The sequence below is a fragment of the Rhinopithecus roxellana genome, chromosome 13 (genome assembly GCF_007565055.1).
Source record: "Rhinopithecus roxellana isolate Shanxi Qingling chromosome 13, ASM756505v1, whole genome shotgun sequence".
Lineage (NCBI taxonomy): Eukaryota > Metazoa > Chordata > Mammalia > Primates > Cercopithecidae > Rhinopithecus > Rhinopithecus roxellana.
The window spans coordinates 14125097-14197185 of NC_044561.1; the positions used below are offsets into that span (position 1 = coordinate 14125097).

Below are 72089 nucleotides of genomic sequence, written 5' to 3' on the forward strand. Positions count from 1 at the left end.
GATACCCTGTGTCAAACAGGAAACTTCCAGATGGAGAAGAGGCATGGTACAATATTCTTTTTTTTTTTTTTGAGACTGAGTCTCACTCTGTCGTGCAGGCTGGAGTGCAGTGGCTGGATCTCAGCTCACTGCAAGCTCTGCCTCCCGGGTTCACGCCATTCTCCTGCCTCAGCCTCCCGAGTAGCTGGGACTACAGGCGCCCGCCACCTCGCCCGGCTAGTTTTTTTTTTTTTGTATTTTTTAGTAGAGACGGGGTTTCACCGTGTTAGCCAGGATAGTCTCGATCTCCTGACCTCGTGATCCACCCGTCTTGGCCTCCCAAAGTGCTGGGATTACAGGCTTGAGCCACCGCGCCCGGCCCAATGTTCTAATACATGAAATCAACTTAAGATTTCTGTTCCTCTTGATTTTGGTTCCCAAACAATCCTGTTTCTTTCTCTGTATTCCCAATTAAATCTCAAAACTGCTCTGAGCTGAGAAAGGGATTCAGCAGCCAGAATACCTTTAAGCAACATAGCCCTGTGACAACACTGGTGGGGAGAAGGGAAGAAATTAAATAGGATGCAGACGGGCTACACTGTCCCCGAAGATCTACTTTGATGCTGCAGTGCTGTCTAGGCCAGGAGAAGCAAGCACAGTTAGCTCAGAGCTTGGTGCTGGCAGAGAATCTCACACCAGATTTAAAAACCATCCTGAAGGGCTCAACTGTCTTCTTTCCAACTGGGAAGCAAAAGTCTGGTTCTCTGGAAATAAGGGCAGCTGGGGATGGTAACATTCCTCTTTATTTTACTTTCTAGACATTATTGAAGCCCATGAAGTTCTTTGTAAAGAATTAGAATCCTAACACAATGATTCATTTTTGAGGTAAAATACCTTAAAATGTAAATGATTCAGTTTTTGGAACAGATCAGGAGGAAGGAAGGACAGAGGGAAGGAAGGAAAGAAAGAAAGAAGGAAAGAAGGAAAGAAGGGAGGGAAGGAAGGAGAAATGACAAATCTGTATCTTCCACATGCTGTTGCTGGTGGAGGCTTTTGTTATTAAATTATATATACAGAAATTTACAGGATAAATTAAAATCTAAGAGATTTTAAAGAGTTAAATACACATAATTAAAATACACATTCACACACATAAATAAACCTACAAGAGAGTGAGTTTTGTTTTGTTTTTGCAATTCACTTACATGTGGAATGCAGAACACTGTGTATCTGCCCACCAGGGGAACCGATAAGATGAATCCAAAAATCATGCTGGGCAAAGTTTATCCATAACCACCAAGTAAGTAAGCAGCACGGCTTGTGAGGACTTGGTGGTTAACTTCATGCCGCCAGTGAAAGACACTAGCTCTTAGTTCTGCAGACTAAATATTCTGGGTTAGCTCAGAATGTATGGAGGTCCAACTGGTGGCACTGACAGCTTCACCCTCCAAGGTGTTATTTGCTGCCAGGGCTCACAGAACTCCTTAGCCTCTGTTGAGGCTGCCAATGGTACCAATGATTACAATAAATTTTGAGACATGGACACCTATACAGTAGGAATTGGAATGAACCCCCTACTCAATTCACCTAAGCCACCTTCATAACTATAATGGGAACAAATTTTATCACCTCCCACCTGGGTCACTTCAAATTGAAAGGCTTTGAATTTTCAGTCAACTGGCATCTTCCCGTTATCTTTCCTATTACATATTTCAGACTAAGACAGGTAAGGCAAATGGTCAGTGATGGGTCTGGAGGTCCAACTGAGTTTGGAAAATAATCACATTTTAGCTGTCCATAAAGAGATGCGCTTGGCACCCAGAACAAGCCCCCAGCCCCCAAGTTACATTGATTTTTAAGGCAGATTTATCCACCACAGGAGAAAAAAGAATCCCAAGCCTGTATTCATGCCAAAATTTCCTCTTGGCTAAACCTTTGCCATTTCATAAAATTATTAAAAGCAAAGTAGTTACAGTCCTATGTATATATTGTACATTATATATATATGTATATATGTATGTATAGATATAAAAATTTAAAACCTACACCCAGAGGCCAGTGAAGGAATCTGGAACAGTCATATATACACAAACCAGCAATGGTGTAGGATAAGGTTTCTGTCCCAGGATTCTTTGCTGTCACAGTCCAGGCATGATGTAAGCAATGTTGTCTAGTGTGTTTGACTGCAAAAAAAAGAAAAATGTTCAACTGAAGAGTACTTTACCTTGGTTTCCTGACATGTTTCTCTGTTCAAGGAGAGAGATAAAAAAAATCAAATGTAGTTAGAAAAACAGGTGAGAATGAAGACGGCATCCTGTTGTTTGTTATGCTAGGAACTTTTCTGCTGACTTCTCCCATTAATCCTAGTAAAAAAGAGGGAGACAATTCCTGTACCGTCTTTGGGTGTAGAATAGCAAACAGGAAACACAGGAATTGCAGTACCTCAAGGGCTAGAATGCTTCTTTCTTAAGCACTATTTTGGTAAATGGCTTGTTTTCTAGTTTCAGTGAAAGCACAGCATGCATTTGATAATATAGCATCATGTTCCATGAGCTAACAGATGAAGGAAGCACTGTGTGTCACAAAGCCTTATGAGCCTGTGTCTGACAGTGTTCATTAAGGCAGGGCATCTCTGATGCCCAATGGGTCTGACCCTAAAAATCCAGGGAAAACTCACCAAGACCTGTTTGGGACAGCCATTCAATTCAGGTAGTTGTGTGGTGAGACATGCCAAGGGGCCAAGGGCACAGATAATGGAATCCAGAAGCACTGACAAACTGCCAGACACAGCCACCATACCCTGAAAAGGAGAGGAGGTTGTTGCTTGAGTCACACTCCTGATGCGCTTCCTGTGTTCGGGCTGACTTCCTCACACAGCACTTTAAATCCTAGGCAGTTCTAATCTTACAATTCGAAACTTTATAGCAGAAATGGAAAGTTTACTCTGATAACTCTGTAAGTTGTTTAGAAAGAAAACTTTTACAACACATTCCCAGGTTTCCTTTCTATAATCCTAGCTCATCTTACCTTCTATGTGACCTTGGGGAGGTCAAATACTTAACTTCTGTCTCTTTAACAGGAATAGTAAAAAATGCTTTACTTACTCTGGAGAGCTGTTGGTAAGATTTGTGATTATGTATGCAAAGTATATCTGTTATAAACTCCACAAATATAGCTCAGATGTGATTACTATGAGAATCCTATAACCCTACATGTATGTAGCTTTTGATAGCTGATGATATAATTTTTCTAGGTTGAGTTGTTCACTCTCAAAGAGAGGTGAATTTGGTTCAAATTTTAACATTTTATGTAATTCATATTGTCTAGATATTTGTGATTCAAAGAGATAAGAAAGACTGTTGCTACTGCCCAGTTCTTGTATAATTTGCTTTAACTAGAAGCACTGTGAGGATATGTCATGTTGGGAAACAGCACAGCAGAGTCCTTAAGAAAATGAGCTCTGGATTCAAGACTGCGTGGGTCCAGATCCTGGCTCCACTATTTACTGTTCTGTACCTGGGCAAGTTGCTTACTATGCTGTGCTTGTAAAACACTAATAGCATCTGCAGCAGATGGGATTGATGATAATAGATATAATATACTTGGGATGGTGCTTAATACATGGTTAAGTACTCAAAAAATGTCAGTAATTATGACTATTATTACCAACATTTTGATCTTCAAAATTGCATTTCTGGCTGTCTTTTGGGTCTCTCCTTTTGGATATTTCTCCATCTCAACATGCTGTAAGGAAGAATAACCTTCCCATCCAAATCTAGCCCTCCTTTTAGCATCCATTTCTCTGCAAGTCACCATCATTCACATAACTGCCCAGTTTCAAGGCCTAGCCATCACTGACTCTTCCTTTCCCTCATCCTCCTTGTCAACATCTTCCCTCTATACTTTCTGAGGGCAGCAGTACAGTAAGAGGTTAAGAATCCGGACCTTGAGGTCACATTCCAAATTCAAGTCTCTGCTTTACCACTTAGGGGCTGAACTCTAGAGAAAGTGACTTCACCTCTTCAAGTCTGTTTATTCTTCTGTAAAATAGGGGGAACAAAAATTCTGTCTTACAAAGCTGCAGTGTGAATTAAATGATGTAATTCATATTGAGCACTCTGAACCAAAGTTGGGTAAGCATTCAATAAAATGTTAATATATAGGGAAGATAATAGCTAAAACCCCCAAAATATAAGTAATTAGCAATATTATTCCATTACTTTTGCCCTATAGTTATTTATAGCTAATTTATCTTTGTCACATCTAGACTAGGATTATTGTTATAACTTCTCCCCACTTCTGGTCTCTTTTCACTTCCAATCTAAAATAAAAGATATTCTCAGAGAAAAGTAAATGAGAGCTCTGATCTCATCCCTTTGCACTCTAAAAACCCCTGTAGTTCCCCAACAGTAAAGTATACACACTTCAGAATGTCTACGAAGTCCCTCTGCAATCTGGGTTCTAGCCTTAACTTTCTTAAGTTACATATATATATATATATATATGTATTTTTTTATTTTTATTTTTTTGAGACAGGGTCTCACTCTGTTGCCCAGGCTGGATGGTGAATGGAGTGCAGTGGTGTGATCTCGGCTCACTGCAACCTCCACCTCCCGGTGGAAGCAATTCTCCTCCCTCAGCCTCACAAGTAGCTAGGATTACAGGTGTGCACCATCATGACTGGCGAATTTTTGTATTTTTAGTACAGACAGGGTTATGCCATGTTGGCCAGGCGGGTCTCAAAACTGTTGGCCTCAAGTGATCCTCTCATTTTGGCTCCTAAAGTGCTGGGATTACAGGCATGAGCCAGAGTGCTCAGCCTCTAGCCTTAATTATCTAACTTATGCATTGTATGTTCTAGTTTTACTGCTAAAATGAACATTAATTTACTGTTGAACATATTATTTTGATAATTATATGTCCATTATGATGTACATTAAAAAAATAGAATATAATCCTTGAGATGTCATGAATGTCATATAAAAGCATAGACAAGTTTATTTAAATAAAACTGTAAAGTAAATAATAGTGTAAGTGGTATGTGGAAATTGTAAAATTACGGGGATCTATGCAAATGATTAAATTCAGGCCAAAAGTGGATTAGAGGGAGAATGGGGAAAAACTGCTAATGGGTACAGGGTTTCTTTTAGGGGTAGTAATATGTTCTGCAATGAAATAGTAGTGATTCACAATTCTGTGAATATACTAAAAATCACTAAATTCTGCACTTTAAAGGGGTGAACTTTGTGCTTACTAAACTAAATGGAAATATCTGGGAAAATTCAGAATATGCTTAAAACAAATCGTTTTTACTTCTAACTTCTTATGAAATTAAGAATGATTAAATATGAAAAATAAGGTCACAGAATATTTCTTCTGGAAATACCTATATCCATTCAGCTATCGAGCCTATATGAAAGTGCTGAAGTTCTTTTGACTCCTGCTAAATTTTTTAGAAACTAGCCAAAGAATTTAGATACAGCTTCAGCTCTTGTGGCTTTTGGCATTTTATTTGTTGAATAATTCAATTTCCACACTGAAGCAAGTGATTAGTTTTACATTCCTACACTAATTTCTTAGCTTAAAAATGGCTTTAGTAGCTTAGACTGGCTTCTTTGCTGAAATGTCTTACTAGAACTTGGTAGAAAGCGGAATTACTATACTACTGAGTTAGCTAAGGGGACAATACAGTTAGAAACTGAGTATGGTGATAGAAACAAAACACGACAGCTGTGCAGGTTAAGTGATTTTTTTGAAATCGAAGCTTAAAAGGACAAAAATCTCCTTAGGGCACATAGCACTGTATAATTTAAGTGCAGAGTACTAGAGAGCTGGGAACCTTAACTTCTCCATTTGCTACCTATTTTCAAAATAGAGGAACTCTTAATCCCCTATACAATTGAATCTATTCAAGACTTTGCTGGAAATGCACAGAAAAATGCAAAGTCTCTTAGAAGTAGATAGAAGTAATCAAAACTGCTATGGAATTTGTACTCATCGTTTTTCTTGCCTTTTTGTTTTTGTTTTTTTAAAAGAGATAGGGTCTTGCTCTGTCACTCAAGCTGGAATGCAGTGCAGCAATAATAGCTTACTGCAGCCTTTGAGCTCCTGGGCTCAAGCAATCCATCTGCCTTAGCCTTCCAAGTAGCTGGGTCTACAGGTGTGCACCACCATACCTGGCTAATTTTTAAATTTTTTGTAGAAATGGGGTCTCACTATGTTGCCCAGGCTGCTCTCCAACTCCTGGCCTCAAGCAATCCTCCGGCCTCAGTCTCCCAAATTGCTAGGATTACATACATGGGCCACCGTGCCCAGCCGCCATTGCATTTCTTCTTTTTTTCTTTGTGATGGAGTCTCACTCTGTCGCCTAGGCTGGAATACAGTAGAGCGATCTTGACTCACTGCAACCTCCGCCTCCCAGGTTCAAGCGATTCTCCTGCCTCAGCCTCCCGAGTAGCTGGGAACACAGGCGCGCACCACCACGCCTGGCTAATTTTTGTATTTTTAGTAGAGACAGGGTTTCACCATATTGGCCAGTCTGGTCTCGAACTCCTGACCTTATGATCCGCTGGCCTCAGCCTCCCAAAGTGCTGGGATTACAGGCATGAGCCACCACGCCTGGCCTCATTTTTATTCCTTTTAAATTTTTTGAATATATGTATTTTTTGAGATGGAGTCTCACTATGCTTGCCAGGCTGGTCTCGAACTCCTGGCCTTAAGGGATTCTCCCAGCTAGGCCTCCCAAATGAGGAGCCACTGTGCCCAGTCTCCACTGCATTTTAAAAAAATAAAAATAAGTTACAGGGTATTCCAATTTCTTTTTGTGCCATTGTTTCAATAGGATATCATTAGTGAAACTTTGAGAGCTAATAGGTAGACTGAATATCTCTATAGATATTTCTGTTATCATTATATCTTCTATATCACTGCATCCTGAGTACCTGGCATAATTTAGCATAAAGTAGATGCTCAATACATGTATGTAAAATGAGTGAATGAATCCAAATTATATGGGAAACTGTAGTCATGCTGCTGATAGTTGTATTCACCTCAGTTTCCTGCAGACGGTGTCCAATGAGGCTTAGGGACTCTCCCAACAGCTGAAGATGAGCAGCAACATCAATGGGCTCTGTCTCAGGGGCTTTGGCTGGTGAGGCTGGTAAGAGCATGGTGGTGGGTGGGGATTTCTTCTGGGGTGACAGTACTCCTACAGAAGAGGCTGAGAACAGAGCAATGAGGCAGACAGGTAAAACTTGCCTACAGCCTTGAACAACACAAAATTGTTCTTCCTGATTTTCCCTTTTTATGAACTATACCAGGCATTAGCAAAATTGTGGCCTGTGGGCTAAATTCAGTCCATGGTCTCCTTTTTTTTTACGGTCTGTGAGCTAAGAATAGTTTTACATTCTTAAAGGGTTATAGAAAAACAAAGAATATGTGACAGAGAATGTGAGAATGCATACAGCACACAAGGCCTATAATATTTACTCTCTGGACCTATTTTTTTTTTTTTTTGAGATGAAGTTTTGCTCTTGTTGCCCAGGCTGGAGTGCAACGGCACGATCTCAGCTCACCACAACCTCCACCTCCCGGGTTCAAGCAATTCTCCTGCTTTGGCCTCACCGGTAGCTGGGATTACAGGTATGCGCCACCATGCCTGGCTAATTTTGTATTTTCAGTAGAGACAGGATTTCTCCATGTTGGTTAGGCTGGTCTCGAACTCCCGACCTCAGGTGATCCACCCACCTTGGCCTCCCAAAGTGCTGGGATTACAGGCATGAGCCACCTTGCCTGGTCTACTCTCTGGACCTTTTTTTTGAGACGGAGTCTCGCTCTGCCGCCCAGGCTGGAGTGCAGTGACCGGATCTCAGCTCACTGCAAGCTCCGCCTCCCGGGTTCACGCCATTCTCCTGCCTCAGCCTCCCGAGTAGCTGGGACTATAGTCGCCTGCCACCTCGCCCGGCTAATTATTTGTATTTTTTAGTAGAGACGGAGTTTCACCATGTTAGCCAGGATGGTCTCGATCTCCTGACCTCGTGATCCGCCCGTCTCGGCCTCCCAAAATTGCTGGGATTACAGGCTTGAGCCACCACGCCCGGCCTACTCTCTGGACCTTTAAAGCAAAAGTTTGCTGACTTCTGCTTTACATTTTCTAAATTTGAACATCTCTTTTTGGTAGCCTGTAACATTCAGTAAGAATACCTGGGAATCAAGGTCCACTTCTACTATTGCAAGCTTTTCTCCCAGTTTCTTAGCAAGGAAGCAAAATTCACATGCTTTAGAGAAAAGCAGGAGGGGGATGTGGTTACTACCTTTGACTTTCATGGAACCTTCTGAGCTGGATGCTTTCCTTTTCACAGTTGTGGCTTCTGCTTTGTTCTGTTTGTGCTGCAGATACTGAGCTTTTTGCTTCCAAATCTGTAATCACATCAGTGAACATTAAAATAAATTTAAAAGGACAAAAAAGTAAAAGGAAAAGAAGTTATGAAAGAACAAAATGGAGAAAAGAAAGGCGATAATAGGAGGCAGGCAGACAGAGGGTTAATGCTAACTTTTAAGCTGGGGGTCACTGAACTGACTTCAGACAGCTAGCTACATTCACATCTTAGTAGAGGACGATAAACATTCCTCAATGCTAATGGTCAAATCTCGGCACTGATTTTTAGATCACTGTAAGTTGAAATGCAAAATCACAGATTAAACATCTGGCTCAATATAATGTCTCTGTGGTTCTTCTAACCTGCTGGTTGGCAATACCAACACAACAGCAGGATAACAACAACATGGAAAACAAAAACTAAGGATAATCTATCTGGGTGAAAAATAGTTGTTCATCTAGATGACATAGTGCTCCTATATGACCTTCATATCATAAGTCTCAATGATTCAGATATGACTGTTTTTTGTTTTTTTTTTGAGATGGAGGTTTGCTCTTGTTGCCCAAGCTGGAGTACAATGGCGAGATCTTGGCTCACTGCAACCTCTGCCTCCGGGGTTCAAGCGATTCTCCTGCCTCAGCCTCGCGAGTAGCTGGGATTACAGGCATGCGCCACCAAGCCTGGCTAATTTTTTGTATTTTTAGTAGAAACAGGGTTTCGCCATGTTGGCCAGGCTGGTCTCGAACTCCTGACCTCAAGTGATCCACCCGCCTCAGCCTCCCAAAGTGCTGGAATTACAGGCGTGAACCACCGTGCCCAGTCCAGATATGACTGTTTATCAGTGTCTTACTAGCTTCTTGATAGTAGGGTACATTATTTGGTAATAGTTGATGAGGATAATGACCTTGAACCTGGTTACCTAGTAAGCACATTCTCATGTTTTTATTGTCTGCAGTGACTGCTAAGTGGATAACTTTCCTCAGTTCTCAGACCATGACTGATTACTAGGTGTTTTCAGTAAAGGGCTCTGATTTTATAATTTAACACTTTAGTTATGCCTTAACTTAGATCATCTTTTGGCTCAAATGTAACACTGTTGGAAAAAACTAGACCAGGTTAGAAAAGACAGCCTTGCTATAGCTAAATCCTCATGTACAGTGAACTGGCACTAACAGTGTTAATGTCCTCTGCTAAACCATTTTCTATTGATTTGTAATTTTCTTTGCTATTTTCAGTGCTGTCTGGCTGGCTGGTCTATGGAAGAATTAGGTATTTTGGAAGGCAAGAAGCACTGAAAAATATGTTTATAAGAAAGTGTACTTACCAGTTTGTCTTTTTCTGGCAATTGCTTCCACACCTCAGCCAGTTTTTTACTAAGTTCCCCAAAATCTGGCATAAAAGAGTAAAACACTCAATACAGTAAAGGGTTAGCTATTAACAAAACAGAAGATTGGTGAGAGCGAAAACTGTGAAAAGGGTTTTGAAGGTCAGATTTAAATATTGCAAGATTTTCTGAGAAAACCAACCCCAATCCCATCGCTTTTGATTTTTTTCTATAGGGAAGGGGATGTTTTGATGGTCACAAGACAGTCTCAACTCCTAACCCATCTACTCCCTAGGGATTTACTCCTTAAGCATCTTTCTAGTGTCTTTTTTTTGAGACTGAGTCTGGCTCTGTTGCTCAGGCTGGAGTGCAGTGGTGTGATAATGGCTCACAGCACCCTCAACCACCTGGGCTCAAACCACCCTCTCACCTCTACCCCTCAAGTAGCTGGGACCACAAACACAGGCTACCACACCTAGCTAATTTTTTTTAAATTTTTTTTTTTTTTCTTTTTGAGATGGGAGTCTCGCTCTGTCGCCCAGGCTGGAGTGAAGTGGAGTGATCTCGACTCACTGCAACCTCTGCCTCCTGCTTTCAAGCGATTCTTCTGCCTCAGCCTCCAGAGTATCTGGGATTACAGGTGTGCACCAAAATGCTCAGCTAATTTTTGTATTTTTAGTAGAGACAGGGTTTCACCATGTTGGCCAGGCTGCTCTTGAACTCCTGATCTCATGTAATCCACCCACCTCGGCCTCCCAAAGTGCTGGGATTACAGGCATGAGCCACCGCGACCGGCTATTTTTTTAAATTATTATTTGTAGAGATGAGGTCTCATTATGTTGCCCAAGTTGGTCTCAAAACTCCTGGGTTCCAGCAATTCTCCTACTTCAGCCTCCCAAAGTGCTGAGATTATAGGCATGAGCCACTGCATCCTCCCTCTGGTTTCTTTAATTTGATCCCACAATACAAGGCCTATCAACTTAGGTTAAAAAATATGTGTAGAATTTGAAAAAAGATGTTAGGTTTTTACCAAATTTCTGAACAATTAGAACCAAAGAAGGATTTCCCTAGAGCAGCTCAGAAGCAATCCTCTAGATGTGTAATCTTACCCTTCCACTATATAACGGTTTTATGCTTTATAAAGCATATTCATGTGTGCCTCACTGCAGCCTTTTGGAGTTGATAGGGCAGCGATTTTACACATTAGGCAAATGAAATCTGTAGCGGTTAAGTGACGTGTGTCTCACCTCATTAACTTCTAATACAGAGACAAATACAGACGGTCCCAGGCCTATGATGGTTTGACTTTTGATTTTTCAATTTTATGAGAATGCAAAAGCAATATGTACTCAGTAAAAACTGTACTTCTAGTACCCATACAACCATTGTTTTTCACTTTCAGTACAGTATTCAATACATTACACAAGATATTCAACACTTTATTATAAAACAGGCTTTGTGTTAAATGACTTTGCTCAAGTGTAGGCAAATGTAAGTGTCCTGAGCACATTTAAGGCTCACCTTAAATGTGTTCTGTAGGCTAGGTGTATTAAATGCATTTTTGACTTACAGTATTTTCAACTTTCAATGGGTTTATCGGGATGTAACACTATCGTAAGTTGAAGAGCATCTTTACAACAATATAATACAAGACATCTCATTATAACTTTATATCCAAGGGCAGTTTAAAGAAAAGGCCAATTGTAGAATCTTGGAAATAAACAATTGTATATTTTTGTGCATTTATGTATGTGCTTTATAACATTTATTTTTACGTAGGTTCCCACCTTATCAGTTTAAGAGATATGTATAGAAAGTTCATCTCTTTTACAGATCAGGTAAACTAAGGTAAAATCTAAAGTGATTTGCAGAGCTGAGGAAAGAAACAAGATTATCTATGCTCTAATGCTACAGGAAGAAGAAATTAACTGCACTGCTTCAAGATATAAATGGAAAGCAAAAGCGCTACAGATCAGCAAAGTTCTTACCTATACCTGGATGGTCAGCCACAATGGTCACGCGATACTCTTTACAGAACACCTGGTAGGCCGACATGTTCTTCTTTTTTGGCTAGTGCCACATAGAAGATACAACAGGGTAAGACTTGATTAGAACCCAAGTTTAGTAACCCTGAATCCACAGTAATAAAATAGAAGGTTACCTAAACTTTTTCATCAAGGGAAGAGTTCCAAACTACTAACCAGCTTTCCTAAACAGGATAATAATTTTTTTTTTTTTTTTTTTTTGAGATGGAGTCTCGCTCTGTCGCCTAGGCTGGAGTGCAGTGGCGCAATCTTGGCTCACTGTAACCTCCCCTCCTGGGTTCAAGCGATTCTTCTGCCTCAGCCTTCCAAGTAGCTGAGATTACAGGTGCCCGCCACCACGCCTGGCTAATTTTTGTATTTTTACTAGAGATGGGGTTTCACCAGGTTGGCCACGCTGTTCTCGAACTCCTGACCTCAGGTGATGCGCCCACCTCGGCCTCCCAAAGTGCTGGGATTACAGGCGTGAGCCACCGTGCCTGGCCAAGAAAATACATTTTTAATCCATGTTACTTACAACTCAGAGATGAACATCAGTTTTAATTTTAGTAGGTAAAAACCACATGCTAAATTATTTGTAAAGACCTTCCTTCTCCCTATATACAATCCCATGTTACATATTTCTTTCAGAATTCAGTGTTAAGAAAATCTTTATCACTCCTGGGGTATCTATTTCTCTCATCTTTGAAAATCTGAACCGTATAATTTCCTTTTAAACTCTGGAGCCAGAAACGCAAGAGCCAAATCTATGTTCTTTTTGCTTCTCTGGTTTTGATTTCATATCTTGTAATTTCCATCATCCTGCTTTTATTGTCATTTGTAGCTTCTCATTATTGGACTGTTAACATTCTTTGGGTTCAAGGTAAGAAGTGAATAAATAACTGAAGACAATTCTTTGGTAGTCACTGTCAGATGAAATGTCTTCACTTCAACAAACTGCTCTGTACTACCTGAGGCATGTTTGTTCTTCACTATATTCTGACCTAATGCCAAAAGGAATATATGGTTTTTGAGAAACAAAATCAAATTATTTTTAAAGTCAGTTCAACAAGAGACATATAAAACAGAAGATTATATTTCTATGCATTCCATTTTACAATTATACATGGTCTAAGGGGAAAAAATTTTTTGTTTTTTTTTAATTTTTTTTTTTTTAATTATACTTTAAGTTCTAGGGTACATGTGCATAACGTGCAGGTTTGTTACATATGTATACTTGTGCCATGTTGGTGTGCTGCACCCATCAACTCGTCAGCACCCATCAATTCATCATTTATATCAGGTATAACTCCCAATGCAATCCCTCCCTCCCAAGTTTTTTCTATCTAGAAAGAGACATACAATTAGATTCATCTATCCAAATTTTTCATTGTAAGGATGGGGAAAAATAAAGTCAGAGAAACTGTAACTTGCTGAGGGTACCATCACTAAGCTAGTAGTAACACTAGACCCTGGCAGTTATAACCACAACCCAGGTAGACCTGACTTTCAGGGCCATGCATTATGGGCCCAAGAAAGAACATATGTTGCTCCCCTACAGAAAAAGTTAGTTATTTAAGGTAAAGAAAGGGTTATCACTTAATAATCTTAATCTAACAAACAAATATTTTCAGTATGGCTTTCCGCAAAAACTCATCTGGAAGCATCAAAATGTGATTCTCAGTCTTTCATCTATTCCTAGTCCTTTCTGGCCCTACAGTTATTAAAATGACATGAATGTGGCCAGGCACGGTGGTTCAAGCCTGTAATCCCAACATTTTGGGAGGCCGAGGCGGGCGGATCACGAGGTCAGGAGATCAAGACCATCCTGGCTAACATGGTGAAACCTCGTTTCTACTAAAAATACAAAAAATTAGCCAGCGTGCTGGCAGGCGCCTGTAGTCCCAGCTACTCGGGAGGCTGAGGTAGGAGAATGGTGTGAACTCAGCAGGTGGAGCTTACAGTGAGTCAAGATTGTGCCACTGCACTCCAGCCTGGGCGACAGAGTGAGACTCCACTTGGAAAAAAAAAAAAAATGACATGAGTGTTTGGTACTTTAAATGCCCTTGGGAGCTTTTGTTTGCCTTAAGAGTGAGATTTTGGGATGAAAACCAAACCAGTCAGTCACACAGTCCTGTCTCATACCTTCAGAGTTGTATCTTGCTTTAAACAAAGCTCGATCGTGCACTCTGCCTAGCTCCCTTAGTTCTTCATGTTGTTCCTACAAAATAACGACCCTCAAAGGACAAAGACTGACTGAGGCTGATGGCAGTAAAAAGCTCATGTGATGACTCTGACTTTAATTCCAAAAGCAATTCTGAAATCATTTGATGAATGGAAATATTTCTAGAACACTTTCCAAGGTAACTGCTTTGAATGAGATTGCACTTATTTGAGATAAAATTTGTGGTATGTTTGTTAAATTTCATACTAATCTTTTAATCATGGCTTATCTATATGCCTGACATTTACTAGAATACATGATGAAAGAATAATTTGTGGAAGTCTATACGCTGCCAAATCTTTCCCAACTGTACAATCAATCTCACTGCTAAATACTGAGAACATTAGAAAACACATATGCTTGAGAGATTTCATAGCTTGTTTGGCCATATTATAAAACTTACAAGGAAGGCATTTAACAACGTTTTCTCAAACACAATATAATACCGTAAAAGGTTAATGTTCCTATTCTATAAGGCTATCCATAGCTGTCACACTAATCACAATTCTTGGCTAATATACTATAGATTCAAATTCACATACTGAAGAAAAAGGTTTCCTTCATAACTCTTATAAAGGACTTTATTCAATTATGTAGAAAATAGATTAGCGTTTATTGAGTACCTGTGCTGGGTGGTGGTATAGCAAGTAGTTAGGAGGATAAGCTTTTGAAGACTAGATCTAATTATAAGGAAGTTAAGCTGCATAAAATAGTGGAAAACACATGAAATTTACAGTTTAAAGACCCACAATCTTGTCTCATTTTCGCCATATACTAATTATTTGATCCTGAATAAAACACATGGGAAGTGGACAGCTTTTCTAATAAGTGATATTAAAAGTATTTCAATGGCAATGAAGGAAAAGCAGAGACTAAGATTTCAAAGGTAGTAGAAAAAAAGTAACCCATTAAAGTATTCTACTATTCATGTATTAATAATATTTACTGAGTATCCATATGTGCCAGACACTGGGAATACAGATAAAGATCAGATGTAGAATCTAACAAATGAGGCAGTTAAATATGTCATTGTAATAAAACACAGTGCTATTACAGGGAAAGCATTTGGTGCTATGGGAACATGTAGTAGGAGTGCGTTCCCAAGTTAGGGAGTCAAAGAAAGCCTTCTGGAGGAAGTGACATTTAATCTAAACCAGAGAGATGGGTAGAAGTAGGCAGATGAAGGGTGGTTAAGAGTGTTCTAGGCAGAGGAAACAACATGGAGGCACATTTATCAAAGAAGAGAGAGGTAAGAGACGATGTTAGAGAAGCAGGCAGAGCCCATCAACTGAGGCCATGTAACCCACATTAAAATGTATGAATTCTGTCTGGAAGAAGCCATTCAAGTATTTTAAGCAGGAAGTTATACAGTCAGGGTTACACTTAAGGACTATGGAGAACAAACTGGAGAAGAACAAGAGCAAAGGCAGGAAGACCAATCAGGAGGCTGCTGCAGGAGTGCGGGGAAGGGATGAATGATCATGACCCACAATCAACAGTGGGTTGGGAGAAAAGCAAATAAACTGGGAAGGAGGAAGATGTGACAGGATTTATTAGTGATAGTGTGGCAAAAATGGCTTTGAAGATCAGCAAATCTGCGTTAGAATCCTGACGATGCTATTTACTAGTTACGTGAATTGCTTCATTTTCGTGACATTTCGTTTCCCTACAAGTAAAACTCGGATAACACCATTTAACTCAAAGGTGGGAATTACTCCATTGGTGTGTGGCACTTCAATAGGTACTCAATGTTATTTCTGTGGTAAGCAGAATTATAAGATGGCCCCCAAGACCCCTTCTCCTGGGTTTGCATTCCCATAAGGGTGGGCAAGACATGGTCATGTCATGTTATATGGCAAGGGGATTGTGCAGATGCACTTAAGGTCTCTAGTGAGTTGACTCTGAGTTAGTCAAAAGGGAGATTATCCTGACTGGGCCTGACCGTAGCAGGTGAGCACATAAAAGAGACAAGAAGCCCAGCGAGCTGTTTTGAAGACATCAACTGATGCTAAAGTTGATATGAAGAGGCCACAGACCCAGAATGGACAACACAGTATTGAAGAACAAAGTCGGAGGACTGACACTACCCTACTTCAATATTACTATGAAGCTACAATAACCAAGACAGTGTGGCACTGGCGTAAGAATACACAAATACATCAACGGAACAAAATAGAGGGCCTAGAAACAAAGCTACCTAAATAAAGTCAATGAATCTTTGACAAAGGAGCAAGGACCATATAACGAAGAAAAGACAGGTATTTTCAACAAAAGATGCTGGGACAATTGGATATCCACATGCCAAAAAAAAAAAAAAAAAAAAAAAAGGAATCTAGACACAGACCTTACCCCCTTCACAAATTAACTCAAAATAAGTCTCAGACCTAAATGTAAAGTACAAAACTATAAAACTCCCAGATGGTAACACAGATGATCTTGAGCTTGGCAATTACCTTCCAGAAACAGAAACCAAAGACATAATCCATGAAAGAAGGTACTGATAAACTGGGGTTCATTAAAATTAAAAACTTCTGCCGGGCGCGGTGGCTCACGCCTGTAATCCCAGCACTTTGGGAGGCCGAGGCGGGCGGATCACGAGGTCAGGAGATCGAGACCATCCTGGCTAACACGGTGAAACCCCGTCTCTACTAAAAATACAAAAACCTAGCCGGGCGAGGTGGCGGTGCCTGTAATCCCAGCTACTCGGGAGGCTGAGGCAGGAGAATGGCGTGAACCCGGGAGGCGGAGCTTGCAGTGAGCTGAGATCTGGCCACTGCACTCCAGCCTGGGCGACAGAGTGAGACTCCGTCAAAAAAAAAAAAAAAAAAAAAAAAAAAAATTAAAAAATTCTGCTCTGCAAGACACTTAAGAAAATGAAAAGACAATCCACAGACTGTGAGAAAATATTTACAAGGGGCATAGCTGATAAAGAACTATTATCCAAAAATCTCTTTTTTTTTAAGACGAGATCGCACTCTGTCATGCAGGCTGGAGTGCCTGGTGTGATCATAGCCCACTACAGTCTTGAATTCCTGGATTCAACTGATTCCCCGGCTTCAGCCTCCTGAGTGGTTAAGACTACGAGTGCGTGCCACCATGCCTTTTTTTTTTTTTTTTTTTTGTAGAGATGCAGTCTTGCTATGTTGTCACAGTGAGACTCCAACTCTACAAAAAATTAAAAAATTAGCTGGGTGTGGTGGTGTGTGCTTGTAGCCCCAGCCACTCAGGAGGCCGAGGTGGGATAATCGATTGAGCTCAGGAGTTCGAGGCTGTAGTAAGCTAGGATTGCACCTCTGCACTCCAGCCTGGGTGACAGAGTGAGACCCCATCTTAAAAAAAATAATAACATTGACCCGCCGTCATGCCCCTGGCCGTGCCGCCCGCGCTCCTGCTGCCGCTGCTGGGGCTCGCCGCTGCTGCCGTCGTGGACTGTCCTTCATCTACTTGGATTCAGTTCCAAGACAGTTACTACATTTTTCTCCAAGAAGCCATCAAAGTAGAAGGCATAGAGGATGTCAGAAATCAGTGTACTGACCATGGAGCAGACATGATAAGCATACATAATGAAGAAGAAAATGCTTTTATATTGGATACTTTGAAAAAGCAATGGAAAGGCTCAGATGATATCCTACTAGGCATGTTTTATGACACAGATGATGCGAGTTTCAAGTGGTTTGATAATTCAAATATGACATTTGATAAGTGGACAGACCAAGATGATGGGGAGGATTTAATTGACACCTGTGCTTTTCTGCACATCAAGACAGGTGAATGGAAAAAAGGAAATTGTGAAGTTTTTTTTGTGGAAGGAACACTGCAAAACAGCTATTCCATACAAAAGGAAATATTTATCAGATAACCATATTTTAATATCAGCTTTGGTGATTGCTAACACAGTAATTTTGACAGTTTTGGGAGCAATCATTTGGTTCCTGTACAAAAAACATTCTGATTCTCGTTTCACCACAGTTTTTTCAACTGCACCCCAATCACCTTATAATGAAGACTGTTTTGGTAGTTGGAGAAGAAAATGAATATCCTGTTCAATTTGAGTAAGTTTTTGGTAATCTTGCACTAAGACATCAACAAAATGCCCTGGCAGAGATTCTTGGGAAAAATTTTAATATAAAACTTGACATTGGATAAAAAATAATAATAATAACAATAACATTAAAAAATACATAAAATTTAAAAGCCCCAGACCCCAGGTGGTAGTTTGGAAGGGGCTTAATGACATTTCTTGGGTAGACTCATTCCTAAGAATATTCAGTCACTCATTCTTTGAGGCAAGAAATATTGAAGGTATTGGGGACTCAATGGCAAATGAGACAGACCCAGATCCTTGTCCGAATGGGGCTGAGATCCCATGGTACAGCCACTTTGGAAAACAGTTTGGTGGTTCTCAGAAAACTAAATGTTCTTAACATATAATCTATCAGCTGTGCTCCTTGGTATTCACCCAAAGGGAGGTGAAAACTGATGTCCACACAAAAACCTGCACTTGGAAGTTTATAGCAGCTTCATTCATAATTGCCAAAACTTGACAGCAACCAAGACGTCCTACAATCAGTGAATGAATAAACTGTAGTACTATATCTAGACAATGGAATATTATTCAGTGCTAAAAGGAAAAAAAGAAAGGTGTTGAGCCATGGAAAGACATGGAGGGAATTTAAGTACATATTACTAAGTGCAAGAAGCCAATCTGAAAAGGCCAGATACTGTATGATTCCAACTATGTGGCATTCTGGAAAAGGCAAAACTATGGAGACAGTACAAAGTTCAGTGGCTGCCAGGGAGGTAATGAATAGGTGGACCACAGGATTTTTAGAGCAGTGAAAATACTCTGCCTGAGACTGTAATGGCAGATACATGTCATGATACATTTGTCCAAACCCAAAGAATGGACAACACCAGGAGGGAGCCCCAGTGTAAACTACGGACTCTGGGTGATAATAATGTGTCAGTGTAGGTTCATCAGTTGTAACAAATGTACTAGTCTGGTGGGGGATGCTGATAGTGCGGAAGGCTGTGCACGTGTGGGATGGGGGATATATAGGTTACCTCTGTACTTTCCTCTCAATTTTGTTGTTAACCTAAAGCTGCTGCTGCTGCAAAAAAATAAAATCTTGGAAGAGTTTCCTGAACAAATTTCACATGAATAGAAACCACACTGGCTGGGCGCGGTGGCTCACACCTGTAATCCCAGCACTTTGGGAGGCCAAGGTGGGTGGATCACCTGAGGTCAGCAGTTCAAGACCAGCCTGGCCAACATGGTGAAACCCCATCTCTTCTAAAAACAGAAAAATTAGCCAGGCATGGTGGCACGTGCCTGTAGTCCCAGCTACTCGGGAGGCTGAGGCACGAGAATCACTTGAACCTGGGAGGCGGAGGTTGCAGTGAGCTGAGATGGTGCCACTGCACTCCAGTCTGGGCAACATAAGTAAAAGTGTCTCAAAACAAAAACAAAAACAAAACACCCCCCCCCCCACATCAAACCAACATTAAGAAACACAGAAACAAAATGAGACAAGAAGGCACGACAGTCTCTGACTGGTCTCGAATTTTTAGAAAACAAATTGCCATGAGTCCTACAACTATAAGGGACTGAAAGTGGCCAACAACTTGAATGAGCTTGAACCTTGGAAGAGAACCCAGCTCTAGTGGACACCTTGATTTCAGTCTTGTGAGACCCTGAGCAGAGAACCCAGTTGAGTCCTCCAGGAGGACTTTGATCTACACAACTGTGAGATAGTAAATGGATATTGTTTTAAACTGCTAAGCTTGTGATAACTTGTTATGCCACAAGAGAAAACTAATATGAATTCTTTTCTATTCCCTGTGCATTTTCCAAAATAGCCATTGTGGCACCCAAAAGGCCAACACAAGCTTTTTAAAAAATAAAAATTGTGGTGAAGGAGGATAGGGTGAAATCATTTGACCTTTATCAGACAAATGGCATCAAGTCCTTTATTTTAAAATTTTTCACTGAAACAGCAAACCAAACTAAAAATACTAAATTTTAGTATTCTTCTGGTGAAGCCAGTTCTGTTTAGAGATGATAAAGCAGTATATTGTGGGTGCTGGATCTCATTTATTAATTTAGTATCAGCTTTTTATCTCCTAATGTCTTAAGTGTTTTAAGGATCCTCTCTTTCAAATCCTCCTTTATTGGGCCTAAGATACAATGGAGAGGCACCACATGCACACCCAAACACATACACACGCTCGCACATGAGTTCATGTAAGGGGTGCTCGTGGCCATTTGGCGGGGTGTGGGTTAATTAGTCTGGGTGTTCCACCTGCCACTCATTCCACTCTAAGAACCTATACCTGGAGTGAGTGGGACAGGAGATATAAATCTATTCTCCCCAGATAGTTTCTGTGTCTCTCTCAGTGTGGGCAACTCACTACACAAGTGTGATTCTGATGTTTGTAGCTAAGGTAATTTAAAAAATGGAATAAAATCGTGGTTCCTGAACAAGGCCAATGACTTCATCTGGTGGTGGAGAGAAAAATCTAGCTGCACTGGAATGACGTTCTGTTGAACTGAGACTCTGTCAGCCTTCAATGTGGAGCCTTCCTAAAGGATTTTCAAGGGAAACTCTGACTACTTACACTGTTCGCTTTACAAGCTGACTTAAAACCTAACCACTGTGTAAGATGCAACTCTAGTTTGTGGACCTAAAGTTCAGATTTCAAACTTAAGGGTTAAAAATTTTCCATGGTACATTTTTATGAATTAAAAATATACAAATAAAGGATGATCTCTATAAATACAAAACATTTCCATGAGATTCCAAACGCAAGATCAGTAATTCCACTCTAAATTTTCTCATGAAAGAAAACATACAGGATGGCAAGTAGATTACAGCTGGGATACACAAAAGCTTCTTTAATGAATAAAATGTTAGTATTTTAAAATCTTGGATACTTTATTATTAGTAGCAAATTACTTGCAACAAGTCTACTTAAATACATGTGACTCATGAGGTTACCGTTTTACTGCCAGGATCTCCTTTTAAATATTTGATGAGGTATGTCACAGTATCAAGAATATTAAAAAAGCAACTTCTTTTTAAGCAACAGGGTCTCGCTATGTCACCCAGGATGGAGTGCAGTGGCTCATTATGGCTCACTGCAGCCTTGAATGGGTTTAAGTGATCTTCCTGCCTTGGCCTCCCAAAACTCTGGGATTACAGGTGTGTGCCACTGCTCCTGGCCCAAAATGCAACTTCTTAATACTCTTCATAAAGTGTCCTGCTTAACTCTTTTGGGTCATAGAACTCCAAGAACCTGATGAAAAATCTTTCCTCATAATTCTAGTTTAAGATCCTATTTTAAAGAATACAATATTTGGGAGTTAAAGCACAATACTGCTTATGATTTTTTTTTTTTTTTTTTTTTTTGAGACAGAGTCTCGCTCTGTTGCCCAGGCTGGAGTGCAGTGGCCGGATCTCAGCTCACTGCAAGCTCCGCCTCCTGGGTTCACGCCATTCTCCTGCCTCAGCCTCCCGAGTAGCTGGGACTACAGGCGCCCGCCACCTTGCCCAGCTAGTTTTTTTGTATTTTTTGGTAGAGACGGGGTTTCACCGTGTTAGCCAGGATGGTTTCGATCTCCTGACTTCATGATCCGCCCGCCTCGGCCTCCCAAAGTGCTGGGATTACAGGCTCGAGCCACCGCGCCTGGCCCTGCTTATGATCCTTAAAGGTGAAATTTGGTGGCTGGGTGCGGTAGCTCGTGCCTGTAATCCCGGCACTTTGGGAGGCCGAGGAGGGCAGATCACCTGAGGTTAGGAGTTCAAGACCAGCCTGGCCAAGGTGTTGAAACCGTTTCCACTAAAAAGACAAAAATTAGCTGGGTGTGGTGGCCAGCACCTGTAATTCCAGCTACCTGGGAGGGTGAGGCAGGAGAATCACTTAAACCCAGGAGGCGGAGGTTGTAGTGAGCTGAGATCGCACCACTGCACTACAGCCTGGGCGACAAGAACAAAACTGCGTCTCAAAAAAAAAAAAAAAAAAAAAAAAGAAAAGAAAAGAAAGAAAAAAAAAGGAAAGAAAGAAAGAAAGAAGGAAAGAAAGAAAGAAATTTGGTGATGTTAATACTACGTAGGAGCCACTGTTACAAGACATTTACCCATAGAAATTCCCTTAAACCTCATAACAACCCTATGAAGTAAGTTCCATCATTCCTGCCAGTGTAAAAATGAAGAAAGTGAGATCCAGACTCACAACTCCATGGAGTGGTAGGGCAACTAAACACAGACAGCCTGGCTTTGGAGCCTGGACTAGTAACCATTTTACCACCTGATGCTCTTCTGAACTAACTTGACTGACATACCCAAATCTGATCTGGCTAAAAGGAAAACTAGCAGGTAAGTAAGGTTTCCATGCCAAAGTTTTTATTTTAACTAGACTGAATGAAAATCTTTCCACATGTACTCTATACTTCCACTATCTCTCATACCACATCAATGAATATAATTTAACCACTTTCTGTATATTGAAATGAGCATGGCTCTTGTAGTCAGAAAAACCTGGGTTCTAATTCCTGTTCTGCCACTAACAGGTATGTCCTGGGGCATGCTATTTCATTTATTTAAGCTTATTTCTGTGAAACTGAGATGACAATACCTACACCTCATTGGGTTCTTGTGAAAATTCAGTGATATACAGTAGATAAAAAAACTAGTGCAGTGCCTAGAACATACGGGGAACTCTACATGTACAGCTGTTAGGACTGTGCTTTGCCAATTCCTACTCAGTTCTCCTGCCCCTTCCTAGAAGGCCAGTCTGGCAATTCTTCCTGCCTTCTACATACCTTTTGCTGGCTTTGCTTCAGTCATATCAACTTCCTGGGTTTCTCTAAACATCCTGTGCCCTCTGGTGTCTCAGGGCCTTCACAAATATTTTCCATTCCGTAACTGAGGTGCCTACTCCTATTTTCCACCTGATAATTCCTACTTGGCCTTAAGATTTGGTTCCCATGACAGCTCTCCCGGGAAGCCAGCCATTCCGGGCTTTCCTTGCACTCTCTCAGTACTCCGCCCATGCCTCTGTTGAGGTTTAACACACCAAGTCCTTCCCAACCTCTTTTACTAGACTGAAAGCTCTTTGAGAGCAGACACTGTATCTTCATCTTTGTGTCCTTACCACCTGGCAGGATGTAAGAGCAGAGTAAATATGTACTATTGAATAGCAAAGTCTCAGAACTGTGCGTGAAGAGGCCAAGTGTGTATTCATGTGTAGGACCTCATCTGATTTCCACAACATCCTTGTACGTGAAGTAGGCTGGGTGCTAGCTCCCCACTTTAAGCATAAAGGAACAGAGGCACAGAGGTCACAGGACTCACCTCACTGGTCCTTCTCCAGTGATGATGAAGCTCTCCAATGAGCTGTAGGTTTTGTAACATCTGCTTTTGCCCCTTAGAGGCCCTGTTTTCTTTCTGGTTCTTAACTATTTTCCAAATATGTGACGTAACCACAGAGTTTGGTTCCTAAAGGTGGGAGGTTATATTAAGGTAGGGTATTATATGCATAAAACATAGTCTCCTTGCTTAGTCTAATATGTGAAATGAGTGGCTGAAATGTTTTCAAATATATTTTGTGCTTTTGAAGAACTTAAGATGTAAGCGAAAGTAACTGTAACAGCTGACATTTACTAAGCCATGCCCTGTGCTAAGCATGTTACATGTACCACCTAATTTAATCTAACCCCAATTTACAAATGAGCAGAAGTGAGAAAGCAATCTCAGGAGAACAGACCTAGTAAGTAGCAGACCAGAGTAAGAATCCAAGTCTGCTGAATCTGAGTCAAAGATGTATCATGGCACCAAGTAACCATGTCTTAAAGTTGTAGAAAGGCATGTGGCATAGTGGAGAGATTACAGCTTCTTCCTCTGTCAGTGAGGCAAATGATACTACTTATTAATCAAGAGTGGTAACATTCAGAAAATGCCTAGGAGAGCCTGGCACCTAGTGGCCACTCAGTAAATGGTAGTGACTACTTTCTACCATTTATTGTTGCTGTTACTTAGCCTCAGGTTTGCCAGAGAGAGAACTAATGTAACAGCATCACAAGTCTAGTTATGTTTCAAACTTTTATTAGTAGATCAATTAGGCTACCTAGCCCAGTCTTAGGTTTAGAGAAAATGTGCATATTTTGGAAACATACAGATAACTAAAGGTGTGTCTCTGAAATGGCAACATTACAGGATTTTAATTAATTAATTAATTAATTTATTTATTTTGAGACGGAGTCTCGCTCTGTCACCCAGGCTGGAGTGCAGTGGCATGATCTCAGCTCACTGCAACCTCCGCCTCCTAGGTTCAAGCGATTCTCCCGCCTCAGACTCCTGAGTAGCTGGGATTACAGGCGCGTGCCACCACGCTTGGCTAATTTTTGTATTTTTGGTAGACATGGGGTTTCACCATGTTGGTCAGGCTAGTCATGAACTCCTGATGTCATGATCCCACCCACCTTGGCCTCCCGAAGTGCTGGAGTAGTATAGGTGTCAGCCACCGCACCTGGCTATTGACAAAAAATGGGCTTTTATTTGGGGTAAAACCAAAAGTAAGGTATATTTAAAATGTAACTGTATCCTGCTCCTCCTATTTATTTATTTATTTATTTATTTATTTATTTATTTATTTATGAGATGGAGTCTCACTCTGTCGCCCAGGCTGGAGTGCAGTGGCGCGATCTTGGCTCAGTGCAAGCTCCGCCTCCCGGGTTCATGCCATTCTCCTGCCTCAGCCTCCGGAGTAGCTGGGACTACAGGCGCCCGCCACCTTGCCCGGCTAGTTTTTTTGTATTTTTTAGTAGAGATGGGGTTTCACCGTGTTAGCCAGGATGGTCTCGATCTCCTGACCTCGTGATCCACCCGTCTCAGCCTCCCAAAGTGCTCGGATTACAAGCTTGCTGTTCCAACAAAAGCCTTCCAATCCAATGAGATGATTTTTAGCGGGAAATTATCAAGATATTACCACACGATTTCTCTACTCTTCCTTAGAAAGCAGGGACTCAAAACCAATAAAACCAACCAACCAACCAAACAACAAAAACCACCTCCGAAACAACTGAAAGGCTACTTTCACCCAGGAAATAGTGCAATTTCCCTTCTTTGTGCCGGTAAAAATTCTCGAGTAAGAGCCCACCGCTGCTACGTTCACTTCCACACTGCTCACTCTTTCCTCAACCCCCAATCCAGTTCCATTCCTACCTGCTGCACTTGAACTCCTTGGCCTCTCTAGCATGAGATCAGTCTACTCTTGAAACTGTCTTTCTCCTGCCTTCTGTGTTTCTCCTCCAACATAGCTGTTCTATAAAATTCTGCTCTGAGCTCAATTTCCTCTTATCCATTTACCTATTCCATTTTTCACATATGAACAACCCAATTTCTCACCCAAGTTCCAGCCAAATTCTAGGTCTTGAACTTCCATTGCCACTGAGATGATTAGAGTATTTATTGAATGCTCACTAATGTGCTGAGCATTGTGCAAAGACAAAGTTCTCCAATGTTCTTGGTTCACAGTGCTTATATGGGTTTTCAATGTGGTAGTTGCTTTTTACCTCTAGAGCACACACATTTGGCTTTGAAAAGATATGGCACTACTGAAAAGAATGTAACGTACATCGTTGAAATTGGGAATTACTTTGAACTAGTAGTTCATAAGGTATCTGAGAGATGTCAAGTATTGCTGTTTGTCTCAAAATGTATTTAAAATATCAAGCATTATCCTGGTGAGTTTGATGTCGCATCCCAGAGCACCTTGGCACACCGAGGTCCTAAACATTTTTGCATGTATTGCCTCATTTAATCCTCACAACCCTAGGAGGTAAGTCTGTTATTATCCTCAACTTAGAATTGTTCTGTAACTTATCCAACATCACACTGTTTCTAAGTGGTCAAATAGAGCCAGGAATTGGATTCAGGTGGGCTCCACGCCTATGCTCTCAACCACTTAGCTATGCTGAATCTCCTGATCTAAATCTAACTTATCCTCTCCCAAAACCAGCTATTCTTCTCACCTTCTCTATTTTTATTAGAGTCCTGATCCTAGAATCGAAGGTAGAAGGGGCCCGCAGAGGCCTGTGGCATTTCTACCAGTTGTTTCTCCAGTCTCTGTTCACTGTAGGTTGAAGAAACACTGCTCCTAAATCATTCTTTTCTATCTCTGGGTGAACTTCGTCCCTGACTTTTTATTTATTTTTTTGAGACAGAGTCTTGTCATATTGCCCAGCTAGCTGTGAGCTCCTGGGTTCAAGTAATCCCCCTGCCTCCCTCTCCTAAGTAGCTGAAACTCAGGTGTTTGCCACCATGCCTGGTTAATTAAAAAAAAAAAAAAAATTAAGAGCTAGAGTCTTGCTGTATCACCTAGGTTGGTCTCAAACTCGTGGACTCAGGTGATCCTCCCACCTCAGCCTTCCAAGTAGCTGGGATTACAGGTGCATGCCATTGCGCCTGCTTGTCCCTGACTTTTATACAGTTCTTTTCTACACTGAAACACAACCCAGGAAAATATATTTTTAAAAAACTTTACAGGAATTTTTATGCACAAATCAGGTTTAAAAACCGCAGTATATACACCATAAATATTTGTTGGACAAATAAATGATTAAATTCAGATTATGACTACTTCAGATTTTTTGGACAGCCACAATCAAATATTAACTCTTAATAAGGTTTTTGCTATAAATTAAAATTCATTTTTCACTAGCAACTGTTAGCCACATGGGCAAATTATAGATAAGTAAGTCCTTAACTTTGAAGAGCTTATTATTTTTCCAACGTATCTAGGTTCAAAGCTGAAGAGGTATTTCTTAGACTCATTTATATTTCTGGCTTCCCAGATACAAGCCCACTAGGTCAGCAGTCCCCAGCCTTTTTGGCACCAGGGACCGGTTTCATGGAAAACAATTTTTCCATGGACCTGGGGCAGGGGCAGGGGTGGAGTTTAGGATGATTCAAGTGCATTACATTATGCACTTTATTTCTATTATTATTACATTGTAACATATAATGAAATAATTATACAACTTACCATCAGGTAGAATCAGTGGGAGCCCTGAGCTTGTTTTCCTCCAAATAGATGGTCCCGGGGGTGATGGGAGACAGTGACAGATCATCAGGCATTAGATTCTCATGAGGAGCCTTTTGGGGTTTGTGACAGGGTAGAGCATGACAGGGTTTGTGCTCCTATGAGAATTGAATGCTCCTGCTGATCTGACAGGAGGTGGAGTTCAGGCAGTAATATGAGCGATGGGAGTGGCTGTAAATACAGATGAAGCCTCTATGGCTTGTCCGCCGCTCACCTCCTGCTATGTGGCCTGGTTCCTAACAGGTTATGTACGGCTACTGGTCTGTGGTCTGGGGATTGGGGACCCCTGCTCTAGGTAGATCTTGTCAATTTTTCCTTCAGAGCCTCTCCTGAATCGATCTCAATTTTATTTCTCTCAAGCTTTTTTTTTTAAATTCTTTTTTAAAAAGACAGGGTCTTGCTCTGTCAACCAGATTAGAGTGCAGTGGCACAATCAAAACTCACAGAAGCTTGGAACTTCTGGGTTCAAGTGATCCTTCCACTTCCACCTCAGGAGTAGCTGGGACTCCAGTCATACGTCACCACACCTGGATCTTGCTAGATTGCCCAGGCCAGTCTTGAACTCTCGGACTCAAGCGATCCTCCTGTCTCTTAGGTTTTTATTACTAACCTTCTGGACTATAATAACTCTCTTGGTTAAAGTCTCTCCCTAGTCTAATCCACCTTGTACAACTCTTATCATTTTATTCTTATCATTTAGATCATAACTAAACCTTGCTTATAAACCCCACACTGCCCGCTGCCAAGTCCTTTATTTTGGCATTTAAGATTCTCTACAATTTGCTCCCGACCTACCTTTTCAGTACTATGTTTTCATCCACACATTCACTCATTTGACATATACTTACAAAGTGCTTACTAAGGACATTGAGGAGTTGAAGATACTATAAGGTGGTAAAGGAGCTTATGTTCTGCCCCAAGCAGACAGCGCTGCGAAGTTAAAGAAATTGGGTATAGCCCCTTCTATGAATTCTATTTTGTTTGAGACGGAGTCTCACTCCATCGCCCAGGCTGGAAGTACAGTGGCACAATCTTGGCTCACTGCAGCCTCTGCCTCCCAAGTTCAAGCAATTCTCCTGCCTCTGCCTCCACAGCAGCTGAAATTACAGGCGCATGCCACCACACCCAGCTAATTTTTGTATTTTTAGTAGAAATGGGGTTTCACCATGTTGGCCAGGCTGGTCTCGAACTCCTGACCTCAAATGATCTACCTGCCTCCGCTTCCCAAACTGCTGGGATTACAGGTGTGAGCCACTGCACCAGTTCCTTGTATGAATTCTAAGAACCAGTCTTCCGTTATAGTCTTTAGTAAAGGAAACAGAATATGTACAAAGATAATGCCAATCAATACAAGGAAGAAAATAAGTGCAATAAGACAGCAAGGTAATATGAGAGTTTAGATGTTAACTCTAATGGGGGGTGTTCAGGATGTCTTAGAAGAGGTGGCATTTGATTAGGTCTTGCAAAGAGGGCAGACCTTCAATATGTAAGAAGAGGAAGGTCACTGTAAAAAATGAGCAAAGGAATAGAGATAAAAATGTATGGGAAACAAGTCTGATTTCCACACAGTGTAGGCACAATAGACATTAATAAGAGGTAAAGCTGAAAAGGGAGGATTAGGCTAAATCCAGACACTTAATGAATGCTTGGCCAAGGTTTGAACTTACCTGATATTTACTCCTTTGACAAGTATTTACCGACTGTCTACAATAGGCCAGATGGCAGGTTAAACACTAGGGATAGCAAGACAGACGTGGTCCTGGTCCTCTTGGAGCTTAGAGTCTACCATAAAAGCAGTAAGAATCCACTGAAGATGCAGAACACAGGAGTGCCATCATCAAGATGCTACTTAAGATTAAGATTACTCTGGCATCAATGTGTGAGATTAACTGCACGGTAGAAGAATAAAAAAACAAAACAAGGCCACTTATTACAGTAAGTTTAGAAAGGAATGAGGCCTAAGACAGTGGCAGTGGTAATAGAGGAGCTAAAGGCTTGAAAGATATTAAGAAGGAAGACTGTCAAGCTTAATATTTGTGCAGAAATAGTTGGAAGGGAGCAGGGAAGGGGGAAATGTAAAAGTGAACCATGAGACTGGAAAAGAATCCGAACAGTTGTTGGCTCGGGGATTGGGGATGGATTGGAGAGGGGTATGAGAGAGTTCTCTGGGATGATGGTTATATCTGTATCTTGACAGAGGCTTCACCACACAGGTGAGTGCATCTATCAAAACTCATCATATACTCAATATCTATGCATTTCACCATATGTAAATTTTATCTTTATGTTTTTGAGACCGAGTCTCGCGCTGTCGCCCAGGCTGGAGTGCAGTGGCATGATCTTGGCTCACTGCAGCACCTGCCTCCCGGGTTCAAGCTATTCTCCTGCCTCAGCCTCCCTATATGTAAATTTCATATTTACAAATTCCTGAAAACAAATATTAAACTCAAGTTAATGATATGTAGGCTGAAGTGTTTAGGGGTGAAGTGTATGTTACCTGCAGTTTACTTTGAAATACATTAAGAAAGATAACATGGACTGGTGGATGAAAAGATGGGCAGATATATGATAAAGCAAAAAGAAAATATTAACTGTAAACTCCTGGTGGAGAATATGCAGTTTTCATTATACAATTCTTTCAATCCTTTTTGTTTGAAAAATTTCATAATAAAATGTTGAGAAAAGCGATAAGCATTCAGTTTTGAGTTTGGGTTGACTGGTGGGATACTGGCAATACGGAGGATGTAGGTAGGTTATGTCCATTAGTGACATAAGGGTTTGAGGTACCCAAGGCATTCGAGTAGAAATATTTACCAGGCAGCTGGAATTGCACAGGTAGAGTTATTTTACTCTGCTGCTTCCTGAACATCTCTCTGCCTCCATGTGTCCACTTCCACTGAAAACTTTTCCTTCTTCAAGCTTTCCCTGACTACCCTGTGCTCGGACATTCAGCATTGGATGATGAGTTCATGGCATTATCACATCACTAGACTGGAAATTCTTAGGATAAACAGAATCTTATAAAGAACACATAGTGTTTATTTCATAAAGCAATTTTCAAATAAACAACTGAATAAAACCTGACTTAGTATTGGAATATCCAGGTCTTTATGTTCACACTGATTCCTGGCTCTGAGGTAGAGTCCTGTTTTTTCTGAGACAGATATAAACAGATATGTGTATATATATATATACACCAATAGATATAAACAGATATAGATCTATAGACATAAACAGATAGATATAAACAGACTTTCTTAAAAGGCACCCTTTACAGCAGAGAATTCCCATTCCCAGATTCTCTTTTTTTTGAGACAGGGAGTCTCACTCAGCTGTCCAGGCTGGAGTTGCAGTGGCAAGATTATAGCTCACTGTAGCCTCCACCGCTGGGCTTAAACAATCCTCTCACCTCAATCTCCTGAGTAGCTGGGACTATACATGTGCACCCCCACAACAGGCTAATTTTTGTGTTTTTTTTTGTAGAGACTGGGTTTCGCTATGTTGCCCAGGCTGGTCCCAAACTCTTGGGCTCAAGTGATCCACCTGCCTCAGCCTCCCAAAGTGCTGGGATTACAGGTGTGAGCCACCGCACCCAGCCCCAGATTCTTAACATATTTGATTTTCTCGTTCTTAGTAGCTTTTCTTCCAGATTTTCACATTGCATTTTGCAGAACTATAAATAAAAAAAGAAACCTTTAATGACATAGTTATGAGACCCTAAAGTTCACTGCTAGAAATTGTTGAATTGTGAGGAAAGAAATCAAACCAAGGTGACTGATTCATCATTCCTCTCTCTCTAATCAGCAGTGAGCTCCCTAAAGTCAACAACTATGTCCTGCTTGTTTTTTTACTTCCTGGTACTATCTACACCATTGAGCTTGGCATACAGTAAGCACTCAGTAAAATAACATACATTCGACACTGAAAAGAATACCAGAAAGTAGCCAACACCAGCTGGTGGAAAGTCATTAGCTATTCTGTTAACTTGATTGCTCAGTGTTCTACCAATTTTGATAGTCTATTTTTCAAAATGAACTCAAAGAACACCTTTTGACATCTCCCAACTGCCCTAAGCAGACAGTGATGCTAAGTGAAAGAAACTGGGTTTAGCTCCTTCTATGAATTCTAAGAACTAGTTGGAATAAGCCACAGTGTAACTAAACCTATTCCTGGCACAATGGGAGAATAACTCTATTAAGAAACCCTAGGCCGGGCATGGTGGCTCATGCCTGTAATCCTAGCACTTTGGGAGGCAGAGGTGGGAGGATCATTTGAGGTCAGGAGTTTGAGACCAGCCTGGCCGACATGGTGAAACCTCGTCTCTACTAAAAATACGAAAAAAAAAAAAAAAATTAGTCGGGTGTGGTGGTGGGTGCCTGTAATTTCAGCTACTTGGGAGGGTGAGGCATGAACCTGGGAGGAGGTTGCAGTGAGCTCAGATTGCACCACTGCACTCCAGCCTGGGCAACAGAGTGAGATTCCATCTCAAAAAAAAACAGATAAATAAAAGAAAAAAAAGATTGCTCCTATTTTTGTATCAGACAGACTGGGGCACTGGTAATATTTTATACTTTATATCATTCCAACATATCCCCCAAATGTGCTTAATTCCCAGTGGTTTACCTCAACTGCTTAACTTAAAAGTCCATTGACTATCCAGGAAGAACCTGCTTCATCTCTTATCCCCACCACACTTAAAAGATGCTTTACCTTTTCTCCTCTCTCTCTCTCTCTGTCCTTCTCTTCTTTTTTCTTTTTTTTCTCACTATGCCCATCTGTGTGGAGGCCAGGAAGTGGCGGGGGAGGTGCTGCTGCTCCAGCGTATGGGATGCTGGGAGGAGGGCCAGGTGTCACTGTGACCTCTCCCACTGGCAGAGCAGAAAGTCCTGAACTTCTCTTGGATTTGGAGTGTCGCTTCTCTTTATGCTTCTCCTTGTCTTTCTTCTTTTTGCTCTTCTTTGACTTCTTTTTCTTCTTGATTTCCCGGTAAGAATCATCTATCACTAACTCCCCAGCCTCTAGTTCCCCACCAGAGGATGAGTCTGATTCTACCAGAATAGGTTCAAGCCCTGAAAGATCAAGGTTGCCACTGTGGGACTCTGGGAACTGGGGGGCATCAGACCCACAGCCTTCAGGGCCAGGAGATGAATGTGGGTCTGAAGATGACTTGTGCTTTTTCCGGGCTGTTTTCAGAAAGCTCTGTAACTCATGTCCTAGGAGTAAAGCACCCTGCTCATCCCGAGCTGATTTCTTTGAGGATTTTTTCACAGTTGCTTGTTGAGAGGGATACTGAAAAGACTCCTCATCAACAGAGCTGCTTCCCTTCTCCTTTGGTGAAAGAATAAGTTTCATTTTTAAACCATCAGGCTCCCGAAGGGTCAATGTCTCTGTGTTCACATACAGAGGCTTCATTTTTTTGGATTTGTGGGAGGCACCATCCTCCAGGGGTAGTTCCCCGCTGCTTCCACTGACTTTCTTCCTGTGGTGCTCCTTTTTACTCTCCGAATGGCTTGAAGAGCCAGAGGATTTCTCCCCAGTCTTTTTGGAGGGCTTGGAGCTTGCTGCCAGTGGGGAAGTGATAGCTTTCAACAGGTCCATAGCTGTATCGGTAGACTGTGGGCTGGACTTTTTCTTTTTCTTCTGTGATGATTCCAAAGACGAAATGTCTAGAAATAATCAGGAGAAGTACTGTCAATATGATGGGAAGCAACTTCTAACAAGCTTCCTCTCTCATCAAAAGCACCTAGCTAACATGACAAAGAGGCTAACAGGAATGATCTGAAGGGAGACCCTTTAACTGATTCCTAACATTAAGAAATGATGCCCTTGTGCTTCTTGGCTTGGTAGATTCTGCCTCTGACCCTGGACACAGTTCTTGCCACTAAAGTTGTTTCTCTTCACTGAGTCTTCAGAAGCAACCAAAGAGCACATACCCAGAAGAACTGACTATAGCTGTGGGATTATGGGAAGTTAACAATTCAGAAGAACTGACTATAGCTGTGGGATTATGGGAAGTTAACAATTCAGAAGAACTGACTATAGCTGTGGGATTATGGGAAGTTAACAATTCAGAGTGCAGACAGAATATCATTTGTTTCTGTGTTCAGGACAAACCCATTCTGGGAAAAGTTGAGTCTCATCAGCTATGTGCATAACACAGCTAAGAAAACTGGTTCTGTGAGTGGATCTACACTGGTTGAGAAGTGACCCACAGGTGCAGGCCAGAGGACTACATATGGCAAAAGGGATGCTAGATAACAATGGGCACAAGATAAGTGGATGATTGGGGGGAGAAGGAACCTGGTACCTGGTGTATCACAAATGCAGACTGTTCTTCTATGCTGAATCCTCCAAAATACCAGCCCTCCACCTCTCTCCTCCTTCACACTGGTTTATCGGCACTCAGAACAAGAACCACTGTCCTGTTAAATAGGCCACTGTGTCAGCAACATCTGGATCCCTTTCCCCTACCCCGACTCCAAGAACCAGCGATGTGTTTATCCCACCTGTTGCCCATTCCCATCCTCACCTCCATAGTAGTAATCATCAGAGGAGTGCTTCCTCTTCTTCTTGTGTGTGTCCGTCCCCAAGAAGTAAAGTTCAGTATCCTATAATTAAAGAAGAAGAATTGACCAATAATAAGATGATGAGGCAAATGCAGTTTGGAACCACTCTTGTCTTTGATGATTTCTGACTTTGGGAAACAAAGTACAAGAAATAATAAAAACAGATGCGCACAACATTTTATTTTTCTTTTCTAAAGTTATTAAAAAACACTTCCTTCTTCAAATATTAGGAAATATGGTAAGAAGTAGTTTAAGACTTTCCTGGTACAGTGGCTCAGGCCTGTAATCCTAGCACTTTGGGAGGCCGAGGCAGGTGGATCATTTGAGGTCAGGAGTTTGAGACCTGCCTGGCCAACATGGTGAAAACCTATCTCTAATAAAATAGAAAAATTGGCCGGGCATGGTGGCAGAAACCTGTAATTCCAGTGACTCGGGAGGCTGAGGCAAGAGAATCGCTTGAACCCGGAAGGTGGAGGTTGCAGTAAGCAGAGATCATGCCACTGCACTCCAGCCTGGGCCACAAGAGCAAAAAAAAAACTCTGCATCATACAAAAAAAAAAAAAAAAAAAAAAAGAGTAGTTTAAGACTTTCCTAATTTAAATTTTCAGGACTTACCTTCAACTTCTTCTTGGAAGAATTCCTGACCTGAGCAGCAATTTCTTCCTCTTCCCTTAAAAAATCTTTGTAAGAACGTTTTTTCTCTCGTTGGCTTCGGCCAGCTGCAAGTCCTATGTCCTCAAAGGTATGATCACCATCAAAACAATCTGAGAAGCACAGGTTTATTTGGGAAAGGAAATGAGAAAGTCAAGTAAGTAATGACCAAATCACCATGCAGGTAATGCAACAGTTCCTCTATTTCCAAATTAAAACAATGTTTCAATCAAGTCCACTGCAATACAGGGCTAGACCCAGGGGAACAGAATATTTCTTGATGACCTGGCTGCAAATACAAGAATCAAACCTGAAGAAACAATGTTTCCACGCTATGCAAAGGCCCCATGTGCAACCTCAGATATGATTTCTTAGTTGTGATTTGGTAGGTGGACACAGACTTGCAGACGAAAGGCTGAAAAGAATAAGGATTCATGATTCATGTGCTGTGCTGCTCTCTGTGGGAGTCCAGGATGTGATTCCTATCCCCAGACTCCTGCACACTGGAGCTGGCAAGGACCAAGAGTGCTGCAGGGGATCACCCCAATAAACTAAGAGACTCATATTTCAGACTCTCATGTTGGAACCCCTGTCCTGGTTTTCGTTTCCATGGGCCCAGTCTGGGGATGGCGTGGAGGCTGAGTGTCATAACAGTGCTCTGGACCATCACTTGGGAGTCCAGGCTGTGGTGCCCAGTCCTGGTCTCTATATCCATGGGCTGCAAGGATTGAAGAGGATACCCCCTTTGGAATGCTTCTCAGATTATGGGGTCATACCTTCTTTCTTCACGGAGTCATCATAAGCCATGGTGGTCCTGCAGGGCCTTTGAGAATGTGTCACTGTGTCCAGGCTCCTTCCCGTCTACAGGACCAGGTCTGAGAAACAAAGAAGGAAAACCCTCCTGTAATGCGAAATCAGAGGAGACGCAACCTTCCAGATGGAAATGTGTAGTGATCCAAGGGCCGACTGGAAGGGCAGCAAGAAATAAAGGAGTGTCTTGTCACCTCCTCATTCTCTTTGTAAATATAGTGGGGTTGATACTGCAGGAAGTACACTAGGCTTAATTAGATTTCAGTCATGAATTAAAGTTGTCATTTGGGGAAGTATATAAAATACCTCCAATACAAAAAATATTTTCAAAATTAATGAGAATTTCTGAAATGCCAACAGGACTGACAACACTGAGACAGGGTAGAAACCAACATTAAGTTAGAGGGATAGGTTCAATCATGGTTATAAAATACACAGGTAAAGCAAGATGCAGAGAAGATAGATCACACCAAACATTTGAAGACCATAAAATCCTACCAACTGGATTGGTGAACTAGTAACATCTATTGCATTGTAATTTAAACAGAAATGATTAACTGTATAGGAATATTAAATATCTTTAGAGCATAATCTCTTTTGCATTTTTGGGAGGGTTACATGAATTTGTTCAAATTTATGTAATTGTAAAAGCAGGTACACTCCTTACATCAGTTGACCATGTGACAGCTGTCACCACCACCAAGGCTTTCTTAAAGGCTAGGTGAAAATAGGGAGATATTTATCATTTGTCCACTGGTCATAAAACTTTTATGATTAATAAGATCTTCACTAATAAGAATTGCTACAATTTAAATGTTCTAGATATTGTATTGAGTTTTATTGAATTTTTACAATCTTTTTTGGCATTTGAGTTTATATGTCCATTTTGACTTTGAAGATAATACTATAAAATGCACTGTAAGTTTTTTTTTTTTTTTTGAGACAGATTCTTGCTCTGTCGCCCAGGCTGGAGTGCAGTGGCAGTTTCGGCACACTGCAACTTCTGCCTCCCAGGTTCAAGTGATTGTCCTGCCTCAGCCTCCCCAGTAGCTGGGATTACAAGCACCTGCCACCACGCCCGGCTAATTTATGTATTTTTAGTAGAGATGGGGGGTTTCACCATCTTGGCCAGGCTGGTCTTGAACTCTTGACCTCATGATCCACCCGCCTCAGCCTCCCAAAGTGCTGGGCTTACAGGTGTGAGCCATGGTGCCCAGCCAAGGTAAAGTTCTTTAAAAGTTTTAAGAACAAGTAATGTCACAAGTCCTTCAGGAAATTTAAAATTACATATCAAATATTTTGGCAGTGTTCTCATCCAATTAAGTCAGATGCTTACAAAGTTAATCTAATCGATCATTTATTTAAATTTAATTTTACCTTCATTATTATAAGGGGATTTAGAAATACTGAAGGACACTTAAATGACACATTACTAATTCCTCCAGGTAGCTGTGGACAATACTGAAGCATGGAACTTTTGTGAAAGAAAAGATGAATTTGATTAACAAGGGGAGCTTTCGTAAGTTACATTAAAAAGACTTACTTGCACAAATCAGATAAAATACAATGTACAGGTAGGCCTAAATAGGAAAATGAAGCATTACGAAGAATGATTTATAAGAAAAGAAACATACAAAAGCATTTCTTCACTTCTCTGAGAAGTGAAATAAAGAATGGATTTGGTCAAAGTAAGAGAAGCTAGAGGAATGAAACTCCATTAACTGGATTGTTCTAAAGATAAACTGGAGAACTGCCTGTTCGAAGGGCCTTTTCACAGGAAACGAAGGGGACGTAAGGTCAGGCCTCAGATAAAAATGTGAGGAGGCAAGATACATAATGTAGCCAGTTTTTCATGTTCCAGCATTTAAGGATGAAAGTTTCTCAGTGGAAACTACTGTCCTCCCCTTTCCACCCAAGTGGTGCTGACTCCAAAAGGGGTGCAGGTAGGAGAAGGGAAATATAGGGAATTATATCCATTTATTTGAAAACAGCATATCCTCTCAATGGCACTAAAATACTGAGTGTATAAGAAAAATATACAGATTATATTGGTTTTCATAGGCTGATAACGCCAAGAACCACTGGAGACCCCAAATTAAACACTTTCCGTGCATGAATTTTCATGCATGAATTCTGGCAAAGAATATTTGAGAAATAATGGCAAAAAACTTAAATATTCAATGTCATAAATAACAGTCATCAATGTTTTGTCAACAACAAAATGCACTTGTAAATGTAAGCAAAGGCTGGTCCTGAGACTTACAAACAGGCCTTCCCTTTGGTAACATCAAAATCAACATAAAACAGAGTTGGGCAACTAACAGAACAGAAATAAGTACCTCTGAAAACAGAAAGAAAGATGACTGTATCGTGGTCTCGTTACTGGCTGCTTTAAAAAACTTGTGGATTACAAAGTTGTGTGAAAGGGAATAGAAAATTAGGAACTGCTTCTCAGAGGCACAGGCCAACACAGAAAATGTGTTAGCATGACGTATTAGATTAGGTCTGCCACTGTTTACATTTTCTTAAAAACACTGAAGAGCATTTTATAATTTACTGGATTAAATAACCTGAAGAAAAAAAAGGAATGAGGCCTGAAGACAAGTCCAATTCACTAAAGAACTGGGGCAGCCAAGAGGTTGGAAAACTAAAATTAAACACAATGGACTGTTATCATTCACAGCTTGGGCAGATCATGGGCCTTGAATTTCTACATTCTTTAAAATCAGGATATTATTGCAGCTCAGGGTTTAGTTTTGGTTGCTGACTCATAGAAGAAACCAGATAAATCTCAAGCAACAGTGTGAAAGAAAGGCAGAGTTCAGGCAACATTTATATAAGATCAGACGAACCCCTGGTATTCCTTCCAGGTCTTGAATACGATCTGTGAAAATTCAGAGTTCAGGGGTAGAGAGTAGATTGTGAGGATTAAAGAAAATGAAAAATATTAGGTTTGATTTTCACATTAGAAAAGGGAAGTCATAATTATATGAAATGTTGGCAAATGTGAAACAGGTGCTAACCCATTCTCAAGTCAATAATTTGGGAGTTTATAAAATTCAATGTTGTCAACTCCACGAGGCAGGAATAATTTTGTTTGTCTCAGTGTGCCAAGATATGACAACATAAGTTCATTATTCCATACTGTTGATACAAGTAAAAAACTGGTACCATAAAAATGTATACTTATGAAATGCACAAATTGTTAAATAGCTCTTCGGGGACTTTTCTTTAGGATATGAAAAGGAGGCGGCAGAGTTGCTTTTTCCCTTGCAGACAAGTATACAAGTTATGTTCAGGCATAGGCCTTTGGGATGACCAAAGTAATTAGGAGGAAAAAAATCCTCACATATAGTACTTTATTATTTCGCAACTTCAAATTATACTAAAAAAGAGGTTTCAGATGTTTGTTTTTTTGAGGTAACTTTAGCTCCCGCAATCAACAAGCTTCTTCACCCCATAATGTAAATGAGCAGTGAAAAAAAGGCAACAAAGTGAGTCCCGCAAACGGGCAGTAAGAGAAATTCTGAAATCCAGGTCTGTTCCAGGATGACAGCCAGGTCCAAGATTCTGCGTTCTCTTCTTCCAACACTCCTTTCAATAACTCAAAATGCCAGTCAGTGCAGGTAAAGGAAGAGGCACATCCGCCGGTTGCCAATTTTGGAAATTTTCTTGTTACTTCTAGGACACAGGCAAGTGATGCCTTCTCATCTTCGTCCAGGTTTCCTCCAATCTCCGAACACAGCGACTCCGAATCCTCTTGCCACTCCCTTCTCCAGGGACCTACCTAGGCAGCACTCCCAGCCCCTGCCAGCTCTGGAAGCTGCAGAGATCCCGACAGTCTGGGATGGGGATTGAATCCTCTCATTGCAGTGCAATTAAGCGGAACCACGACCACCGCACAGATCGGCTGACAACACACATTCCCTACGACCAGCGATAGAAATTTTGACAAGCCTTGTCCAATCAACAGGCTTTATTTGGGATTCAGTTTTTTAATTTGTTCTATTAGGAGGAAATATAATCAGCCACCAGCGTAGCCCTCAGCAAGAGGGGACAGAGATGTTTCTCCGCTTTTGCACGCTATAAAGTGAATCTACAAGTAGTAGTTAGTGGAGGGAAAATGGGCCTGCATGGAGAAGGCTCCCACCACGAAGGCATGGCCAAGCCGGGTTGCACGCAAAGAATACACACAATACCCGGTGATTTACACAAACAGCCCCCACGACCACCATTTTTGTGGTCTCCACGGCAAACGAGTGGGATTCTCCCGGCAGTTTTGCGGCAACAGCTAGTTCAACAAAGCTCTGTGAAGAGGAAAAGAAGAAAGCTCCTCGTACCTTCTCCTGCCAGCCGCGGCCCCAGCCCTCCCGTGGCCGCGGCCACGAGCGCTTTCCCCCTGACAGCCCGAGGGACCCCCACATCGCGGGTTCCGAGCCGCACAGCTCCACCTGGACCCGGGTTCCCGCGTCCCCGGCGGCCTTACGGCGCCCCCGAGGGCGGAGACGGCCCGGGCAGGGGGAGGGGCGGCCCGGGTCCGCAGGCCCCCGGGGCGGCCGCACGCCCCCTCCCGGCCCCGCAGCTTTCCCGCCTTCCCCGTTTGAACAGCTCCCGCCCGCCCTCCTCCTTCTGCCCGCTCCAGCCCCTTCCTGGGGACGGCTGCGGCCGCTACTCCAGTCCCCGGCTCGGCCCCTGGGGTAGGCCGCGACGGGCCTGGGGCACCCCAGAGGTGGTGTCGCGGGCCCAGGGCGGCAGGTGGCGGCGGGGCGGGGCTGCTGCCGCCTCAGGGTGGGGGCCCAGCCCGGTCTCCTGGGGTCTCCGCTCGCCGCTACCTTCACTCGGCTCGCCCGGATCCCGCCTCAGCGCCGCCGATCGCCGCCATCTTGGAGAAGGAGAGAAAAGCGCGAGAGGCCAGGGAGCCTCAGTCGAACCCAGAGCGCAGACTCGGGCTCCGCAGGGGGAATCCCGCTCGACCAAGAGCGCCGAGCGCATCGAATAAAACTCCGAGCTTGCTGAGCGCGGGAGCTGGCATTTATTTATTGAGAATTTGCTATGTTCCCAGCCTTGCGCTAGAAGCTTACAAACATTATTTCACTTGATCCTCACTGCATTCCTGTCGCATTTTGCAGAAGAGAACCAGACTGAGAGAAGTGACGTGCCCAAGGATACACAGGTAGTTGGAATATGAGACCCAGTATTACTCCAAGTCTTCTGATTCTGAATGCAGTGCTTTCCCCAAAATACTATGCGGTTTCTTTGAAGATATTTTTATACAGCAATTCTCCTCTTTGCAAAACCTAGATCTATGCAGATTAATAGCAGCGTGATTATTTAGACTTCAGCATCTACATTTGAACATTTGGCATATTAGGGGTGAGGTGGAAGAAGAACTTATCTTTGTAACAATGTACAGTAACGTAATTTTCATGGCGAATCATCTACATTTTTTAGTTAGAAACAGTCTTCAGAGAGAGAGGAAGAGATGTCATTTACAGGCGAGAAACAAGTTTTCTGATTTGCCTTGGAGAACTTGGACCAATGAGTAGAAATTACAGTGTATAGAAATTGGTTTAATATGAAGAACGCCGCCAGGGGCGGTGGCTCACGCCTGTAATCCCAGCACTTTGGGAGGCTGAGGTGGGTGGATCACCTGAGGTCAGGAGTTCGAGACCAGCCTGGCCAATATGGTGAAACCCTGTCTCTACTAAAAATACAAAAAATTAGCCGGGCGTGGTGGCGCGCACCTGTAATCCCAGCTACTAGGGAGGCTGAGGCAGGAGAATCGCTTGAACCTGGCAGGTGGAGGTTGCCGTGAGCCGAGATCGCACCACTGCACTCCAGCCTGGGGGACACAGCGAGACTCCATCTCAAAATATATATATATATATGAAGAAGAACTTATTTTTCTTGTACAGTTCAATAGTACAATAGGCTTCCTTATGAGTAGTGAGCTCCCTTTCACTGGAGGAGCGCTCAAGCAGAAGCTGGTGTTACTGTAAAGCAGAGAGGTTAGAGATGTAGATTGGCTTCTAGAGTTGTGAACCCCATGCAACGTAAAATCATGTGCGCAATGTGTGTTTTCCTGGGGCTCAGGCCCCATCAAAAATTAAGAACCCCTGTCCTAGCAGATTTTCCATTGCAGAGTTGGGTGAGTGCTTGAAGACGAGGTAGTCATGAGACCAATAGAAGCAAGGTGATTTTTCTAAGACCACACTGCTAATCAGTGATCAGATAAAGATGAAAAGCCAGATTGTTGGACTGTTGGTTCAGTGCTCTTTTTGCTCTATCATGCTCTCTCCCCCGTGCACTGAGTAGAAGATTGATTCTGTTCCTTACAACTGTGAGATGCTGAGATGTTAAAATACTTGAGATAAAGTTGCTGAAATCATGTGCAAAATGTAACTGCAAATACTTAATAAAAGTAGAACGGCCTTTTTCTCCACAGCTCCTATCCTACTCACCAAAAAGACTGGCGATGAGTTTCACCAAAAGGTGTTAGATTGCATTTCTGGGACACCTTCCCTGATGTTAGGCTTTCCTCTGAGGCATTTAAGAGCCCTAATGATGTATTTCCTTTTTGTTCTTCAGAGCCCTAAATCCATTGGTCAGGATGATTTCAGTTGTGACAGAAACCCATTTCCATGTGGTTCCCCAGAAGAGGGGAATGTATTGGCTCACATGATTGAAATTTCCAGTACTGCAGACATGGTCACATCCAGGGAGATAACTCAAGCTGGTCCCTTGACATCTCTGTGGTGCTCTCCTCTGAGTTAGCTTTATTCTCAGATTCAGGTGATGACTCCAGCAGCTCCAAGCTTCATCATCTTTCCTGCTAGCAGTGTCCCTGTGGAGGGAGGTTTTGTTTGTTTGTTTGTTTGTTTTGAGACAGGGTCTTGCTCTGTCACCCAGGCTGGAGTGCAGTGGCACGATCACAGCTCACTGCAGCCTCGACCTCCTGGGTTCAAGCAATCCTCCCACCTCAGCCCCCGCAAGTAGCTGGGACCACAGGTGCATGCCACCATGCCCAGGTAATTTTTGTATTTTTTGTAGAGATGGTTTTTTTACCATGTTGCCCAGGCTGGTCTCAAGCTCCTGGTCGCAAGCAATCCACCTGCCTTGGCCTCCCAGAGTGCTGGGATTACAGGTGTGAGCCACCATGCCTGGCCCTGGAAGGAGTTTCGTTTTCCCTTTTGCTTTGGCAAAAGTCATGGGATTGATTCTCCTTGCCTGAATTGGATCATGTGTCCAGACAAAAAGCAATCGCTGTGAGCAAAGGTGCGGGGTCTGCTGATTGGCCAAATTAGGTCACCTGCTTACCTCCAAAAGTAGGTCGGGGTAGACATCAGGAAAATCAGGGGTTGCTGTCAGAAGAGTTAAGTGCATGTTAAGTAGGCAAAAACAGTAGCTGTCCACGCAATGTACCACTAGCTTGGACCTAAAAGTGTGATGAGTCCTATTGGTCCCATTTCTTCTTTTAGTCCACCTGAAGATGGAGCATATCAAGTTCTTGCTCATTTTAAGCTCCTGGAGACCTGAAGTCAGATCTCTCCTCAGCCTACTCTCTCAATCACAAAATGCTATTCACTTGTTCCCAGTCTTAGATCATTGCACCTCCATTTATTAAACAGATATTTGTCGAAAACACAGCATGTGGCGGGCACTGTCCTAGGTGTTGGGAATAGAACAGTGAAGAGAACTGAGAGCCCCTGGCCCCGGGAGCTTACATTCCGGTTGGGTTGGGGGACACAAAATTAAGATATGAATACTACATTCAGTGATAATCAGAGGTGGAGAAAATAATGCCAGGTTGGCTAAGAGAGTACCAGCAGGGGATGAAGGTAGGAACAACTTGTTCTTTAAAATAGTAATGAGGGAGGCTTCTCTGTTAAGGTGCACACCGGAGCTAGCTCAGCCAGAAGTGGGTTGGTGGTGGGAGCCAGGAGGTCATAGTTCCTTGAATGGATTCAAGTGCTTCCTCTGTACCTTAATAGAAAAGTATTCCTTGTTGAATATCTTTTCACAGTTCTCTTGCATTTTTGAAACTTGGAAAGAGAGAAAGGAGGATCCCCTGGGCAGGCCTAGTCATGGTGGGGTTTGTGAATAAGAATGCCTTTTCCCATGGCAAGTGAGGATGGCATCTAGGATATATGAAGAGGGGGCACTCCCTAAGTGTGGGGCTGTTCTCTGGTCCACCTGACCTAAGGAAAACTGCCCGGTGCATGGCAGCAACAGGTGGGGCCTATCAAATTGTGCTTCGTTTGGGCATCTCCTTCAGACGGTTTTTCTGTGCTCTTCTCTTTCCAGATGTATTTTGAGCAGCTTCTTTGTGTTAGGTCTGATGGGAGGATGCCATCCTGGGTACATACATTAGGCCAGGGCCTTTTGCCAGAAGTGACAGGACCTAATTAAAACTACCTTAAGAGACAGGCAGAGGGACATACCACAGATACTTAGTCTGTGTGTGTGCCCTAAATTGCAAAATAAAAAAATAAAGAGACCAGTAGAAAATATGTAACTCGTGTAAAAAACAAAACAAAGCAAAACAAAACAAAAACCCACTCAGAGCCAGAGAGAAGCAGGCCCTCTGGACAGCTGGGTCCGGGGATTCAAATCCTTCCCTCTTACCTGTTCTCTCAGGCTGGCAGTTCTTAGGGGCCTGGAATCATGGCCACAGGTAGCTCAGGCTTACATCTTTATAGTCTCCTGACCAGAGAGGAAAGAGCGTGATCCCGCATCAGCAACACACACACACACACACACACACACACACACACACACACACACACGTGCACGCACTAAATCCAAGAGAAGAACTCCAATTGGCTGGGATAGGGTCATGTGATCATTTAGTATTGTGATAGACAGTTCCTGGCACACCACAAAGTTGTAATAGGGCATTAGTCCTTCCACAAAGGAAAGGGGATCTATTCTGGGAAGACAAATAATAAATGTCCCCTATGGTGAAGCAATGATACTTGTTTTCCTGCTTTTGAGCAACTTACTATCTTCTGTGTATGTGTTCTGTGGGCAATGTAAAACAAGTTCAAGTCCATAATTACCATGGTACAAATGTAAAAGCAGGATGTGCCCCAGTAGATGGACCATCTCTCATTGGGCTATTACAATAGCTTCCTAATTGATTTTTATCTTCAGGGCCCCCTCCCCACTTCCAAGTCCATCTGCCATTGCCATCAGGATAAAGCACTGCTAACATGAGCTTATACTCCAGGTAATAACTTTTTTCTTTCTCTTTTTTTTTTTTTTGAGATGGAATTTTGCTCTTGTCACCCAGGCAGGAGTGCAGTGGCGTGATCTCGGCTCACTGCAACCTCCGCCTCCTGGGTTCAAGCGATTCTCCTGCCTCAGCCTCCCGAGTAGCTGGGATCACAGGTATGTGCCACCACACCCAACTAATTTTTGTGTTTTTAGTAGAGACGGGGTTTCACCATGTTGGCCAGCTGGTCTCGAACTCCTGACCTCAGGTGATCTGCCTGGTTCAGCCTCCCGAGCTGGGATTACAGGCAAGTGCCACCATGCCAGCTAATTTTTGTATTTTTAGTAGAGATGGGGTTTCTCCATGTTGGTCAGGCTGGTCTCGAACTCTTGACCTCATGATCCACCTGCCTCGGCCTCCCAAAGTGCTGGGATTACAGGCATGAGCCACCCTGCCTGGCCACATTTTCTTGTCTCTAATGGGTCCCCCACACTCCACCACTTTTGCCAGCTCATGCATCTAGCTAGCACCATGCACCTAGAAAGCGCCTATTTATTCTTCAAGATCTAACTTGATATTGACAGATAAATACTTGATACTGACAAATGTGGCATATACATACAGTGGGATATTACTCAGTCTTAAAAAGAGGGAAATCCTGCCATCTGCGACAACATGGAAGGACATCATTCGAAGTGAAACAAGCCCATCACAGAAGGACAAATACTGCATGATCCTACTTCTATGAGGTCTCTGTAATAGTCAAGCTCATAGAAACAGAGAATTCAATAGTTGCCAGGAGCTGGAGCATGGGGGAAATGGAAAGTTGTTGTCCAGTGGGTATAAGGTTTCGGTTATGCAAGATGCCTACGTTCTAGAGACCAGCTATACAACATAGTGTGCACAGTTAGCAATACAGCTTGTGAACTTCAAAATATAAGACGGTAGATCTCATGTTAAGTGTTTTTTGTTTGTTTGTTTTTTTTTGAGGCAGAGTCTCTCTCGGCTGCCTAGGTTGGAGTGCAGTGACACGATCTCGCCTTACTGCAGCCTCCACCTCCTGGGCTCAAGTGATTGTCCTGCCTTAACTTCCCAAGTAGCTGGGATTACAGGCATGTACCACCATGCCTGGCTAATTTTTTGTATTTTTAATAGAGTCGGGGTTTCACCATGTTGGCCAGGCTGGTCTCTCACTCCTGACCTCAGGTGATCCACCCTCCTTGGCTTACCGAAGTGCTGGGATTACAGGAATGAGCCACCGCACCTGGCCAAAACTACCATGTTAAGTGTTTTTTTAACCACCAAAACCAAGCCAAACCAAAACACCAAAAACAAAAACAAAGGGACCCAGGGAAACTTTGGGAGGTGGCAGACATGTCTATTACCTTGATTTTGATGATGGTATCATGGGTGTTTGCATATGTCCCAGTCATCAAATTTTACACATTAAATATGTGCACTTCTTTGCATATCAATTATACCTCAATAAAACTGTTTAAAAAAGATTAGATACAGCCACAAAAAGAATCTAATTTGAATGCCCCCTCTCCAAGTCATCTTATTTTCCCACACACCTAGTAACATGTATCTATTACTGCACTTCCCATATTGCATTGCAACAATCCTTTTACACACCTTGTTCCCCTGTTCCTCAAGGACATGGCCTGTTTCTAAGTCATCTTTGTCCCTCTGGGCACATGGTAAGCACAGTATTCAATGAATCCTTTTGATTAGATGTCACTGAATGAAGAGTGGGACAAAAAACTTTTCTTGGGACTCAGAGGAGAGAGAAGAGAATTGTTTTGGAAAGTTACAGGAGTTTTAGGCCGGGCGCGGTGGCTCATGCCTGTAATCCCAGCACTTTGGGAGGCCGAGGCGGGCGGATCATGAGGTCAGGAGATCGAGACCATCCTGGCTAACACGGTGAAACCCTGTCTCTACTAAAAATACAAAAATTTAGTTGGATGTGGTGGCTGGTGCCTGTAGTCCCAGCTACCTGGGAGGCTGAGGCAGGAGAATGGCATGAACCCAGGAGGTGGAGCTTGCAGTGAGCCAAGATTGCACCATTGCACTCTAATCTGAGTGACAGAGCAAGACTCTGTCTCAAGGAAAAGAAAAAAAAAAAAAAGAAAGTGACAGGAGTTGTATTGGCAATTGGTTTGGTTTGCCCAGTCCATCCCCCATTGTCTGTAGCAGAAAAGGCCACTGCCCAGGCTACAGGAGTGAGCAGATAACTCCAGCCAAGGTAATCACAATACATCCACTTGAGCTTTCCTTCAGGTGTTTGAAAACTTCAGAAGGAGGCAAAAGGCCCTTTGTAGCTCTCATCAAGTGGTGAGGATTATGAGGAAAATTGAGGCTGCCCCAAGCCATGTGGGGAGAGACTGTGAAAATGAGAAAGACACAGAGAGAGGCTCAGAGATGCTCGGTACCTGTCTCAAGTCATCCCTGAGGTCCCTGCCCCTGCCCCTTCCGTGTTATGTCATGTGAGCCAAGCATCTCCCCCCTCTCCCCTTTGTGTAAGCTGGCTGGTTTGCTCCTCTGTCATTTGGAACCAAGAGGACCTCCCAGTTGATAAGGTGATATGGTTTGGATGTCTTGTTCCCTCCAAATCTCATGTTGAAATGTGACCTTCAAGGTTGGAGGTGGGCCTAATGGGAAGTGTTTGCGTCATGGGGGCAGATCCCTCAGGAATGGCTTGGTGCTGTGCTCGTGTAATGAGTGAGTTCTCACTCTAAATATGCATAATGAATGAGTTCTTGCTCTATGAGTTCATGTAAGATCTGCTTGTTTAAAAGAGCCCGGAACTCCCTCCTCTCTCTCTTGCTCCTGCTCTCTCCATGTGACACGCTGACTCCCCTTCTGCCATGATTGTAAGTTTCCTAGGCCATCACCAGAAGCAGATGCCGACACTATGCTTCGTGTACAGCCTGCAGCACTGTGAGCCAAATAAACTCCTCTTAATTGTAAATTACTCAGTCTCAAGTATTCCTTTATAGCAATGCAAATGAACTAGGACATGCAGCTTCAGGGAAGAGGGGGCCTTTGAGCTGGTCCTTGTCTGTGGGTTGGAGTGTGGTGGGGTAGGATGGGAGGACACTCCTGATGGGAGAAACTGGGTGGAAGGAGGGAAGGAGGGTCAGTACTGCCTTGTGTCTTTGGAATGACAAGCTGTGGCATTATCTGGTCTGTGGTGTCAGTTTCTGAGAGTTCTCAGGGAAGGTTGGGACAATGTTGAGGGTTTATACTTAACCTAGAAGGACCTGGACCAGCCCCTACCTTCTCCTCCAGAACTGCTGCCTCTCCCTCCCATGGGTACATTTGTATCTCATGGTGACTCTCTCCATTAAAATAATTTTTTCTTTTCTTTTTCTTTTTAGGGGTTTTCTGGTGAAGACCAGAAAACCTGCTAGACAAATTATAAAATAGCAGTAACATTCTCCATTTTTTCTTTCCCTTCTTTTCACAGAACAGTATTTAAAAATTCTAAGATATTTCAAAGTTCAAACATCCACGTACCCACCTCCCAGACTGAATAAATATTAACATTGTTCTACTATAATGGCTTCAGATTCTTTTTTTTTTTTTCAAATGTTTTAGTTAAGAAAACACATGAACACAGTTTAGGCCCCAGCCCTATCCCCAGCACCCTTCTCAGAGGAACAGAAATTGGTGTGTCCTTCCTGTCCATGTTCTGATCACCTATTTGCAGGAGAAGCAGTGTAGCCCATATTTAATTACATGCAGTATAAAATATTGGTAAAAGTCAAGAAGTTAAAAAAATTAAAAAGTTTATAAAGTAAAAAAGTTACAGTAGTAAGGTTAATTTATTATTATTATTATTATTATTATTATTTTTTTTTTTTTTTGAGACGGAGTCTTGCTCTGTCGCCCAGGCTGGAGTGCAGTGGCCGGATCTCAGCTCACTGCAAGCTCCGCCTCCCGGGTTCACGCCATTCTCCTGCCTCAGCCTCCCGAGTAGCTGGGACTACAGGCGCCCGCCAGGTCGCCCGGCTAGTTTTTTTTGTATTTTTAGTAGAGACGGGGTTTCACCATGTTAGCCAGGATGGTCTCGATCTCCTGACCTCGTGATCCGCCCGTCTCGGCCTCCCAAAGTGCTGGGATTACAGGCTTGAGCCACCGCGCCCGGCCAATTTATTATTGAAGAAAGAAAATTAAAGGCCGTGTGCAGTGGCTCACGCTTGTAATCCCAGTACTTGGGGGAGGCTGAGGTGGGTGGATTACCTGAGGTCAGGAGTTCGAGACCAGCCTGGCCAACATGGTGAAATCCCATTTCTATTAAAAATACAAAAATTAGCCTAGGTGTGGTGGTGCATGCCTGTAATCCCAGCTACTCAGGAGGCCGAGGCAGATTTGCTTGAACCTGGGAGGTGGAGGTTGCAGTGAGCCTAGATCATGCCACTGCACTCCAGTCCGGGCGATAGAACAAGACTCTGCCTCAAAAAAAAAATAAAATAAAATAAAATAAAAAAGAATAAAAAAATAAATTTAGCATAGCCTAAGGGTATAGTGTTTATAAAGTCTACATTAGTGTATGGTAATGTTCTAGGCCTTCACCTTCATTTACCACTCATTCGCGCACTCACCCAGAGCAACTTCTAGTCCTGCAGGCTCCATTCATGGGAAGTGCCTGATACGGTTTGGATGTTTGTCACCTCCAAATCTCATGTTGCAGTGTAATCCCCAGTGTTGGATGGGGCCCGGTGGGAAGTGATTGGATCATGGGGGGATCCTTCATGAGTGATTTAGCACCATACCCTTGATATCCCCTTGATGATAAGTGAGTTCTCGTTCAGCTGGTTCACTAGAGATCTGGTTGTTTAAAAGTCTGGGACCAGCCAGGCAAGGTGGCTCATGCCTGTAATCCTAGCACTTCGGTAGGCCAAGGAGGGCGGATTGCCTGAGCTCAGGAGTTTGAGACCAGCCTGGGCAACATGGTGAAACCCTGTCTCTACTAAAATATGAAAAAGTAGCCAGGCATGGTGGCGGGCACCTCTAGTCCCAGCTACTCGGGAAGCTGGCAGGAGAATCGCTTGAACCCAGGAGGTGTAGACTGCAGTGAGCCTTGATTGCGCCACTGCACTCCAGCCTGGGTGACAGAGTGAGACTCCATCTCCAAAAAAAAAAAAAAAAAAAAAAAGTCTGGGACCTCCCCTGCCCATTGCTCCTGCTCTCGCCATGTGACACGTTGGCTCCCCATTGCCTTCTGCCATGATTGATTGTTCACTTCCTGAGGCCTCACCAGAAGCAGATGCCAGCACCATGCTTCCTGTAAAGCCTGCAGAACCATGAGCCCATTAAACCTCCTTTCTTTACACATTACCCAACCTCAGGTATTTCTTTGTAGCAATGAAAGAACTGACTAACACAGTGCCCTATACGGGTGTACCATTTTGCAACCTTTTCTACTGTATTTTTATTGTACTTTTTCTATGTCTAGATACTTTTAGGTACAATGGTATTTGTGTTATAAATTTGTGTTACAGTTTGTGTTACTTTTAGATACAATGGTATTTGTGTTGCAGTTGCCTACAGTATTCAGGGCAGTTACATGCTACAGACATTTGCAGCTTAGGAGCAATAGGCCATACCATGTAGTCTGCTGTGTGATAGGCTATCCCATCTAGGTTTGTGTAAGTGCAGTCGCTGGTGATTGCACAACAATAAAATCACCTAATGATGCATTTCTCGGACTGTGTCCCTGTTGTTAAGTGACACGTGATTTTGTTAACAATTTGTTTTTCTCACTTAAAATTATGTCTTTGGGAGACTTTGCTTCTAGCTAAGTTGGAGTAACAGGGACCAGATTTCCCCTGCTGCCTGAGATAATAATAATAATAAAAACAGCCAAAAAAAGTCTAAAAGTGGTTTTCAGACATTACACATCGGGCAGTACAAGAGAGTGACCTCCGAGACAGGGAGACAAACAAGGTGAGCCCTTCGGCTGCCTTGGCTTACTGCCTGGAGAGTTTCCAGAAAAGTTTATTGAGGAGTGACCTCTTTGGAGCCCCATGGTGTCTCTGAGTTGAGGAGATGGAGTGGGGAGTTTGCGGAGGCCAAAGTGGCTGGCATTCACATGCAGAACATGGAAGAGGAGAGCGCTAACTGGAGAGAGACAGTTTCAGCTCTTGTGAGAGTCCCTCTTGCATCTTCAGCAAATACTGATCAGCTAATGCATGCAAAGATAGCACTCAAGGCTGGAGAAGGCCACCTGAAGGACTGGAGGGAACAATCTCCATAGCTCGTGGCGTGCTGGAATCATTTGGGTTCCCATCAGCCAGGACGGACATCTGGTGGTGCACTCGGGAGTAGGGGAAACTAGCCCTAGAGTAAAGGCCTCTCTGATCCATCCAACAAGGCTTAAAAACAAACCCTGAAGGATCAAACTGTTTTTAAGTATCTTCGCTGCGTCACAGAACAAAGCTTAAGATAGTCTGTAGGAATACAAATATCCAGTGTCCAAACAAGGTAAAATTCACAATACCTGGCATTCAATAAGAAAATCTCCAGGCAATGAAAAAAAGCAGGAAAATGTGACCCACAATGGGGAGGAAAATCAATCCACATAGACAGACCCAGAAAATACACAGATGACAGAATTAGAAGACAAGGATAATAAACACAGTCATTTTAACTATATTCCATATGTTCAAGAAGGGGGAGGGAAGATTAAGTGTGCCGAGCAGGGACACAAAAGATGTAAATGGGACTCAAGAAGTCATCTAGTTCCAGGAAGATGACATGGGTGTGCTTCTTTCTATCCTTGCTAAGTATAACTGAACACCTTGAACCTTACATACAAAACAAATGCAAGATGATACTTCAAGGTGGGGAGAAGGCAGAACAGCTGGGGACCTCAGGACCTGAAGAAGTTCCTTGGGGTCTCTTTTTGCCTGATATATACCAGATGGGGTGCTGGAGGAGTGGGCAATGTATAAGAGCCAACAGGGGCACACAAGGCCCAACAGAAGCGCACTCTTTCTAGCCAGCCACCAGAAAAGTGGCAGCCTAGCAAGACAGAGAACTTTGAGAAAATAATTGCTCCACTCCAGTCAAACACCACAGAATAGGTGGTGGACCCACACCACCTGTGCCAGCAAAGGCTGAGTGGGGAGCCCAGACTTCCACCCTCTTCGAGCACCTCAACCCTGCCCTCCTGCACCCCCTTCCCATCCCAGGTGGTGTCAGGGAAGGTTAGGAGGAAGCTGGCTGGGGTAGTGTCAGAGGAGGCCAAGGAGAGAGTCAGGACTGCCACCACTGCCTGGCAGTAATGAGGTCACCCTGGACCTGGTGTCAGTGGGACCCTGTGGGGATCAATAATGAGGCACTCCGGCCCCTCCCACCCAGGAGAGAGCAGTAGAAGCCTAGCAGAGGGCTGAAGCTCCCACTCTTGAGCAGCAGTCATGAGGAACCCCCCTCTGGTGTCAATGGTGGCAACCTGGACTTCTACCCCCAGCTAGCAGTAATGAGGCAGCAGCCCTCTCTTCCCCCTGCTGGAGTGGTATCAGGAAAAGGTAACTAAACTGAAGGGTTAAGTAAGATCCAGAGTCTCCTAACATAATACCCCAAATGTGCAGATTTCAATCAAAAAGCACTCATCCTACCAAGAACCAGGAAGATCTCCAGCAGAATGAAAGAAGACAATTGATAGATACCAACAGCAAGATGACAGAGACGTTACATTTAACTGTTAAAGATGTTAAAGCAGCCATCATAAAGATACTTCAGTGAGCAATTATGAACATGATTTAAAAAAAGAAAAAAATTCTTAAGAGGGCTGTAGGCAGTAAAATAAAAAACTAGAATATAAATACAAAATATTATAAAGAGAGAAAAAAGATACTCTCAGCAAAAAAAAAGTAAGTTTCATAAAATAAAATAAAAGATGAAAAGAAATAAAGAATATATAGAAGAGCTAACAAAAAACCTAATAGATGAGCTCAACAGCAGAATGGAGGCTGAGCAGAGGAAGTAGAGGGACAAGTGAACTCAAAGACAGAATATTATAAAGTAACGAATATGGGCCGGGCGTGGTGGCTCACACCTGTAGTCCCAGCACTTTGGGAGGCCAAAGTGGGTGGATCATGAGGTCAGAAGTTTGAGACCAGCCTGGCCCACATGGTGAAACTCCATCTATACGAAAAATAGAAAAAGTTAGCTGGGCGTGGTGCCAGGCACCTGTAATCCCAGCTACTCGGGAGGCTGAGGCAGGAGAATCGCTTTGTTTGAAATGTTTCTTCCCTGGTGCTGTAAAGAAATAGTACTTGAACATAAATTTAATGTTCTCAGTAAGGTCATTTTTATACTTTTTGTAGAAAGGGTACAGTTGCCACCAGTTTTGTTACAAGAGTATGCTGAACAAAGGAGACAGGGTCATTTATAACCTGACGCCTGACGTGTTTACCCTACTGCTATGTCCAGTTTCCATTGGCTGGAATGGTACCTCGTATTTTGTATTTGTCCCGATTGGCTAGCAACTTAGAACTTTTTAAAAGAGTCAAAGGCAGAGGAGAACAAAGGAAGGAGGAGGTAACTTGTGGAATGCTGAGAAAGGTAAAAACACCTTGAAGTAAGGAAGAGGAACAGGCTATGACCTAATGCTTGCTTGGACCAGTTATAAGTATGCCAGGGCAAATATTTAGGCTAAATTGTGGGAGTTAAGAACATAAAGTACATTGATTTCTTTATTACGGCTAGTAGATATTTAAGAATGTTAGCACAGGTCTTTGAATACATTTTGTTTTTAAGAGAAGTTACTATTTATTCTTAATTAGATGGGGAGGACCGTTTTTGAAGAGGAACCTCTATGTTACTTCTTACAGCTTGAACCCAGGAGGCAGAGGTTGCAGTGAGCCAAGATCATGCCATTGTACTTCCAGCTTGGGTGACAGAGCAAGACGTTGTCAAAAAAAAAAAAAAAAAAAGGAAATTAACCAATATGAACAATAGAAAAAAAATAGACTGAAAATAAAATGAGCAGGGTCTCAGGAATTCATGGGACTACAACAAAAGATCCAACATTCCTTTCATGGGTCTTAGAGAGAGGAAATAAAAGGGCAGGACTTGAAAAGTATATGAAGAAATAATGGCTGAAAATTCCCAAATTTGGCAAAAGACATAAGCCTAACTATTCAAGAAGGTGAACACATCCCAAAATAGATAAACGCAAAGAAATTCATTCCAAGACACATCATAACTAAACTTTTGAAAACTAAATACAAAAAAAAAAAAAAAAAAAAAACCCTTGAAAGCAGCTAGGGAAAAATGTTTTTCTTATACAAGAGAAACAACCTGAATGAGAAAAAAGTTTCTCATCAGAAATCATGGAGGCCAGAAGGAAGTGGAGCAATATTTTTCAGGTGCATTAAGGAAAGAACTGTTGGCCAGGCACGGTGGCTTACACCTGTAATCCCAGCACTTTGGGAGGCCAAGCTGGGTGGTTCACTTGAGGCCAGGACTTTGAGACCAGCCTGGACAATATGGTGAAACCCTGTCTCTACTAAAAATACAAAAATTAGCCAGGTGTGGTGGCACACGCCTGGAATCCCAGCAACTTGAGAGACTGAGCCACAAGAATTGCTTGAACCCTAGAGACAGAGGTTGCAGTGAGCTGAGATCACACTACTGCACTCCAGCCTGGGTGGAGTGACACAGAGTGAGACCCTGTGTCAACAACAACAACAACAACAACAACAGCTGTTAAATATCTGTGACAGTTCATTTACTTATCGACTTGACTGAGTTAAGGGATCCCCAGATAGCTGGTAAAGTGTTATTTCTGAGTGTGTCTGTGATGTGTTTCTGGAGAACATCAGCGTTTCTTTTTTATTTTCTTTTAGATGGAGTTTCACTCTTGTCACACAGGCTGGAGTGCAATGGCGTAATCTCGGCTCACTGCAACCTCCACCCCTTAGGTTCAAGCAATTCTCCTACCTCAGCCTCCCAAGTAGTTGGGATTACTGGCGTGAGCCAACACACCTGGCTAATTTTGTATTTTTAGTAGAGATGGGGTTTCACCATGTTGGCCATGCTGGTCTCAAACTTCTGACCTCAGGTGATCTACCTACCTTGGGTGCTTCTAAAGTGCTGGAATTATAGGAGTGAGCCACCACGCCTGGCCCTATACATTCTTTTCAAGTGCCAACAGAATATATGCCAAGATGGACTACATTCTGGGCCATAAAACAAATCTCAACAAATTTAAAAGAAATCATACAGAGACAATTTTGTTCACAGACAAAAATGGAATCAAACTAGAAATTAATAATAGAAAGATAATAGTAAAATCTCCATACACTTGAAAACTAAGCAACACACTTCTATAGAGTCCTTGAGTCAAAGAGGAAGTCTGAAAAGGATGAACAAGTACCTTAAACTGAATGAAAATGAAAACACAACATATCCAAATTTATGGGACACAACTAAAGGTGGGCTGAGAGGGACATATATAGCACTAAATGAATACATTAGAAAAGAGGTCTAAATCAATCATTGAAGCTCCCATCTCAAGAACCTGGATAAAGAAGAGAAAACTAAATCCAAGGCAGAAGAAAAAAATTATACAAATAAGAGGCAAAATCAGTGAAATTGGAAACAGGAAAACAATGGAGAAAATCAGTGAAGCAAAGGGCTAGTTCCTTGATAAGACCAGAGAGAGAGAGAGAGAGAGAGAGAGAGAGAGAGAGAGAGAGAGAGAGAGAGAGAGAGAGAGAGAGAGAGAATGCACGAGAGAAAAGATTACTATTATCAGTAATGAAACAGGAGATACCACTACAGAACCTGCAGACACCAAAATAATAATAAGGGAGTATTTTGAACAACTCTACACACATAAATTTGACAACCTAGATGAAATAAATCAATTCTTCAAAAAAACATGAACATTTAATACCACAAATAGATCTTTTTACTAGCCCTATAACTATTAAGGAAATCAAAATTATAAATTTAACAACCTAGATGAAATGGATCAATTCTTCAAAAAACACACACTATCACAAATAGATATTTTTACTAGCCCTACAAACTATTAAGGAAACCAAAAATTTTAATTTGAAATTTCTCAAAAATTAAATCTCCATGCCCAGATGATTTTGCTAGAGAATTCTCCTAAATGTTTAAAGAAGAATTTTTAAAAATCTATAAAATATATTCCAGAAAACAGAAGAGAACACTTTCAAGTCTATTTTATGAAGCTAGTAGTATTACCCTGAGAGCAAAACCAGAGGAGACAGTGTAAAAAAGGAATCTACAGATTAATATCCCTTGTGAATATAGGCACAAACATTCTTAGTAACCTAGCAATACAAGGGATCATGGCGGACAGGAGGCAGGACTAGATTGCAGCTCTGGATAGAGCAGCATGTGGAGGCTTGCATTGTGAATTTTAGCCCCAGATCGACTGCAAGAACAAACCAGCAATCCTGAGAGGACCCACAGACCCTCTGAAGGAAGTGGACTGCTCCTGCAGGACCTGGGAGACACCCCAAATACTGTGAGTGCCCCCATTGCAGAAGTGGGAAAGGGAGACTCTCCTCTCCTGAACACACACCCCCAAGGGAGAAACTGAAGGTCTGTTTGAGGAAGTTCTTGACTTTACCTGGAGCTGAGTCAAGTTAGAGAGCTGAACCGAGTGAAATACAGGGGTAGAGGAAGCAGCAGGAAGGCCCTGGGAGCTCAATGGATCCCCAAGCAGCCCATTCCTGCCTGGCACCACCGGGATCCATCAGGAGGGTGGCCAGAAGAGTAGGGAGTGAAACTCCACAGGAGCAAGGACTTTTCTAGCTGAACTTTGTAACAATTTGAACGGGGCAAGAAGTCTCTCGGCCAGAACTCGGGGGAGGGCACAAATCTGGCTTGCAGACTTCACAGGCAGGGGAAGAACTAAAGGCCTTTTCTTTCCCAATTGGGAGGCAGAAAGCCTTGGGGCAAGTTTTCAAGCTCAACTTACCCTCCGCCTGGAAACAGATTTGGGGCTGTTGCAGGGGGCACGGTGGGAGTGAGACTGGCCCTTGGGTTTGCATGGGGGGAGTTGGATAAGCCCTGTGACTGGCTTTTCCCCTCTTCCCTGACAACCTGCATGACTCAGCAGAGGCAGCCATAATCCTTCCAGGTACATGACTCCAGTGACCTGGGAATCTCACCCCCATCCCCCATAGCAGCCAGAGCAAGACCTGCCCAAGGTGAGTCTGAGCTCATACATGCCTAGCCTTGCCTCCAACTGATGGTCCTTCCCTACCCAACCTGGTAGCTGTAGACAAAGTGTGTCCAGAATTCATTCCTTCCAGTGGGTTCTTGGTCTCACTGACTTCAAGAATGAAGCCGCGCACCCTCGTGGTGAGTGTTACAGTTCTTAAAGATAGTGTGTCTGGAGTTTGTTCCCTCAGATATTCAGATGTGTCCGGAGTTTCTTCCTTTGGGTGGGTTTGGTGGTCTTGCTGACTTCAGGAGTGAAGCCGCAGACCTTTGCAGTGAGTGTTACAGCTCATAAAGGTAGTACAGACCCAAAGAGTGAGCAGCAGTAAGATTTATTTTGAAGAGTGAAAGAACAAAGCTTCCATAGTGTGGAAGGGCACCCGAGTAGGTTGCCTCTGCTGGTTGGGGTGGCCAACTTTTATTCCCTTATTTGGCATCACCCATGTCCTGCTGATTGGTCCATTTTACAGAGTGGTGATTGGTCCATTTTACAGAGTGCTGATTGGTCCGTTTTTACAGAGTGCTGATTGGTGCGTTTACAAACCTTTAGCTAGACACAGAGCACTGATTGGTGCATTTACAATTCTTTTTTTTTTTTTTTTTTTTTTTTTTGAGACGGAGTCTCGCTCTGTCGCCCAGGCTGGAGTGCAGTGGCTGCATCTCAGCTCACTGCAAGCTCTGCCTCGCGGGTTTACGCCATTCTCCTGCCTCAGCCTCCTGAGCAACTGGGACTACAGGCGCCTGCCACATCACCCAGCTAGTTTTTTTGTATTTTTTTCAGTAGAGACGGGGCTTCACCGTGTTAGCCAGGATGGTCTCGATCTCCTGACCTCGCGATCCACCCGTCTCGGCCTCCCAAAGTGCTGGGATTACAGGCTTGAGCCACTGTGCCCGGCCACATTTACAATTCTTTAGCTAGAGAGAAAAGTTCTCCAAGTCCCCACCCAATCCAGAAGCCCAGTTGGCTTCACCTCTCAATCCCCCCTCTAAACAGGACACCCCAACTGCTATTGGGAATTGGGTGATGACTGCTCTAGCTACTTCCTGCTCAATAGGGGCAAAGAAGTGGCCCTACCGTTGTAGTGTCCTCCAGAGGGGAACGCTTTAGGCCAGTGAAAGGGCCAGCGGGTCGGTTCAGGGGTCCTCAGTAGAAGTTGTCAGTTGAGCTAACTAACATTTGGGGTTCCATTTGTAAGGCCATCTGTAGCTTGATGGCCCCGATTCTAGAGGAAACAAATTTGACAAGGAGGTTAAAAATACAGGGACCGAAGGCAAGTAATAGCAAGATGGCTGCCACGGGACCCAGAAAGAAGCCATGTTGCCCAACTCCAGAGGTTCATATAAGAGTTTGAAAGGCGTTGTCTGATTTCAGAAGCCTTTTCCTATAAAGGCCAGGTGGCATCTCGTACTATCCCTGACTGGTTAGTGTAAAAACAGCACTCTTCTCCTAAGGTGCAGAGTCCTCCTTTCTCAGCAGTGAGGAGGTCTAGGCCTCGGTGGTTTTGGAGAGTCACTGCTGCCAAAGAGTCTATTTGGGATTGTAGAGTAAGGATAGATTTCGTTATTTCTTGCATACCGTCTGAGAAATCCTTCGAGAGTGTGTGGTACTAGGATAATGAAATAGATAAACTGGCTATTCTGGTTCCTGTAGCAGTAGCCATTCCTAACCCTATTATGTAGGGGTATTAGCTGTATGGCTCTGTGCTGACAGACTTGAGCTTTGAGGGGTACTAATAGGGTCTGATTTCCTGGGGCAATGTTAATGTTGGGACTTAGAAAGACTAAGGTGCAGGTGCCTGTCCAGTTAGTGGGGAGGCAAATATAGGGTGACGTTCCACATAAGAAGAATATACCTTGGCCGGGTAGATAGAACTGGTTGTGTATGTTAAAAAGGTGTGTGAGTTTGTTGTTTTCATTTTCCCATACTCCTAGAGTACTTGCCAAGGTAGCTTTGGTGAGTGACTGGAAAGGGGTGTTGGGAGCAAACTGAATGGCTCCCTGTGTTCTATTTTCCCATTGGTGAAAAAACCATTTTGTATTTACTAGGAACCATTCGAGAGAGTTGGAAGAGTGATGCCTTTTGTCCTCACTTGTATGACTAGGAAGCATACAATTTTTGAGGCTCCCCATATCCTAGCTTCAGGAATAGCTTTTGTTAGGCCTGCTTGCCTGAGGAGGGATCCTAAACTTCCAGATAGTCCCCTTTACGATGGGGCTTTGGGCAAAAATTATGTCTTTCTGATTGGTGAGCCTGGGTGCCTAAAGAAGGTGACAGAGTCCTGAAGTTTATACTAGAAATCATTCTTATAGGAGAAACTAGAAAAGCACCAGAGACAGGGAGTTTTTTTTTTTTTTTTTTTTTTTGAGACACAGTCTCCCTCTGTCGCCCAGGCTGGAGTGCAGTGGCTGGATCTCAGCTACTGCAAGCTCCGCCTCCCAGGTTTACGCCATTCTCCTGCCTCAGCCTCCTGAGTAGCTGGGACTACAGGCACCCGCTACCTCACCCGGCTAGTTTTTTGTATTTTTTAGTAGAGACGGGGTTTTACCGGGTTAGCCAGGATGGTCTCGATCTCCTGAGCTTGTGATCCGCCCGTCTTGGCCTCCCAAAGTGCTGCGATTACAGGTTTGAGCCACTGCGCCCAGCCGGGAGTGGTTTTTAGAAGTGGGACTAGAATCGGAGAAGAGAGGTGAGAGGAAGTTTGTCTGGCAGGCATTAGGATCCAGGAGGCAAGGGTCAGGATAGATAGGACAGATGGGCGAGTCTCTCTTGGACGACATGACTTTGAGAGTTCTGCTAATGGCTGCAGGGTCAACCAACTTGTTGTGAGGACCCCAGAGCTGAATGGCTTTCCTTTCTGTCGACCCTCAGCTCAGCCCAGTACAGGAAAAGCGGAAGCTGGTTCCAGGAAAACCAACACTCCCAACTCTGGAGAGTCAGGGGTTGTTAGAGAGCCCTTTCCCAGAAAGCCTGACACCTGTGTCTTTAGTCCAGTGGCTGCGCTATTCACTTTTAACTGGCTGACAAAAGCCCGGTATTTAGCCCCTGAATTCTAAGGAAAAATAGGACAGAATAGCAAGCAAAAGGGGTCTGGTGGTACTCACCGCTTGGTGATAGCCCCACATTGGGCACCAAAATGTGTCCAGAATTCTGGTGGGTTCTTGGTCTCGCTGACTTCAAGAATGAAGCCGCAGACCCTCGTGGTGAATGTTACAGTTCTTAAAGATGGTGTGTCCAGAGTTTCTTTCTTCCGGTGGGTTCGTGGTCTCACTGACTTCAGGAGTGAAGCTGCAGTGAGCGTTACAACTCTTAAAGGTGGCACATCTGGAGTTTTTGTTCCTCCTGGTGGGTTCATGATCTCGCTGACTTCAGGAGTGAAGTTGCAGACCTTTGCAGTGAGTGTTACAGCTCATAAAGCTAGTGTGGACCCAAAGAGCGAATAGCAGCAAGATTTATTGTGAAGAGTGGAAGAACTAAGCTGCCACAGCCTGGAAGGGCACCCAAGTGGGTTGCCGCTGCTGGCTCAGGTGGCCAGCTTTTATTTCTCTTATTTGGCCCCGCCCACATCCTGCTGATTGGTCCATTTTACAGAGTGCTGATTGGTCCATTTTTACAGAGTGCTGATTGGTCCGTTTTTACAGAGTGCTGATTGGTGTGTTTACAAACCTTTAGCTAGACACAGAACACTGATTGGTACATTTTTACAGAGCGCTGATTGGTGCATTCACAATCCTTTAGCTAGACAGAAAAGTTCTCCAAGTCCCCACCTGACCCAGAAGCCCAGCCAGCTTCACCTCTCAAAAGGACATATAATCTTGGGAGTTCTAGGGCCCTGCCCACTGCCGGTTCCTCTCCACACTACTATAGCTGATGCTTTCTAGAAAGTACCACCTCCTGGCAGGAGGCCAACCAGCACAAAAATAGAGCATTAAACCACCAAAGCTAAGGACCCCCACAGAGTCCACTGCACCCTCCGCCACCTCCACTGCAACAGGCGCTGGTATCCATGGCTGAGAGACCCAGAGATGGTTCACATCACAGGACTCTGTGCAGACAGCCCCCAGTACCAGCCCAGAGCTGGGTAGACTCACTAGGTGGCTAGACCCAGAAGAGAGACAACAATCACTGCCGTTGGCTCACAGGAAGACACATCCACAGGAAAAGTAGGAGAGTACTACTTTAAGGGAACACCCCATGGGACAAGAAAATCTGAATAACAGCTTTCAGTCCTAGACCTTCCCTCTGACAGAGCCTACCCAAATGAGAAGGAACCAGAAAACCAAGTCCTGGTAAGATGACAAAACAAGGCTCATCAACACCCCCCACTAAAATCACACTAGTTCACCAGCAATGGATCCAAACCAAGAAGAAATCCTTGATTTATCTGAAAAAGAATTCAGGAAGTTAGCTATTAAGTTAAACAAGGAGGGACCAGAGAAAGGCAAAGCCTAATGCAAGGAAATCCAAAAAATGATACAAGAAGTGAAGGGAGAAATATTAAAGGAAGTAGCCTAAAGAAAAACCAGTAAAAAAATCAGGAAATTTTGGACACACTTTTAGAAATGTGAAACGCTCTAGAAAGTCTCAGCAATAGAACTAAACAAGTAGAAGAAAGAAATTCAGAGCTTGAAGACAAGGTCTTCAAATTAACCCAACCTAACCAAAACAAAGAAAAAAGAATAAGAAAATATGAACAAAGCCTCCAAGAAGTCTGGGATTGTATTAAATGACCAAACCTAAGAATAATCAGTGTTCCTGAGGAAGAAGACAATTCTAAAGGCTTGGAAAACATATTTGGGGGAATAATCAAGGAAAACTTCCCTGGCCTTGCTAGAGACCTAGACATGCAAATACAAGAAGCACAAAGAACACCTGGGAAATTCATCACAAAAAGATCTTTGCCTAGGCACATTGTCATCAGGTTATCCCAAGTTAAGACGAAGGAAAGAATCTTAAGAGCTATGAGACAGAAGCACCAGGTAACCTATAAAGGAAAACCTATCAGATAAACAGCAGCTTTCTCAGCAGAAACCCTATAAGGTAGAAGGGATTGGGGTCCTATCTTCAGCCTTCTCAAACAAAACAGTTATCAGCCAAGAATTTTGTATCCAGTGAAACATCCCTCATATATGAAGGAAAGATACAGTCATTTTCAGACAAACAAATGCTGAGAGAATTCACCATAACCAAACCACCACTACAAGAACTGCTAAAAGGAGCTCTAAATCTTGAAACAAATCCTGAAAACACATCAAAACAGAACCTCTTTAAAGCATAAATCGCACAGGACCTGTAAAACAAAAATACAAGTTTAAAAAGCAAAACCAAAAAACAAACCGAAAGTATGCAGGCAACAAAGAGCATGATGAATGCAATGGTACCTCACATTTCAATGCTAACATTGAATATAAATGGCCTAAATACTCCACTTAAAAGATACAGAACCACAGAATGGATAAGAGCTCACCAACTAATTATCTGCCGCCTTCAGGAGATTCACCTAACACAAAAGGACTCATGTAAACTTAAAGTAAAGGGGTGGAAAAAGACATTTCATGCGAATGGACACCAAGAGAAAGCCGGGGTAGCTATTCTTGTATCAGACCAAACCAAACTTTAAAGCAACAGTGGTTAAAAGAGACACAGAGGACATTATATAATGGTAAAAGGCCTTGTCCAACAGGAAAATATCACAATCCTATACATATATGCAACTAACACCAGAGCTCCCAAATTTATAAAACAATTACTAATAGACCTAAGAAATGAGATAGACAACAAAACAATAAAAGTGGGGAACTTCAGTACTCCACGGACAGCACTAGATAGGTCATCAAGATAGAAAATCAACAAAGAAACAACGGATTTAAACTATACATTGGACCAAATGGATGTAACAGATATATACAGAACATTTCATCCAACAACTGCAGAATACACATTCTATTCAACAGCACGTGGAACTTTCTTTAAGATAGGCCATATGATAGGTCATAAAATAAGCCTCAATACATTTAAGAAAATTGAAATTATATCAAGCACTCTCTCAGACCACAGTGGAATAAAACTGTAAATCAACTCCAAAAGGAACCTTCAAAGCCACACAAATACCTGGAAATTAAATAACCTGCTCCTGAATGAGCATTGGATCAAAAACAATATCAAGATGGAAATTAAAAACTTATTTGAACTGAATGACAATGATGACACAACCTATCAAAACCTCTGGGATATAGCTAAGGCAGTGCTAAGAGGAAAGTTCATAGCCCTAAACACCTACATCAGAAAGTCCAAAAGAGCACAAAGAGACAATCTAAGGTCACACCTCAAGGAACTAGAGAAACAAGAAAAAACCAAACCTAGACACAGCAGAAGAAAGGAAATAACCAAGATCAGAGCAGAACGAAATGAAATTGAAAGCAACAAAAAATATAAAAGATAAATGAATCAAAAAGCTGATTCTTTGAAAAGATAAATAAAATTGATAGACCATTAGCAAGATTACCTAAGAGAAAAAGAGAGAAAATCTAAATAACCTCACTGAGAAACGAAACAGGAGATATTACAACTGACAGCACAGAAATACAAAAGATCATTCAAGGCCACTATGAACACCTTTACGTGCATAACTAGAAAATCTAGAAGGGATGGATAAATTCCTGGAAAAATACAACCCTCTTAGCTTAAATCAGGAAGAATTAGATACCCTGAACAGACCAATAACAAGCAGCAAGATTGAAATGATAATTAAAAAATTACCAACAAAAAAAGTCCAGGACCAGGTGGATTCACAGCAGAATTCTACCAGATATTCAAAGAAGAATTGATGCCAGTCCTTTTGACACTATTGCACAAGACAGAGAAAGAAGGAACCCTAATTCATTCTATGAAGCCGGCATCACCCTAATACCAAAACCAAGAAAAGACACAACCAAAAAAGAAAACTACAGACCGACATCCTTGATTAACATAGATGCTAAAATCCTTAACAAAATACTAGCTAATTGAATCCAACAATATATCAAAAAGATAATCCACTGTGATAAGTGGGTTTCATACTAGGGATGCAGGGATGGTTTAACATGTGAAAGTCAATAAATGTGATACACCACATAAATAGAATTAAAAACAAAAATCACATGATCATCTCAATAGATGCAGAAAAAGCATTCAACAAAATCCAGCATCCCTTTGTGATTAAAACCCTCAGCAAAACCAGCATGCAAGGGCTTAATGTAATAAAAGCCATCTATGACAAACTCACAGCCAACATAATACTGAATAGGGAAAAGTTGAAAGCTGTTCCCTCTGAGAACAGGAACAAGACAAGGATGACCGCCTTCACCACTCCTCTTCAACATAGTACTGGAAGTCCTGGCCAGAGCAATCAGACAAGATAAAGAAATAAAGGGCATCCAAATCGGTAAAGAGGAAGTCAAACTGTCACTGTTTGCTAACAATATGATCATTTACCTTGAAATTCCTAAGGGCTCCTCCAGAAAGCTCCTAGAACCGATAAAAGAATTCAGCAAAGTTTCCAATACAAGATTAATGTACACAAATCAGTAGCTCTTCTATACACCAATAGTGACCAAGCAGAGAATCAAATCAAGAACTCAACCCCTTTTAAGATAGCTGAAAAAAAAGAATAAAATACTTAGGAATGAAAGACCTCTACAAGGAAAACTACAAAACACTGCTGAAATAAATTATAGATGACACAAACAAATGGAAACACATCCCATGCTCATGGATGGGTAGAATCAATATTGTGAAAATGATCATACTGCCAAAAGCAATCTAAAAAGTCAACACAATCCCCATCAAAATACCACCATCATTCTTCACAGAATTAGAAAAAAAATTCTAAAATTCACATGGAACCAAAAAGAGCCCAGATAGCCAAAGCAAGACTAAGCAATAAGAACAATTCTGGAGGCATCACACTACCTGATTTCAAACTATACTATAAGGCCGTAGTCACCAAAACAGTGTGGTACTTGTGCAAAAATAGGCACATAGACCAATGGAACAGAATAGAGAACCCAGAAATAAACCCAAATACTTACAGCCAACTGATGTTTGACAAAGCAAACAGAAATATAAAGTGGGAAAAGGACAGACTTTTCAACAAATAGTGCTGGGATCATTGGCAAGCCACAAGTAGGAGAGTGAAACTGGATACTCATCTCTCACCTTATACAAAAATCAACTCAAGATGGAGTAAGGACTTAAGCCTAAGACCTGAAACTATAAAAATTCTGGAAGATAACATTGGAAAAATGCTTCTAGACATTGGCTTAGGCAAGGATTTCATGACAAAAAACCCAAAAGCAAATGCAATAAAAACAAAGATAAATAGCTGGGACCTAATTAAACTAAAGAGCTTTTGCACAGCAAAAGGAACAGTCAGCAGAGTAAACAGATAACCTATGGAGTGGGAGAAAATCTTCATAATCTATACATCTGACAAAGGACTAATATCCAGAATCTCCAACAAACTCCAACAAATCAGTAAGAAAAAAACAAACAATCCCATCAAAAAATGGGCTAAGGACATGAATAGACAATTCTCAAAAGAAGATATACAAATGGCCAGCAAACATGAAATAATGTTCAACATCACTAAGGATCAGGGAAATGCAAATCAAAACCACAATGCAATACCACCTTACTCCTGCAAGAATGGCCATAATAAAAAAACAGTAGATGTTGGTATGGATGCGGTGATCAGGAAACACTTCTACACTGCTGGTGGGAATGTAAACTAGTACAGCCACTATGGAAAACAGTGTGGAGATTCCTTAAGGAACGAAAAGTAGACCTACCATTTGATCCAGCAATCCCACTACTGGGTATCTACCCAGAGGAAAAGAAGTCATTATTCAAAAAAGATACTTGCACATGCATGTTTATAGCGGCATAATTCACAATTGCAAAATCATGGAACCAACCCGAATGCTCATCAATCAACGAGTGGACAAAGAAACTATGGTGTGTGTATACATGTGAGCCAAGATGCTGCCACTACGCTTCAGCCTACACAGTGGGAGAAAATATTAACAAAGCACATATCTGAAAAAGGACTAGAATATAGAATACATAAAGAACTCTCAACACTATATGATTTGCAAATATTTTCTCCTGTCTGTAGGCTACATTTTGATTTTGTTGATTGTCTCCTTTGCTGTGCAGAAGCATTTTAGCTTGTTATTCCACTCAATTGTTTTTGCTTTGGTTGCCTGAACTTTTGTTGTGATATTCAAAAAATCATTGCCACGGCCAGTATCAAGGAGCTTTCCCCCTGTTTTCTTCTGGGAGTTTTACAGTTTCAGGTCTTATGTTTAGGTCTTTAATATATTTTGAGTTAATTTTTGTATATGGTAAAACATAAGAGTCCATTGTTATTCTTTTGCATGTGGATCCTGTTTCCCCAGCATCATTTATTGAAGAGACTCTCCTTTTGTGTCTTCTTATTGTCAAAAATTAGTTGACTGCATGCTTTGGTTCATTTCTGGGCTTTCTATTCTTGTTCCATTGGTCTATGTGTTTGTTTATGCCAGTACCATATGTTTTGATTACTATAGCTTAATATAATTTGAAATCAGGAAGTGTGAAGCCTCCAATTTTGTTTTTCTTTCTCAACATTGCATGAGGGGTTAATATCCAAAATATTTAAAGAACTCACACAACTTAATAGCAAATAAACAACCCAAGTAACCTGATTAAAATATGGGCAAAGAACCTAAATAGATATTTTTCCAATATAAAAATGGTCAACAGATATACAAAAAGGTGCATAGCATCACTACTCATTAAGATAAATGCAAATCCAAACCACAAGTAGTTATCACCTCAAACCCATTAGAACTGCCATTATCAAAAACAGAAGAGCTAACACATGTTGGTGAGGATGTGGAGAAAAGGGGACCCTCTTATACTGTTGGTGGGAATGTAAATTGGTACAACCATTATGGAAAACAGTGTGGAGGCTCCTCAAAAATTAAGAATAGAATAAAAGGTTAGAAGTTGTCAGGGATTAAAGAGGGAAGGGTGTCAGGAGGGAAGTCAGTATGGCTATAAAAGGACAATATGAGGGATCTTTGTGAAGATGGAAATATTCTGAATCCTGTCTGTATCAACGTCAATATTCTGGTTATTATATTGTACTCTCATTTTGCAAGAGGATACCAATGGAAGAAACTGGGTAAAGAGTGCATGGAGCTCTCTATATTATGTCTTACAACCACACGTGAATCTACAATAATCTCAAGATAAAAAGTTTAATTAAAAAGTCTATCCATTGCTATAAGGGACATGATGGTAATAATTGGCAAAATCAGCACATGGTCTATAGATATAGTAACAGTGTCGGTATTATTTTTCCTGAATTTGATAACTGCACTGTGATTATGTAAGAGAATGTCCTTGTTTCCAGAAAAGAAATACTGAACTATTTTGGGGTAAAGGGACATGATGTATGTATTTTACTCTCAAATGGTTCAGAAAAATGAATATATATGGAGAAAGAAAGGGAGATAACAGCAAATATGGCAAAATGGTAAGGAAAGAAAAACCTTTTGGGTGTGATTAAATATGTCTATTATCTTGATTGTGATCATTGTTTTATTGATGTTTACAAATCCATCAAATATCACACTTTAAATATATGTCAAATATACTTCAATAAAGGTGTCAAAATGTCAAAAAGGGACTCAAATTAAATTTCCGGAGATGAAAGCTACAATGCCTGACATGAAAAATGCACTAAATGGAATTAATAGCCATTTAGACACTGAAGAAGAAAAGTATTTTTTTTAAGATACAGTAATAGAAACCATCCAAAATCAAACATAGAAGAAAGACCCCTAAATGAAGAATTTTAGTGAGCTGTGGGACAATTTTAAGTTTAATGTAAGTGTTATTTGAGTACCTGAATGAGGAGAGAGACTTGGGTGTGTAGTTGCTTCATGGTGTCAATGGTGTACTTAAGTGTACACCACTTTTGTGGTGTACGCTTTTGTGGTGGCTGGTAATAGTTTTTAATTTCCATATTTAGCACTTCCTAAGGATCTCTTGTAAGGCAGGTCTGATGGTAACCTAGGAAATACCATTCTAGACATAAGCCCTGGCAAAGATTCCATGACAAAGACACCTAAAGCAATTGCAATAAAACCAAAAATGGACAAATGGAACCTAATTAAACTAAAGAGTTTCTGCATAACCTACAGAATGGGAGAAAATATTTGCAAACTATGCATCCAATAAAGGTCTAATAACCAGAATCTATAAGGAACTTAAACAAATTAACAAGCAAAAAACAAACAACCCCATTAGAAAATGGGCAAAGGACATGAACAGACACTTTTCAAAAGAAGATGTAACACACAGCCAACAAGCATACGAAAAAATGCTCAATATCACTAATCATTACAGAAATGCACATCAAAACCACAGTGAGATACTATATCACACCAGTCAAAATGACTAATATTAAAAAGTCAAAAAATAACAGATGCTGGCGATGTTGCAGAGAAAAGGAAATGCTTATACACTGCTGGTGGGAACGTAAAGTAGTTCAACCACTGTGGAAAGCAATTTGGAGATTTCTCAAAGAACTTAAAACAGAACTACCATTTGATGCAGAAATCTCATTAATGGGTATATACCTGTAGGAGTATAAATCATTCTACCATAAAGGTACATGTATGTATATGTTCATTACAGCATTATTCACAATAGCAAAGACATGGAATCAACCTAGGTGCCCATCAATGGTAAATGGGATAAAGAAAATGTGGTACATTTACACCATAGAATACTACACAGCCACAAAAATAACAAAATCATCTTTTTTTTTTTTTGCAGCATGTATGGAGCAAGTGGTTATTATCCTGAGAAAATCAATGCAGGAACAGAAAACCAAATGCCGCATGTGCTCGCTTACAAGTGGGAGCTAAACAATGAGTACACATGGACTCAAAGTAGGGAACAGTAGACACTGGGGCCTATTTGAAGGTGTAGGGTGGGAGGAGGGTGAGGATCAAATAACTACCTAGTGGGTATGCTTATTACCTGGGTGATGAAGTAATCTGTACACCAAACCCCTGTGATAAGCAATTTTCCCATGTAACAATCACGCACATGTACCCCAAACCTAAAATAAAAGTTGGAAGAAAAAATAGAGAATGAATACTAAAAAAAATTTGCAGAAATAATGGGTCAAAAATTTCCAAACCTACAAATGTAAAGAAAACTGCATTAAGGTATATCATAATCTAATTGCTTAAAACCAATGATGAAGAGAAAATCTCAAAAAACAGCCAGAGTAAAAAGATCTATGTGTAGAAAAAAGTAAAGACTGCTGTCCTTAGAAAAGGCTACTTGTAGGTTTGGTCCTCGGCTGGTGTCTGGGAACTCAGATTCTGAGAGACAAATTTTGTTTCCCCCTTTCCTTCTGTCTGAAGGCTGATAACTCAATTGCAATGACCAGGGATTCAGGGAATGTACCTGAAGTTCTCCATTCCCTGGACTCAAGCACAGTCTCCTATAGAAGCCTGTTCCAATGGCAATAGCTCTGAGCCCTCAATTAATTTACTCAGAAGGGGTCCAGCTTTCTCTAGTTCCCCAAATTTTCCCAGGTGCCCAGAGGTTCTTGCACAGTCTCAGGATTTGGCTTTCAATCTGCCTCTTTGCCCGAAGCACCCTTCCCTGATGACCTTGTGATCTTCAGAACATCTGCACTGATATGGCTCCAACAGAGCTGCCCACCTCCTGTGAGCGCAGCTTCACCTTCCTCAGCTCTTTGCTTATGCTTAGTTAGGGGAGTCACCTGGCAAGCACATGATCACATGACAAACATGGTCCCCAAGTGTCCCAGGAGCTCTTCAGTGATGAGCTCCTTGAGGAGGATGGACGCCATATCTTCTTTCCAAGGCATGACCACAGTGCCAGGTGGCTGGACCATGAATAGGTTATGATGGATCAGAATTCTCTGAGGACAGAATTCTCAGGGCTGATTCCTGGTTACTTGTCCAGGCTCCTATCATCACGCCCCTAAATTCCCAGCTATCCATTCCAGGGCAAACTTCCTCCCAGGGTCTGTCCTGTCCTTTCCAGCAATTGGGCTCCAGTTGAGGCTACCCCAGACCATAAAGTGTATTTTAATGATTTTAAACTTCAAAGGGGAGAGATCAGAGTTCTCTTCCCTCTTCTCTTTGGAGGAACTTATCATATGTAAAACTATGGTTGCAAATAAATAAGTAAAAAGCAAATGGTGTGATGAGGCAGGGTTGGTATCCCATTACTTTTCTGCTGGTCTCTCAATTCTAGCTGCTTGCTTAGGGTCAGCTGTTTGTAAATGTTCATTGAATGAATGAAATAAAGGAGGTTAAGATGATTAGGCTGTGTCCCCACCCAAATCTCATCTTCACCTCTACCCCCCAGGGGTTGAGGGAAGAATCTGGTCGGACTGAAAAGAGGTAATAGTGGAATGCATTGCATGATCTTGGATTTTTCTTTTGGATAGATGACATTATTGGGATCAGTTGGTAAAATCTAAATAGGGTTTGTGGGGTAGATAATGGTATTGAATTTATGCCAAATTCCTGATTTTGATAATTGAATTGTGGTTATATAAGGGAATGTCCTTCTTTTTAGGAACTATGTACTGAAGATTTGGGGGCAAAAGAGGACCACATCTGCAACTAACTGGAGATGGTTCAGAAGATGATGCATACACACTCAAGCATATTGAGAGAGAAAGGGGCAGAGGACACAGAAGGCTCTGAGTTTAATGTGTATGTTTTGGGGAATTTGGAGGAAGAGCCCCTGAGAATTCATAATTTATTATTCTTGCAACTTTCCTCTAAATCTGAAATTATGTCAAAATATAAAGTTAGAAGAAAACATAAAGAGTACTCACTTAGTATTCATTCATCTCACACCAACATTGTATCCTCTCCAGACATTCATCCATGAAGTGACTTTTCCTGTGATGGACCATGAGCCAGGGATGTGCTGGGGGGAATGGGGAGATGAATAAACTCCCACCTCACTCTTTGGGGGTCTGTGGGTGATGGATGAGACAGATACACACCTTGTCTCTACCCTGCACTGTGTAACTGGGCCTTGTGTGGTCCTTTGTGAGCGTGTAGTAAGGGTAATTTCTTCAGAAGAGTTCATGCAGAAGCAGAAAAATATGGCCAGGTGAATACATTTTCCTTAAAAAATAACTTACATGGTGAAACCCCGTCTGTACTAAAAATACAAGAATAATCCAGGCGTGGTGGCATGCACCTGTAGTCCAGCTACTCAGGAGGCGGAGGCAGGAGAATCGCTTGCACCTGGGAGACGGAGGTTGCAGTGAGCCGAGATCGCGCCACTGCGCTCCACCCTGGGCAACACAGCGAGGCTCCATCTCAATAATAATAGTAATAAGAAAAATAAAAAAAAAAATGACATATCAAAGTGCCCTTTGTATAAAGCACTTAGAAGTGAGTCTTTTTAAAATTTATTTTAGAGACAGCATGAAAGTGAGTTATCTAATTTAATTTTTACAACCATCCTCTGAAGTAGGTACTTATTTAATCTTATTAAGGCGCAACTTATTTGCAGGAGAGGAAACAAGCGTGGAAGGGTAAAGTTACGTGCCCCAAATCAAGGAACTACAAGGAACTGTCCATCTGGACGCTGAGCTCTGAGCTTCTAATAATAATTGCATACCTCTAGGTTTAGGAAGGGCAGGTCTATGGGCTGATGAGAAAGTGTCTAGGAAGCCGATGGCCGAATTTACCTGCTTAGCTTTGCGCTGCCTGCGTGGGTTTGTCCGAAGCTCGGAGCTCCTTGAGGCCTTCCTCTGTGGATCCACTAGAGGGCGCTGTTGGCCCAGTTCAGAAGTACGTTTTTGTGCTTGAATTCAGGTGTGGTCAGGGAAGGAACTGCTGTAAAAGCTAAAGAAGCTTAAGCTTCAGGACTTCTCACCTGTACAGACCCCTTCTACTTTTGTACCCAACTTTGCATTTATAATTTTGTATAATTTCCCCATAAGAGAGCTTCCTGAAGGAGCTGCAGCCTCCTCAAATCTGTAGTCCCCCCTGCTTATGTCAATACTTCGGTAACTCAGCCTGGAGGACTGGGACACTGACCGTCTTGAGCATCATGAAGTGTAGATTTCCAGGGCATCTGGCTGTCCCTCTTCCGGCTGTGGACTCCCGGAGAGCAGGGGCTCTGCCCTGTTTGACCTGGACTGTCTGCTATGTAGAACAAGCTGTTTGTAAATGTCTGTTGAATGAATGAAACAAAGGAGGTTGAGATGGTTAGGCTCTGTGTCCCCCACCCATACCTCATAGTGACCTGTACTCCCCAGGTGTTGAGGGAGGAACCAGGTGGGAGGTGATTGGATCATGAGGGCGATTTCCCCCATGCTGTTCTCGTGATAGTGAGTTCTCACGAGATCTGATGGTTTTATAAGAGGCTCCTCCCCCTTCACTTCCTTCACAAGCGTCCTCTCCTGCTGCCGTGTAAGACGTGCTTGTTTGCCGTTCCGCCATGATCGTAAGTTTAGTGAGGCCTCCCCAGCCACGTGGAACTGTGAGTCAATTAAATC

The 72089-nt window shown here is 42.2% G+C and overlaps 2 protein-coding genes and 1 non-coding gene across 7 annotated transcripts; 1 reads left to right on the forward strand and 2 right to left on the reverse strand.

Moving 5' to 3' along the window:
- Positions 1–241: 241 nt before the first annotated feature.
- HMGXB4 (HMG-box containing 4) lies at positions 242–39994 on the reverse strand. Of its 5 annotated transcripts, XM_010389130.2 has the most exons (12): positions 39887–39962; positions 35021–35119; positions 34209–34357; positions 33557–33635; positions 33335–33449; positions 31738–32693; positions 11670–11751; positions 9682–9746; positions 8292–8397; positions 7029–7198; positions 2657–2779; positions 242–2162 (listed from the first exon to the last, which is right to left on the reverse strand). In XM_010389130.2, the coding sequence occupies exons 6-12, from the start codon at positions 32623–32625 to the stop codon at positions 2118–2120; spliced, it is 1479 nt and encodes a 492-aa protein (XP_010387432.1). In that variant the 5' UTR covers positions 32626–32693; positions 33335–33449; positions 33557–33635; positions 34209–34357; positions 35021–35119; positions 39887–39962; the 3' UTR covers positions 242–2117. The 5 variants fall into 5 exon arrangements, with proteins under 5 accessions (XP_010387432.1, XP_010387433.1, XP_010387431.1 ...); XM_010389131.2 differs by lacking the exon at positions 35021–35119 and having other exon boundaries at positions 39887–39994; XM_010389129.2 differs by lacking the exon at positions 33335–33449.
- On the forward strand, positions 17283–18064 carry LOC104682464 (CD302 antigen). The gene is given in 3 exon segments (XM_010389128.2): positions 17283–17739; positions 17741–17935; positions 17937–18064. Coding segments are annotated over 3 exon segments (693 nt in total). The 5' UTR covers positions 17283–17287; the 3' UTR covers positions 17983–18064.
- A 7652-nt stretch (positions 39995–47646) lies between the features above and the next one.
- LOC115893034 lies at positions 47647–47708 on the reverse strand. The gene has a single exon (XR_004052993.1). It is a non-coding gene; the product is annotated as a U7 small nuclear RNA (small nuclear RNA).
- Positions 47709–72089: the final 24381 nt, after the last annotated feature.

Excerpts from the sequence above, each read along its gene's own strand:
- HMGXB4 (XM_010389129.2), bottom strand. The coding sequence starts at position 35,051 with ATGGCTTATGATGACTCCGTGAAGAAAGAAG. Across the intron at positions 34,358-35,020 it reads TGACTCCGTGAAGAAAGAAG|ATTGTTTTGATGGTGATCAT; the intron begins GTATGACCCCAT and ends TGTGCTTCTCAG. Across the intron at positions 2,780-7,028 it reads ACCGTCTGCAGGAAACTGAG|GGTATGGTGGCTGTGTCTGG; the intron begins GTGAATACAACT and ends TCTCCTTTTCAG.